The sequence below is a fragment of the Doryrhamphus excisus genome, chromosome 11 (assembly GCF_030265055.1).
Source record: "Doryrhamphus excisus isolate RoL2022-K1 chromosome 11, RoL_Dexc_1.0, whole genome shotgun sequence".
In the NCBI taxonomy this organism is placed as follows: Eukaryota; Metazoa; Chordata; class Actinopteri; order Syngnathiformes; family Syngnathidae; genus Doryrhamphus; species Doryrhamphus excisus.
This window is the reverse complement of record NC_080476.1, coordinates 923,593-995,681: the sequence shown is the minus strand read 5'-3', so window position 1 is coordinate 995,681 and position 72,089 is coordinate 923,593. Positions and strand designations below refer to the sequence as shown.

Below are 72,089 nucleotides of genomic sequence, written 5' to 3'. Positions count from 1 at the left end.
GGTATAGAGCTGCCAGAAAATACATTTTGATGATGGGTTGGCATGGTTCATTCAGTACACTGCAAATTATTTGATTGAAAATGATATTTCTAGGCAAATTCTAGGCTAATTTGCTTGGTTTGAAGGTCTATTTACAGTACTTGTTGACTTTATAGTATAGCCTTCATTTTAAAATGAGGGATTACTTTTTGTCTAGTTTAGTTCAGAAATGTAAAAATTGAGCAAATAACTCGCAAAATAAGTTATTTGGGTTTCCCCAACAAATAAAATCCACAGGATGATTCATTTAAGAAGTACTTAAAAAAAGAAGGCCAATGTTGGAACAATCAGTTCATCAACAGAATACTGTGAATGACGTACCGTAAACCATTTTGATGACTAAATGAATGAAAAATTATTTTCTACAGCAACTTGGTGTACTGCTTGAAAAAAATAAATATGGATGATGATGCGGCATGGTTCAGGCGGTAGAGTGGTGGCCTCCTAACCTGAAAGTTGCGGGTTTGATCCTCCTGTGATCACGTGGAAGGCGTATCTTTGGGTGAGATAATGAAGCCCCAGTTGGTCCTGATGCTGCGTCATCAGTAGGTAAATGCTGACAGCGTCAAAGTGCTTTGAGTGCCCAGGAGGTGGAAAAGCAAAATACAGGTGATGGTGAAAGACCATTTACTGAAATGAGAAACTTCTGCTTGGGATTTCAATAGCATGAGTTGAGATGTACCTGGATATTCCTGGAACCAGTAGACCCTTTGGCTTACTTTGAAGATGAATATGGGCTTATTTCAAGATCAGTCAGTTTCACGATACTGCATATTCATTTCCCACTAATATGTAATTTCCTTATTACTTTTTTGCTTTTGATTTTTCATCAAGTAAAATGAACCAGCTGCATAGACGGATCAGTTCACTAGTTGTAAGTATTTATTCATAATATCTAGTCTGTTTATCTCATTTGGCAAACCATTCTTTCATTTAAAATGTATTCATTTACAATAGTATGCTGATTTTCATGGTGCGGAAGTGGAAGAAGTGGAAGGTTGGCGGTTAAATCCCCGCTCTCCTCACTCTGTCTCAATGTATTTCACTTTTTATCAGTTCTTACAAGGTAAACATATATATATATTCCTAAAATACGTATATCCAGCATGAAGGTTCTGCTTATTTTTAGGTGTAAAAATATTAAAGGACAGAATATTTTTTCAAATACTGCAGAAACTGATAACATGTATTTATTTATCTGTACTCTACAGAACTTGAAACTGAAACCAGGAAAGGGATCAAGGGGTTAAAAAGGTGTGTTTAAAGCATCTGTAAAGTAATTAGATCAACACATTGCATTTAATAATAATTAAGGCCATTTACACAATCACGATGGACCAAAAATGTCTGTAGCAGATGTTTCATTTATGATGGTTCACACGGTTCAGAAAGGACAAATACCTGAGAGGTACAAAATAAAATTACCGACTTAAATTGCCGCTGAGCTATTTCACTTCAGCTGAAGTGTGAACACCACCCGTCACCACAACCTCCCCCAATCTCTCTCTCTCTCCCTCTCTCTCTCGCACACACACACACACACACACACACATGTATAATGTGTGTGTGAATTGCTGACTTTATAAAGCCAAGCCAAGCTCCACTCATCCCTAATTTAATTGCTAGAGAAAAGGTTAGTGCTACAAAGCAATTACCAAATGTGATTTCTTAGCAGCTATTAATTGTGGGTGGAAATGTGTGTGTGAAGTCCAAGAGGGGGAAGGGAACTTGTGAAAGCATTTGTACTTGTCTGTGTTTTGGCAACATATTGTCACCTAAATACAGGAAAATACAGAAATGCAAGCAAAACAAGTCATACATTTTATCTAAAATTAAATCTTTTTTATCTTTGCAACAGTTTGAGCAAGTCATGCACGCTTTTATTTCATCACGTCTGGACTACTGTAATGCACTTTACTCTGGAATTAGCCAAAAGTCTCTCCCCCGCTTACAGTTAGTCCAGAACTCTGCGGCACGGCTTTTAACAGGAACCAAAAAGGGGGAGCACATCACCCCAATTCTGGCCTCCCTTCATTGGTTGCCTGTTCGTTTTAGGATTGATTTTAAGATTTTATTGTTTGTTTTTAAGGCGTTGAATGGGCTGGCCCCCAAATACATCTCGGACCTCATCCAAGTTTACTCTCCAGCTCGGTCACTGAGGTCCGAGGGCCAGCTCCAACTTGTGGTGCCCAAGACGAGACTTAAGACCAGGGGGGACAGAGCCTTTTCTGTGGTCGGCCCCAAACTATGGAACTCTCTGCCTTCCCAAGTAAAAAAGGCCCCCAATATCGAAAGCTTTAAGTCTCGTCTTAAAACCCACTTTTATTCTTTGGCTTTTAACTCTGAGTGAGTCGTATGGTCCTGTGTCTTTTAGTTCTTTGTTTTTATTGTAATTGGTTCTATTTTTTTATACTTTTATTGCTTTGTTTCTTGTTTTTAATATTTTAATATCTATTTTATTATTTTATTTCTTAAATGCTCTTTTAGTTTTGGATTATTACTTTTTATTTTTTACTCGTCTGTGCAGCACTTTGGAAACTCTGTTTATAAAATGTGCTATATAAATAAAGTGGATTGGATTGGATTGGATACAAACATAAAAATGACAATTATTTTTCTCATGCTGGCTTGCTAGAAAAGATAAATATATTTTTCTATCCATCTACAAGGCCTTAGCTTACAATTTTCTGATGTATTTCAACCAGAAAGGAGAATAAGCTCTACTTCTTCCTACTTCTTTTGGGCATGTGGAACTGTGAATGGTACTATGTGATGTATTCGAGTCTAACTTGCATGATGCTCAAATAAATTAAGTAAGTAAGTAAGTAAGTTTTATTTATATAGCACCTTTCTCAGACAGAAGTCACAAAGTGCTTCACAAAAGGCAAAACACAGAGTTAAAATACACACATAAAAAAAAAAATTAAACCATAACCAAGGTCTGCATCGGAGCTGGGCAAACTACGGCTCGGGGGCCACATCTGGCCTGCCAAGCATTTGAACCTGGCCCGCCAATTGCTTCCAAAGTATTTCATTTCAATTTTGAACATACAAGCTGGCAAAATGCCTTGCAAGTAGCCACAGTATATCTGAGACAACCTTTTGATGCTTTAAGTAACTTTTCACATGCAGCTTTCTCACCCATGTCGCCCAACAAGTCAAGCCAGTCAAGCCACTGCACTATCTGTAAGTCAAAAAGGTACAATTGGTTCACTTCTGGATTTTTTCTGATAACATCGCCATCGCTATATTGACTGATAAACTCTGTGTCCTGCGTGACACTGTGTTTATGTTCCCTTTTTATTTACTTTGTCCTTGGATGCTCTTATTTTTGTATTCACTTCCTGTCTTGCCTTGTTTCCGTTTTCCGTACCTGTTTCTAATTTCACTCCCATCTATTTAGTTCAGGTGTGTGCTCCTTCCTTCGTTGCTTCATTCATTCATTTTCTACCGCTTATCCTCATGAGGCTCACAGGGGTGCTGGAGCCTATCACCAGTACACCCCTGGACTGGTGGCCAGCCAATCACAGGGCACATATAGTCAAACAACCATTCACACTCACATTCATACCTATGGACAATTTGGAGTGGCCAATTAACCTAGCATGTTTTTGGAATGTGGGAGGAAACCGGAGTACCCGGAGAAAACCCACGCATGCACAAACTCCACACAGAGATGGCCGAGGGTGGGATTGAACTGGGGTCTCCCAGCTGTGAGGTCTGTGCGCTAACCACTCGCCCGCCGTGCAGCCCCGGAGTGTGTTTTGATCTGACAATTCTTACATAACTTTGATTGACTCTGCTCAGACATTAAACACTGCAGCACACCACACATCACGAACAAGCGACTCTGGGAACAGAGAGGCACTCGGTTGGATGGCAAGGTTTATAGTGTGCGGTTCCAATCCTTTGACTTTGACTTTTGTGATACTCACTCTGTTGCACAGGCTCCAAACAAATGGAGAACAAATGGACAAGAGGCAATGTCACCTCCCATGTGTGGAGACCATTAGAGTCCAAACAAGAAGAAAAAAGCAGACCAACAAAGCGAGTAAACTACAGTAAACTACAAGTAAACTTGATTCTTGGTTTGTTGATTTAAAATTGTCCATTTCAAATAAAATAATGTTACAAACTGAACAAATTGAACATCTGTGTTTATGGTATGGCTCACATCAACATGGGTCAGTGTGGTTCGTGAGTAGCAGACTCTTCTGGTGAACCCATGTGTAGCAACTGGTTTATCAGTACCTGACCACGTTTCATAGCTTAAAGGGGGACCATATTTTGCCCCTTTGTATAGAGTTGTGGTCTTCTATAGAGCAGCTACACACAATAACCTGCACAGAAAACATTTTCGATTTTGCAGAATCTGCACTGCATTCCAGCTGGATTTCCTTTGATTTGTGCTTCTTGACAAACTGGGCATGCCAACTCCACTGTGATTGGTCACACGCCCAAAGTGCCTCCTAACTATGAACCATATAAGGAAGTCCACCTCGCTGTGGCATCACAAAGGGTCAGTTTTACTACGCCTTTCAAAACTTCCAAAACAAACCTCATTATCTGAACCGTTGGCATTGTTTAACACAATAATACAACATTCTAAGTACATTTATGGGTCAGAAAAGTAGAAAAAGCACAATAGGTCCCCTTTAAATGACCATTCCAGTTGAATATATCAGATAGCAGACGGACACGGTGATAGACGACAACTGAAATGAAGTTTATAGGATTGCAGAAAGTGTGCAATAATTATTTCAACAAAAGTAGACACATGCCTAAATTTGGGCTAAATTTATTGATTTGAATACTTTCACACTAATTATTGGAACACCGGGCTGCACGGCGGATAAGTGGTTAGCACGCAGACCTCACAGCTAGGTGACCCAAGTTCAATCCCACCCTCGGACAGTTTGCATGTTCTCCCCGTGCATGCGTGGCTTTTCTCCGGGTACTCCGGTTTCCTCCCACATTCCAAAAACATGCTAGGTTAATTGGCCACTCCAAATTGTCCATAGGTATGAATGTGAGTGTGAATGGTTGTTTGACTATATGTGCCCTGTGATTGGCTGGTGCTTCTTGCCCGAAGACAACTGGGATAGGCTCCAGCATGCCTGTGACCCTCGTGAGGATATGAGAAAATGAATGAATGGTATTGGAACACAAAATTAGTTTGGTAAGATACGCACATACACGAGTGAAGGCAATCATAGAAAGGGTATCTAAGGTGGCCAATTGAGAGTTGCAGCGTCTCTGAAGAATAGCAACATGGCCTCTAAACAACTGTCACATGCCCTGAGAGCAAATATTGTTCAACATCATGGTTTAGGGGAAGGATACAAAAGCTATGGTAGAGATTTCAACTGTCAGGTTCCACTGTGAGGAACATAGTGGAAGACCACAGGCACAGTCCTAGTTAGGGCCTGGAGTGGCAGGCCAAAGAAAATCCCAGATAAGCAGAGAGGCCAAGGAGGATGAGAAGAGTCAAAACCAAGTCAAACCACAGACCAGCTCCAAAGACCTCCAACCGGATCTTGGTGCAGATGGTGTCATTGTGCATCGTTCAACTACTCAGCTATTCTGGGAGAGTCATGCGGAAGAAGCCTTTTCTGCGTCCATGTCACAAACAGAGTTGCTTGAGGTACGCTGAAGCACTTTTGGACAAGCCAGCTTTCATTTTTGGAATACGGGGCTGTAGACTGATGGAACTAAAATTGATTTGTTTGGTCATAACAGGGATCAAATATGTTTTTGTCTAAATTATGTGTCACGTTCTGGCTTAGGAGCTTTACAGTTTGACCCCAGAATGCAGAGATGAGGACCCAATTGCAGGTAAAAAAAAGTATTTATTGGTGCTGCACAGCAGAGCAACGCACTAGCATGACCAACTCAAAAATGACAATGAGCCGACAAAGAAGGGAGCGCGCACCTGAACTAAATAGGGAACACTAATGGGAACCATGAATTAAATAGGGAACACTAATGGGAACCAGGTGAAAACAGGTGCGGGGATGATGAAAACAACAGAAAACAGAACAGAGCAACACAGGAAGTGAATACAAAATAAGGGCAACAAGGAACTCATGAAAAAGGGGAAACTAAGAGTTGTCACGAGGGGGTGAAGCCCAATCGTGACATTATGGTGATTTTGGGGTTCCTTTATTCATTTCATATATATAATTAATATATAATATAATTCATGAATGACTACTTTTATTAAGAATGACCTATTTTGGGTTGAATAAGCTATGAAAATAAAGGAGTATAGTTTTCATTTCATTCTCATTTTGAAAAAGTGGCTCTCACATGAATAAACGTTGGTGAACCCTGGGGTCTCGGGGATATTTGGGAACGGTTAGGGCAGGGGTGGCAAGATTGTTTTAATTTGGCGGAGGAGTGGTCCATATATGGGTGGTCCATATATATGTGGCATCAAACAGAATGACATACTTGCTCCTTGTGCAATGAAAAACACGAAAAACACAACCATCCACTGCAGGTTAATGCATCACAGGAATCAAACGACTAAGCCTTAAATACAACACACAGCTCAAAGCTGTTATTTCCAAATGGCCACAAAGCATGCTGGGTAGTCCAATGTGAACTATGAACAATAAAATATTGGATAACAGCATGTTAACTCCTTGTTAATGGAATGTAAATGTCAATGTTGGGAGAAAGAGTATAACAAGCTACCCAGCATGTCTTGTGGCAGGAATACAGGAGTGTTTTTTTGCATGGGTATTGCAGGTAGATATTTATTCAATATTTAAGGTTAAAAAAAGGCCCGATGGGCTAGATCAGGGGTGGGCAAACTACGGCCCGGGGGCCACATCCGGCCCGCCAAGTGTTTGAATATGGCCCGCCTGTTCTTTCCAAAATATTTCATTTAAAGTCAACATACAACCTGGCATCATGGCTTGATCAATTTCGTTATTTGATGTGGTCTGTTGTTTACAAATGCTCCTGAAAAAATGGACACAAGCACATAATAATAATAATAATAATAATAATAATAATAATAAACCAGTCCAGGGTGTACCCCGCCTCTCGCCCGAAGACAGCTGGGATAGGCTCCAGCACCCATGTGACCCTTGTGAGGATAAGCGGTAGAAAATGAATGAATGAATATTGGTACATGTTTGTATATTTCTCAGTTATATCTTTTCAATCGACTCTAAATTGTCCATAGGTATGAATGTGAGTGTGAATGGTTGTTTGTCGATATGTGCCCTGTGATTGGCTGGCCACCAGTCCAGGGTGTACCCCGCCTCTCGCCCGAAGACAGCTGGGATAGGCTCCAGCACCCCCGCGACCCTCGTGAGGAAAAAGCGGTAGAAAATGAATGAATGAATATCTTTTCAATGTTAGGTTGCTGTGTGATGAGTTTAGTGTTATTTGTAAGATGACAACGTGAGTCAGAGTGTTATATATAATGACCTAGATAGGTATAAAATGAATGAATGAATAATAATAATAATAATAATTTTAATTTATAACGCACTTTACATCAAATAAATGATCTAAAAGTGCACATATAGCAGATTGCATGACACTTTTACGTGTAAATTATGTATAAAAATATACGTGTACAAATGGACTGTTACGTGTAAAATACTATATAGTCCGGCCCCCCCGTCAATTTTGTTAAATCAATGCGGCCCGCGAGTCAAAAAGTATGCCCACCCCTGGGCTAGATTAAGACCCTTTGCAGGACTAATGTGGCCCACCCCTGGTTTAGGGCACGCAAAGTGACCAACATGTAGAAGCTATAGATGGTTAGAGCATCCACTTTGCCTGTTTCTGTAGTGGTTCTGTAGCCAAATACTCAGCTGGTCCAGTCGCAGGATTAGGACGAAAACCACATTGCAGAGATCTGCACACAAGCCTGGCCTACAAATGTAGTTAGTATACTATCTCACCGTACTATGGTTTGTATTGTGGTTGGTACTACTATTGTGGTTTATACACTAGCTCTATAGCCCTCCTCCTGTTCCCTCCTATTCCACCTCCTGTCTCCTCCCCCCGAGGACTAGCTCTGTCTCTCTCTGCACTTGTCTCTTCAGTCAAGGAGAAACTAATTGGAGGAAAGAATAGAAGAAAGGAGCTGTTGGAAAACTAAACCAAGCATAAGTTTACTTCTTACAGAATGCCACAAAAAGGTAGGCCTGCTTTACTTTGTCATCTCCCTTCAGCTTCCACCTCTTGGAATTTGCTCTTGTAGGGTTGGAAGTCATTTTAATGCAAACACACTAAATTACTCTCCAAATCTTCAACCAAGGAACAGATTTAGATTAGAACCCAGTTTGACTTGATTTCAATGGATTACTCTTTACTTACTGGACTGTTTTAGTGGTTTAAGAAGCTTCAAATAGTTTCTAATAGTAGCCAACACATCTTATATTTTGTTTTTTTTTAACGTTATTGGAATACTGAAATTGGATTTGGGCACCCCTGCATAAATCCGATGTTATTCCTAAACTTCATTGATCAGGAAGTATCCTGTAAATAAGATATCATGTCTCTGTCACAATCACTGCCTACCTAACAACACGAGTTGGACTTAATTGATTGTCCAATTAAGTTGGCGTTCATGAGGTCATAATCGAGCAAATTAACCGCGCGATTAATCAGGGCGGAATGAATTCAGCCCACATGTGAACATGTGAATTTGCATCATCTGGAGCGGAGGAAATGTGCGCCAATGAAGCCGCTGTGCGCACAAACACCTGAGACCCCCCCCCCCATTAAGAATATAGGAGTATAATAGATGTTTAATAAATTGCAACATGCGCAAAAGTGAGACTAAGACGCCAATTAAAAGCTCAGAAAGTTTTTGTAGTTGATTTGCTGATGATGGCCCATAGAATACTGAAATTTATGGCAGTTTTTCACATTAATTTTATGAGCTCATGATTTTGGGGGTGTTATTAGCTGAAAGTAGGATTAAGAAAAAAACCTTTTTTTTCTTAAATTGAACCACGGACATAAATATAAACATCATTAGGTTAGGAACTCTTTCTTTTCCAACCATTACATTCAAATTGAAATTCAAATGACGATTCAATTATATCACCGCTTGAATCTTTATTTTATTGAATATTTCAATAATTCCAAATAGGCGGTGGAACAACTATTGGGCCTACTGCTTTTTCTAGAAAAGTGAGAAAAATGTCAATATTAGTAAAATAAATCTTTTGCATTGTACGGGATACCTTTATAAAGTCTATATATATTTATGTGTTATATTGATGAAATGTTAACTATTTAAAATGATGATATTATTCAATAAATAAAGGGAGCGGGAGCCATAAGGTCATTCATATATTGTAGTAATTAGCCTTGGACTTCAAATAGAAATCATCTTTGAATAGCGGCGGTATTTCAGCTATTATTAATGTTAAATAATCCCAGAGTGATTGTTTAGTGATGATTGTTTAGGTCATCATCACGCCGGCATGGAGCGCGTCTCGTCTGCGTTTCTTCCCGCTGACAGCCGCTCTATAAAACTTTGATATTTATCATTCGTCCTTCGGCTTCCCTGGCGAGGTTTTGTGCTGCGGTTTTTTTCAAGCCGCAACTAACGAGGCAAATAAGTACACCGAAATCCCGCAGACACACAAAGAAAGGCCAGCGGGGAGCTGCGATCTTTGTCTTCTTTCACAGGCTGGAAGGTGCGGAGCTGCAGCGGGGACGAGGCGCCTCATAGCCGGCCCGGGTCCTTGTATAGACCTCCTTCATCGTCATTATGCTTGGCGTTAAAGAGAAGAAAACTAGAAGCTTTCCAGTCCTTTAAAGTTCCTCTTTAGCCAAGGAGAAAGGTTCGCAGGACTATTTGGAATTCGTCCCTAGCGTTCCCCAATAACAATTCAAGGAATACTGAAGTTGATGTATTCATTCACCCAAAGAAGTACTACTTCAATACAAACACAACTTGGGGATATTTATATCTTTGTGGCAAGAACACATTTTTTTCTTTGCACATACACATTTTCAATAATGCCAAAAATTTTTTTTTTAATAATAACTGCTAAAACAGTATTTTAACTTAATCAGCTTTCTATTTTTTACTTTTCTTTAATTGATTCTTATTCACGTTTTTCATAGTTTTTCATTTCTTTTTAATATTCATAGAATAATATTCTTTTCCTTCATCAGCAATATTTTTATTCTTACTTCAATTGTCTTTAGACACCTCATTTATTTATTCTTATTTCATTTTGCTCTTACAGGTTTTTATTTGATTTGTCTTGTCTGAACTGTTTCATTTTTCTTTCCCTCCGTGTTATCACCACATGAGTTATCTAGCATTAGCAGGGGGTCTTCATACGGCCAAACCAAATATTTCATTTTCACTGTTTCGTTCACGTTTTTGTTTAAATATATTTGGAAAACAATTCCCAAAATAAAGCAAACCAAAAGGCGGCTGTTGGACTTGACGTCACGGCGGTAGAATAAAACCTCGCTCCTCACCACCAGGCATTTCCAAATTCCTTTTTTTCAAACCTTTAAATAAATATCTAAATATCTTGACCCAATACTAATGCAAAAATATATATATATATATATTCCCGCCGCAAGGCATGCTGTGTAGCTTGTTATACTTTTTCTGCAAACTATAAAAAATAAAGATGCAACATTTTAGAAGTACTATAAGTGTGAAATAATGGAAATATTTTGGGATAAAGTCATCATCATGACAAAAAATAAATATACTTGAAATGTTTATAATGAATAAATAAATGGGAAAAAAAATTGTGGGCGAAGGGTTAAAGGAGGTGATGATGCAACTCCTCGCCAATGGATTAGGCCTGGGAGCAATTTTAATGGGCCAAAAAGGCCCACAAAAGTGCATCATAAGAGGATGGAGAAACACACGTGACAGGAAGAGGAAGCCTTTGCATTCAGGCAGCTCATAATTGCCGACCACATAAAAACAGGACTGCATTGTAAGGAAATTTGAAATTCAACTACCCACATTGTTAGAAAAACAGCTTTTTATAAAGAGATATATTTCGAGCATACGTATGTTAGCCATATATTTTTAGCCAAATGTCATAAAAAGCAAATATGCCACAACGTAAACAATATCAAAAATGGTCTATTCCCAGTTTTCACACACCTCTCCACATTTTCCTTAACACAAATTCCCTTTCATTTTCATAAATCATACAACTTCCACATGTCATGTATTCCATGCATGAGCCTCCATTCAACCAGAATGCCTGAGCGTTCCCATTCTGCTGTATGCTACCATCTTCCACTCCACTTAGCCAGTATTTCATGCTCTAGAGCGGGGGGGGGGGGGGGGGGGGGGTCCAAACTTTTTCCACCGTGGGCCTTACACGGAAAAAAGGAAGAATGCCGGGGCCACTTTCATGCATTCTGTCAATCAAAGATGCTAAACCAACCTGATGCTATGCTCTCCGTTTCACATTGTTTACAATCCTCAATGTCCATGTGGGGGTTGCACGCGTTCATGTGCCCCCCACACCATAATCAAAGATGATTTCTCTGTTTGCATAGATTACAGAAGTCAAACGAGCTGGGAGAGCGGCGTCGTCTCCATGATGCAAAACAGTGAGTTGACTGATGTTTGATTCTTGCTGACATTTGACTCTTTATTCAAGCCATCTCTTCAGTCTTTTCAATTCTGAATTCAAAGTTGAAAAGAACGATGGCAATCATTTGGTGGGAACTGCATTTTGTATGTGTGAGTCTCTTTATGTACACCACTAACACTGAAATGTTAGAACACCAGAGGTACACCAAATTACTGTCATTTATTAGGAAGGAACTACCGAATCCTAACCACTACTCATTAGTTCTTCAGTAACTGCACTCAATTTATGTACTTCATAAGTCCTTCAGTAACTGCTATTTGTTGTGTACTTTAGTATATAAAGTGAGACCCTATATATTTACAAAAAACTATTTGATTCATTAATATAAATAGCTATCTGCCCAGCACAACATGAAGCCCCATTGTGCCACTGAAGGAAAAATCAGCCCAGATCATGACTGGTGGGCAATCTAGTCCGGATGCCTCCCTGGTGAGGTGTTCCTTGAGACTACTGCCCAGAGACCCGGACCTGGACAAAATCGAATGGATGGATGGGTTGGGTTCATAAAGCCGACTCCACAGAATGGAGGAGTCTTAAAGGGGACCAATTATGCTTTTTCTACTTTTCTGACCTATAAATGGTAATGGTAATGGTCATGGTAATGGTAATGGTCATGGTCATGGTCATGGTCATGGTCATGGTCATGGTCATGGTTTTATTTCATTTGAACATGCATCAGATTCCAATTGAGTGCATCCCATAATCAGTTCCCAGTTCCACATGTCCAAAAGGAGTAGGAAGAAGCAAGGCTTATTAAATCCTACCCCTCCATCTGGTACTTTTACAATCACTAACTATTACATTTGTTCACTTCCTGCTTTCCTAATATAGTTTAAGTTTTTTTTTAAATCACCCACTTTTCCAAAAGTCCGGATTTATGATCAAATCCTATGTCTTATCAACTCCTATAAAGTTGGGCTCGCAGCCCAAGTCCTTCTCAGCACTCGGGAGTGTGACCAACCACAGTGGTGTGGGCGTGCCTGGAGGCGGGTTACAGGTGGAATAAATGAAAACAGATCGTTTTCGTAGGAAGCACAAAATGCAAAGAAATACAGCTGGAATAGGTGCAGATTCTGTAATATCTAGAAAGCTTTCTGTGCTGGTTATTGTGTGTAGCTGCTCTAAGGAGTCCACAACTCAAAACAAAGGGTTGAAAAATGAGCATAATAGGTCCCCTTTAACATTTTCATCAGGCGTACATACAATATATAGGGGCTGATAAATATTGGGATGATGATCAATACCATCATAAACATGCACGGCACAGCATAGCTGACATTATTGCCAATGGTCCTCCACAATTACACTTCACAAACTTTCCTAAACGAGAGCAATACATGGAATTCCAAAATAGCCCACTAAGTCAAGTCAACATCAAAATGAGTAATTCATGTAATAGTGATAGCCAAAGAGAAATTAAAAACACAACATAAAACGATCCTTAAAATACTTGTGTTGTGATCAGGGACTTAATCAAAACTGCAATTCATTTGACCTTTCCTACTTATCAGTTGAACAAAGTAGAGATGTATGAAATGGGTTGAAACCCGCTGAGCTGCTCCCAGGAGCAGAGCCTCATTTATTGTGTTGAATGCGTTGCATGTGTGTCGTTATGGGTGGGTGTGCTTTGGGGTTGGGGGGCGAGGTGGAAAGTGACTCTCCATATGTCTCTATTAATTGTTTGTTAGCAAAGGGAAGTCAGGGTGTTTTCCTGTGGGAAATGGTGCTGTGATTAACTACAACCGAGCATGGTGATGGTGCAAAGGGTGCAAAAAGGCAAAGGGAGACAGACAAACACATGGATAGATCTTTCACTCATTCAGTCGGTGAGGTCATAATAAGTTCTATGTTGTATTTTCTACCGCTTATCCTCACGAGGGTCGCGGGGGTGCTGGAGCCTATCCCAGCTGTCTTCGGGTGAGAGGCGGGGTACACCCTGGACTGGTGGCCAGCCAATCCCAGGGCACATATAGACAAACAACCATTCACACTCACATTCATACCTATGGACAATTTGGAGTGGCTAATTAACCTAGCATGTTTTTGGAATGTGGGAGGAAACCGGAGTACCCGGAGAAAACCCACGCATGCACGGGGGACAACACGCAAACGCCACACAGAGATGGCCGAGGGTGGGATTGAACTCCAATACAGTAAAGTAAATGGAGAAGTATGAGTGCAGTATAAAAAGGTCATTTTTGTGAAATTGTGTGTAGAAAACTGACATGGTTTCTGGAAAATGTGTCCACAGGAAAAGTGGGACTTTTAGGGATGTGGAAAATTGTTAGTCCGCACGGTAGAAAGTGGTTAGCATGTTGGCTGGCCACACAGATCTGTAAAATGTGGGTTCCAAACTCCGTTTGGACAGCTCCTGGTGCACGTATGGGTTTTCTCTGGATATCCGGATTCCACCCACTTTCCAAAAGTCCAGAACACCCTGGACTGGTCCAATGTCAGCTGTGCTCCAGTGAACCATGTGAAGTGGTTGCGTGCCAATAATAAAAATTCTCAAGATCAAAGGGAATTTGCACTTTAAAAAGTAGAATTTTGGGAAAAGTGGACATTTTTTTAGATGTGGAAAATGCTTTGATGCTGTAATAGTTTGAATTAGGCATGTCCAATATTGGGTTTTTTTTTTGCAGATAAACTAAGTAAAACTAAAATCATGCTTTTTGCTAACAGCAGAAAGGACACGCACCAGCAAATACAAATAGACGGTGTGGACATTGAAAGGGTGAACGAAAATACACTTCTGGGGATCATAATAGATGAAAATATGAGCTGGAAACCTCATATTACAAATATACAACATAAGGTGGGCAGAAATATTTCAGTATTGAACAAAGCAAAATTTGTTCTCAATCAGAAATCACTCCACACTCTTTATTGCTCTCTGGTTCTACCATATCTTACTTATTGTGTGGAAATATGGGATAATAACTATAAAAGCAATCTTCACTCGCTAAATGTACTGCAAAAAAGGCCAGTAAGGATAATTCATAATGCCGCCTACACAGAACATACTAACTCCTTATTTGTAAAATGACAAATACTTCAACTTGCTGATATAGTTCATCTTCAAACAGCTAAAATAATGCATAAGGCTAAAAATAAGCAATTAGCTAAAAATGTCATCCAATACTTCTCTATAAGAGAGGAGACATATGATCTCAGGGAAGAAGTACATTTGAAACACTTCTATGCTAGGACTACGTTATGCTAGCCATAGCATTTCAGTATGTGGAATCAAACTATGGAATGGATTGAGTAAGGAAGTCAAACAATGCACAACGATGAGCCAATTCAAGAAACAATACAAGCAGTTGATGTTTGCTAAATCCAAGGATGAAGAGTCTTGAACCAGTCATGATGTGCTATATATATCACTATATTGACACGCACTATGGTACACATTATGGCATTGGATGCTCATATCACCGAGTACTTTGGTACGTGATAAAAAAACAAAAAAAACAAACTTCAACTACATTCGGAAAGCAGGAAGTGAACAAATGTAACAGTTAGTGATTGTAAAAGTACCAGATGGAGGGGTAGGATTTAATAAGCTTTGCTTCTTCCTACTCCTTTTGGACATGTGGAACTGGGAACTGATTATGGGATGCACTCAATTGGAATCTGATGCATGTTCAAATGAAATAAAACCATTACCATTACCATTACCATTACCATTACCAAACAATATGCCGATATTGTCCAAAGCTCAATTGCCGATTCTGATATCCACCACCGATACCAAAGAAATGAAATCAGTGTGGTGACACCAATATCGTTTTAGACATTTCTCTTGGAGATGAATAAAGTACGTGTCGGTCCGTCTGTCTGGTTGTAGCCACTTTAGCTTCCCTTTCGCTATTGCTAAAGTTGCTTGTTGTTGAGTCGAGAGTAAACTGTGAGGACGTCACTAAGTATTTCCTTTTATTGGTGCCTCTGGATGCCTTAATGATGAATGGGAAATTATAATCTATTGAACAGACTTAACCACGTATACGCTGTATGCTTACAGATGTCATTGTTGGAACAACTTTGATATTTGTAACGACTGGTCAGGACTACAATAACAACTGTTCCACTTGACTGGAGTGCGTATGTTTGGATCGTATGATACGTTCATGCCCTTTAGAGAGCTCTCTAAATCTACAATATGCTTTCCCCGACTGAGCCATTAAAAGACAATAGACAATTAATTTATTGCACAGTAAATCCCTTCTTAACCTGCACTGTGTCACATTGGAGCAGCACAGCACTCGAACCATTTGACGACCTCCTTTAAACCAACTCAATAGGCTACTCTCCTCACCCGGGGTGGCATTAGTGCACTAGTCGCTGGGCTGCTGGGGGGACATTCAGGTGTCCAAAGCAGTTTGGGGCCGGTAGTTCATTTTTTGTTGGTCCCCATCATATTTAAAAAGAATAATAATAATTGAAACAGCCTGTATCAGATCATGATTAAGGCCACACTGAAAAGTATTAGCCTCAATTGGGATATTTGAGAATAATTAAAATAAAATAGTCTTAGCTGGCTTTATAATTATCTGTTTTATGACATGTAAATATGTATGTATCACAAAATATCAATAGTGGCCACTGCATCCTTTCATTTTATTTTGCATTATATGCTACCCCTGGGGTGCGGAATGTCCCCTACCTTTGACGGGTCCTCAGTCAAACTGCTGTAGACATTTATGCCATTATTCAATAACAATTACATTTTGTAAATCCTTTGAGGGGAAATTAAATTGTTTAATCCACACACACACACACACACACACACACACACACACACTTGCAATTCATCCCAACTGTGCAGTATGTGATGGGTTTGAGGTCGGGCTTCTTGTTCCAAACTTGTCCTTAAAAGCTGTGTCACAAGACATTTCCAAATATAGTATATCATCAATGTAATTACACAGATGTGATATATATTCATTTCCCAAAAGAGGTTGAACTTCATTAGCATAAAAGGAATACCTAATTAGGCTCCATGGATGAATGGATGAATACAAAAATAAAATCAATGATTTTTTGAAAAATCATTGTGATTGATTACTAAGAGTGTCACAAGCCAAGAACAAGTCAGGATAAGATTTTAATATGACTTCTATGAAAGGTATACAATGAAAAATATATATTTAAAAATCCGATGATATATTACAATCTACTCATTATAATTTAATTTCTGTGATATTATACTTTGTATGCTAGCGGGCCCGCCTCCACCCACCGAGATGATTGACAAAAGGGCTCGCTTGCTCCGAACGTTCTACGGTGCTAAAACCGATGCACAGGATCCTCTTTGGGCCTTTTGGAGGAAAAACAGACAAGCAATAAAACATGGCAACATCATGAGGCCAGCAAAATGATCAAGTTCTTATTATAATTATTAAGGCTGTCAAGAGATTCAAATATTTAACTGTGATTAATCACATTTAGTCCATGGTTAAATCATAATTAATTGCAGATAGAAATAGTCTTTGTTATCTATAAGAAGTGGAGATGTTCCTGTTCATTTAGACCACACGTGTAGACGGCGTTGTGATGTTCTGAGTATGCCAATGTCCCTCGCTGTCATCTAGAGACGATGACAAATCATGGTTGGAGATACGTACATATATTATGAAGTTGGAATTGTACTGCTGTTTACGTAATTCATGAAATAAATGAACATATCCAGTATATCTCTTCCAGTAGCGAGCATATCATGTCAGCGGGGTATATGGTTACTGGCAGGAAGTAGGTGTTAATTACCTGGATCATATCCATGCCATTCAGAATATGCTTCACCATCTGTAGCTATTTGGCTGTGGCTGCCCTTCCACAGCCTCGTTGAGCAGCATCCACGGTCTCGAACTGGTGTCCATTTTCGTAAACGTCCCTCGCCATTCATCTGCAGATGTGCTCAAATAGATTTATATTTGGGGAACATGCAGGATGGGCCACAAGAGTGGGCTTATTCTGTGGAGTAAGAGAGTGGTCAACATGCTTGTTTACCAGAAAATCACAGTGCATGTATTCATCCTTCTTCTCACAGTATTATTTGAAAACCTGACGCAGTCCCGCACACAATCAAAGTCCTCTGCATGCTCCCAAATCCGTACTAAGGTGGTACTCATCCCCAAATTTTGCCCACACGGGTTGGGACTGGGGCGTTGCAGCCGCTGCCCCTCCAAGTGTTCGGCCCCAAAGGTTGCACCAATCTAAGCTTTTCAAAGTTCCAACCCGATGAGACATTCATGAGGCACATTTTGCAGGGTGCAAAACTGCTGGTTCTGGATGCTGATCAGTGGAGGGGATCGGATGTCAATAGTTTTTCACTGATATCGACCGTTCTATGGCCGATATCACATTTGAATCTTGCGATATCTCGATACGTTTCCTTCCTGTTTTGTGCATGTAGGTCACAGTGGGATAAACCAGCTTGGAGGTGTGTTTGTGAATGGGAGACCTTTGCCTGATTCCACTAGACAGAAGATAGTGGAACTGGCCCACAGTGGGGCTCGACCATGCGACATATCCAGAATTCTACAGGTACAGTGGTAAAAGTATGTGTGTTAATTACGTAAACATTTTATTTGGGGTCACAGATTGCAACTTAATTGCTTTGATGTCCACCTTTTATTATCGAGCAAGCGATAACGAGACACAAAATACTTTAACATTTCATACTCGAGTCATGCACTTCACTTTTTCTATGTGACATTTCTGTTTTTTCAGGTGTCTAATGGCTGCGTGAGTAAGATCTTAGGCCGGTATTACGAGACAGGTTCCATCCGTCCTCGGGCAATCGGAGGAAGTAAACCCAGGGTGGCCACTCCAGAAGTCGTGGGCAAAATCGCTCTGTACAAACGAGAGTGTCCATCGATCTTCGCATGGGAGATCAGAGACAGGCTGTTGGCAGAGGGAGCCTGCACTAATGACAACATACCAAGCGTAAGATTTCACTTTTGCATGTCAGCGAGTCAAACGAGTGTCGCTATTCACCATGGTAACAAGGATGAAACACTAACTTCATATTTGACTATTTCTATATACGTATTACACCAGCGTTGTAGCAAAGAACATATCTCGAGATGAACCTCACCTCTGATGACTCGTGCATTTCAGGGCTGTCATATGATGAAACATATCAATTAATCAAATTAATCCCAGATTTTAAATGAATTAACCAGGACTAACTCATTTCCAAAATTCAACCTCCTTCTATGGCTACATAAACATGCAACATACCAAAACAAAGAAAGTTTGTTTCCACCTTTCTTTAATAATCAGCTGTAGAGCATAGACATAATCATAATAAATATAATAAATATAATAAAGAGTGCCCCCGAGTGCTTACTGTAAGTGGGGAAGGACAAAGTAAGAAGCCAAAAATGTACCACTTGCATGCTTTGTTCACTGTGGCCTCCATGGCTGACTCCATGCAGTGCAACATCAGGTAATATAATGAAGGTACTGCATCATCAATGTAACATTACCGCAATACTACATATGATTTACCATTCAATATTTTTCAACCACAAAACAGACATCCTTTATTAATTCATTCATTTTGGAAAAACCGCCAGTGATGTTCAAACCATGTTTCTCTCTCATTAGGTTTCTTCGATAAACCGAGTGCTCAGGAACCTGGCCAGTGACAAGCAGCAAATAGGCACCGAAGGAAGTGAGGCCATGTTTGAAAAGCTCAAAATCCTTCATGGTCAAGCCTCCTGGACAGGGCGCAATGGCTGGTACGCTGGTTCCACACTCGGTGCCACTGGTAAGAACCTACATTTCTCACTATAGTCGCTTTTTTAGGAACTAGAGTTTGGGATTAGAGTTACTGTACATTTTCAGGAAGGGAGGGTATGTTTGAAAAGCTCAAAATTCCACCCAACCAAACCCCCGAATTCTGATCTTAAAGGGCACCGACTTTACTGTTTTGGGGCAGATGTTGCAGAATTCAGTTCAAGTTAAGGGAAATCTGCCCTTTTTTTCAGAATCATCCACAAAACCAATGTGAGACATAAACAAACGTTTTTCTCTTTCCTGTGAGTTCCAAATAGGTAAAACTTGTTCGCAATTTTTTTTAGCATTTTTCTAAGAACGCGAACTGAATGCAACGTATTTGTAAATAAAGAACTTAGAATAAAGAACGTGAACTCGTTCAGATTCATGCGACACATGAAGTACTGGCGTAACAATACCGCAATTCTTAAAGGGGACCCTTTATGCTCATTCTTGGCACTTTGTATTGAGTTGTGTGCTACTAAAGAGCAGCGACACACAATAACCCGCACAGAAAGCTTTCAAGACCTTCCTGATTCTGCACCTCTTTCTGCGGTATTTCCATTGACTTCCTGCTTCCGACCCAAACGGTCTGTTTAATTTAGTTAAAGTACGCCCATTCGGCTGTGATCCAACACACTCCCAAGCGCTCCCGAGGACTTTGCATGAAACAACACTATCATTTGTTGTGGCTTTTGTTTTCAGGGTGCAAATAAATAAACATGCAAGGGTAAAAAGCATGAAAAACACTTCATATTTAATATTGTTCTATAATGTCGCTAGGACAAAACACAATTGTAAACAGTGAACAGTTTTAGGTGGTAATGGATGTTATAATGGTAATGGTAATGGTAATGGTAATGGTAATGGTAATGGTAATGGTAATGGTTTGATTTCATTTGAACATGCATCAGATTCCAATTGAGTGCATCCCATAATCAGTTCCCAGTTCCACATGTCCAAAAGGAGTAGGAAGAAGCAAAGCTTATTAAATCCTACCCCTCCATCTGGTACTTTTACAATCACTAACTGTTACATTTGTTCACTTCCTGCTTCCTTTCTATCATACAGTTTAAGGTTTTTTTTTTTTTTTAATAATGCACCTCGTACCGAAGTACTCTGTGATATGAGCATCCAATGCCATAATGGGTACCATAGTAATTGTCAATATAGTGATATTATATAGCACATCATGACTGGTTCAAGACTCTTCATCCTTGGATTTAGCAAACTAGAAAACTTTAGAAAACTATTTCTAGTTTTCTTTTCAAAACAATCTTTTATTTTCACTTTTCACCAAACAAATTTGAATGAATGAGCTTTGGACGAGTTCAAAATGAAAAGTGAACGTGAACTATTTCTGTTCATTCTTTGTGAACTAAACTTTGAACTGGATGATTAGAAGTAGGCACAACACAGAATACTGATATGTGCTTGTTTCCTCCATCCTTGAGGTAGAATGTCCACAGACGGAAGGAACGGAAAACACAATCTCAGCGAGCTCCAACAGTGACGATCCAGAGGAGACTCAAATCAGGCTTCAACTGAAGAGGAAACTGCAAAGAAACCGGACCTCGTTCACACAGGACCAGATAGAAGCACTTGAGAAAGGTGTGCATCTATGTGTTGTGTAACAGCTCTCACGATATGGCCGTCTAGCGGCACAGATGAGATGTGTGTGTGTGTGTGTGTGTGTGTGTGTGTGTGTGTGTGTGTGTGTGTACTGTAGATGCAGACAAATACAAATGTCTTTTTCCACTAAAATGGCTCATAGTTTGTCATGAAAGGTAATAGAAAAGTAGGGAAAGGAAAGTTTTACTCCAAAGTGAATATACGGTGGTGTGAAAAAGTGTTTGTCCCACCATTTCCTAATTTATTAATTTTTTTGCTTGTCACACTCAAATGTTTGAGACCATCCAACAAATTGAAATATTAGCCAATTAGTCAATATTAGTCATTAAACACCAAATGCAGTTTTGAAATGAACCTTTTATGACTAAAGGAGATAAAAATCCAAAACTTCATGGCCGTGTGTGACAAAGTGATTGCCCCCTAAAGCTAATAATAACCGGTTGGCCCACCCTTAGCAGCAACAACTGCAATCAAGCGTTTGTGATAACTGTGATACGGCGCTAATGTTGGCCCACTCTTCTTTGCACAATTGTTGTTATTCAACCACATTGGAGGCTTTTCCAGCATGAAGAGCCCTTTGAAGGTCATGCCACAGCATCTCATTCAGATCAGGACTTTGACTAGGCCACTCCAAAGTCTTCATTTGGTTTTTCTTCCTGGTGTGTTTTGGATCATTGTCTGCAGAACCCAAGTTGGTTTCAGCTGATGGCCGGACATTCTACTACAGGAGTTTTTGACTAGATAGCAGAATTCATGCTTCCATTTTTCACAGCAAGTCTTCCAGGTCCCGAAACAGCAAAACAGCCTCAGACCATCTCACTACCACCACCACATTTTACTGTGTTACTTTTACTTCAGATGTAATGGGACACACACCTTCAAAAACGTTCAACATCGCAGCTTATTTCCCCAAAGGTCATGGAGATGTTCATTCATTCATTCATTTTCTACCGCTTTTTCCTCACGAGGGTTGCGGGGGGTGCTGGAGCCTATCCCAGCTGTCTTGGGACAAGAGGCGGGGTACACCCTGGACTGGTGGCCAGCCAATCACAGGGCAGGGAGAATATGCAAACTCCACACAGAGATGGCTGAGATGAGATGAATTGAACCCTGGTCTCCTAGCTGTGAGGTCTGCGCGCTAACCACTCGACCACCGTGCCGCCCGTCATAGAGATGTTGTCTGCCAAAATAGAGACAAGCCTTCATGTTCTTTTTCTCCAACATTGTGGAGTCTTTTTGTGGGGTCTTTTGTGACCTTTTGGATGAGTTGTCACTCCACCCTTGGGGTCATTTTGTTTGGCCGGTCACTCCTGGGAAGCTTCACCACTGTTCCATTTGTGGATAATGGCTCTCCCTGTGGTTTGCTGGAGTCCAAAAACTTGATAACCTTTTCCACACTGTTGGATCTCAATTAAGGTCCATTATGTCTCCCTCAATAATAAAAAACTTCATTAAAAATGCATTTTTCTGTTCAGTTGTACTGTCATTGTCTAATATTTACATCTGTTTCATGATCTAAAACATTTAAGTGTCACAAACTTGTGTGAAAAAAAAAGAAATCAGGAAGGGAGTAAACACTTTTTCCACACCACTCTATGTCGTACAGTACTCGTACTCTTACTCTATACAGTACAGCTCCCAATCACTCCTAAACTGAATGACACATGTAGTCTTTTATTTTCAGAATTTGAAAGGACTCATTATCCAGATGTGTTTGCACGAGAGCGTCTTGCCAACAAAATAGACCTACCAGAAGCACGGATACAGGTATGCTTTTTCTTTACATTCCTTACACCTGCTTTGTGAAGGTTTGCGTACGAGTACTAGCATGCTTGCGTTATTCATAGTCATTTTTGCTTAGCGCATCATTGGTGCATTATCGCTAAAACCAAGATCATCCACAAAGACCTTGTGTTCTTTATTATGGATATGTCTTCTCAAGCGCAGGGTTTACAAGGTTAACAGTTCAGCCTCGGCAGAACTTCTTAACATTGGACTAAGGTTTTTCTCTATTTTGTAACATTCATAGGTTTGGTTTTCCAACAGAAGAGCAAAGTGGAGACGGGAGGAGAAGTTGAGAAATCAACGGCGCCAAGCGTCCAACCCCTCCAGCCAAATTCCCATCAGCAGTAGTTTTAATGCCAGTGTTTACCAACCTCTACCCCAAACTACAACACCAGGTACTGATGACAACGAGTACTGTATGGACTATCAACTTAAATGGGTCATAATTCCAAGTGTTGATAGTTTATGTGATTTGGAATACCAGGGATCATACATGCATATTCATGGATGAATTTATACTTTATACAGCTTGGCTTAATGGGTGAATATGTTGGTTGACAAACATGTTTGGAATCGGAAAATTGCAAAATATTTCATTATTTTTTTAATGGTTGTTTTTAATATGCTTATGCATAAGCTTCTGACGGATCCCCTTGTTTAAAATGTATTTCCAGTGTCCTTCTCCTCGGGATCTATGTTGGGGAGGTCTGACTCCGCCCTGTCCAGCAGCTACAGCCTACAGCCCATGCCAAACTTTAGCATGGCAGCCAGCCTACCCATGCAAGTAAGACTGCTTTACCAACAATTCATGACATAAGTACTCATCCTTTTCACAACAACATCAAATCAAACCCAAACAAACATTGTACTAAATCTCACACAAACATGGAACAGTGTACTTGTGTCCGATGTGTCTCACATGACGGGCAGCGTACTTGATGGTTTCATGGCTTTTATTCATCTGTACTTTCAGGCATCTAGTCACACATCTTACTCATGCATGCTGCCCACCAGCTCAGGTGCCAATGGAAGAAGTTATGAGACCTACACTCCTCCGCACATGCAACCACACATGAACAATCAGTCCCTGACCTCGTCTACATCATCAACAGGTACTTTGCTTTCCTTTTACTCACCCTCCTAGGTCAGGTATTAAAGATGAACTGTCGAGTAAATAAAAGATTACTTTGAAAATGTACTTCATTGTGTGGCTTTTTTCAAAATTGTAATCACAGACTGACCCATTTTTACTCTTTCATCAGGTCTGATTTCTCCTGGAGTCTCAGTTCCAGTCCAAGTTCCAGGAAGTGAAACAGACATGTCACAGTACTGGCCACGTCTGCAGTAATGTCTTGTAGAAACACTCGTGTGGCATATTCTCACTTCATAAGTCAAATTTCAGATGGAAATTTTTATGGCAAAATGGTATACATTGTAACTTCACTTTTGAGAAAAGTGCGAGTTTGGGAATGGTTCAGATTGAAGGACAGCCACAGTACTTAAAGGGGACCTATTATGCTTCTTCCACTTTTCTGACCTCTAAATGAAATTGGAATGTAGTATTTTTGTGTTAAACAACGGCAAAGTTTCAAATAATGAGGTTTGTGCATTTTTGGATGAGCCCTGAAAGAAGTTTGGAATGGCTCAAAACGCTCGATTCCAGAGGGTGTTGCAAAACTGTTCCTTTGTGATGTCACAGGAGAGCGGGCGTCCTTATTGGGCGTGACTCTCTGCCCTCCCCCAAGCTCTGCTTCTCTGTCGACGTTGCTCGCAATGGCTTGTAATGTAAAAATCCACATTTGTTTCCAATTCCTAAAGATGCCACCATCAGGCACAAGCGGTTGAACTTCCTGATTCCCTACCAGCAAAACAAATCGGGCATTTTAATCTGTCAACGGCATTTCCCACTGGACTGCTTAGTGAACATGGGCCACTATGCAGCTGGACTAGCCCACAAACTTTCCAATATAACTTGGTCGTGGAGAAGAGTCAGAAGAGTAAGCAGTTAGTAAAAAGTCATGCAGCAAAAGCGCTTCTCTCGGTAGCAGTATAGAGTGTGCAAGTTCCAAGTTTTTTAAAACACTGGTAGTCCCGCAAAAAATGTGTAATGACCATGAGACACTACTGATGTTGTAGAAAACCTAATGCTAAATGCTAAAGCTACTTCCCATTGAGAGACTTCTTGAAGTAGCCTCTTTTGTTCGGACTATCCGGTCGCTACTTCTAGATCGCAACTCCGAAATAGTTGGGTTCACAGCAAGTGGCACAACAAGTCCTTCTAAGCACTCGGGGGTGCGACCAACCACAGCGGAGTGGGCGTGCCTGGAGGCGGGCCGTGGGTGGAATACAATAAAACAGACCGTTTTCGCTGGAAGCATAAAATCCAAAGAAATACAGCTGAATAGGTGCAGATTCTGGAATGACTAGAAAGCTTTTTGTGCTGGTTATTGTGTGTAGCTGCTCTATGGGAGTCCACAACTCATTACAAAGGGCCAAAAAATGAGCATGATAGGTCCCCTTTAATGGTCAATATCAACCATGGTAACTAACAACTTTCTCACTACGTCAAGGGAAGAGTGAACCATTCTTTGGTAACAAAGACACAAATTGCCCAAAGGCCATTTTACCACCAAAAATAATCCAACCCGAAGATGTGAACAGAACAAATGTCTGCTCTGAACGTGTTTCATTGGCAGGTTTCAAAACCTAGCAATGTGTACAGAATTTCATAATCTAGTGAGGTGTTTGCTATTGTAAAAACCGTGACAGGCACTGCTGACTCCCCCCCCCCCGTTCTAATTCCAATACTCTGATCTCCAAATCAGTAAACCAAATTCATATGAGCTGAAATCACAACCGAAGCTAAGCCATCATACACAGCATGAACAACAAATTGTGTTTTGGCATGAAACGGAGTTTTCTTTCCCATGTGTTAAGTATTTGTCTTTTCCAGTGACTGGGATCGGTTTCGATAATAAACTTGTTTCTGCTACAAAAATATTTGGATGTTTCTGATGCACTTTTATAGTTCCATATCACCATCAAGTCCTGTTGTAAATACACTATACCAGGGGTGCTCACACTTTTTCAGCATGCGAGCTACTTTTAAAATGAGCGAGTCAAAATGATCTACCCACTACAAAAATGCAAAACATCTATTTATTTTCAAATGTATTGAGGATTATTTGTATGTACATTGTATGTTGATGTACCTTACATAACCAAATGAGCCAATATTGCAAAACACACATAATTAACTATTAACATTTTTTGTAATTACCTGAGTTTACTTTGATGACTTGCACTGAATTGAACCAGCCAGGGATGCATAGTCCGGACAGTAGCTGCTGATAGCCAGCCTCAAGCACACTTCCAAATGTTTATCAGTCATGGATAATATCCGTATCATAATATCCGTATAATATTCCATATCCGTATGGAAGTGATATGTTTTTGCCTTTTTACTTGGTCCAGCTCCTTCACTCATTTTAGTGACCATAAACTTTAGCGAGGGCTTAAAATCTGACGCAATTCGCCGACTAGCTTAGCACTTCGTTGTTTACGCATGAGCGGTGACCTAAAGGTCAAAATTCAGTTGTCATCTGACTGGTTGTCCTGTATGTCAATCAAGTAACGGGGATGGATGATAGGCTGACATCGTAAGTTCTGCTGCACTTAGAGATGTTGTTTGATTTGATTGGTCGCCCGAAGGGCAACATTCAGTTGTCATCTGAATGGCTGCCCTGTATATCAATCAAGTGACGGCATTGATGCGAGGATGATATTTTTTTAATGTCACGCTGCGATCGACCAGCGATCGACCAGTACCACCTCCGCGATCAACCGGTAGATCGCGATCGACTTAATGAGCACCCCTGCACTATACGATGTACACACATTGCAAAAACAATTGGGACATAATGACCTCTACGTTTATCTGTTTGTTTGTGTTCAAAATTTTCCAAAAGTTCCAAATGGATTTGGATCCATCCATCCATGTATCTTCTACTGCTTACTCAAGGTCGGGTTGTGGGGGCAGGAGCTTAATCAGGGAAGTCAAGACTTCCATCTCCTCCTGGTCCCTTCGTTCATCTCCTCCTGGCAGATCTCGAGGCATTCCCAGGCCAGTTGAGCGACATAAGCTGTGTTGGGGTCTACGTCCTTCAAAGGACCCAGTCAATGCGGTTGACGAGGAGTCCTTATGAGAGACTATGAGAGATGGGACGGTCTAGCCCTCAGAACCTTTTGCTTTTTGCTTGAAGTTGGAGATACCTAAATAATAGTACCGAAGTTGTTTTATATTTTTATTTTGGGATTATGTGTTGCTGGAAAGAGCAACTAAAGATTCGCCTCCATCTCGGAGAGAAACCTGAATTTGTAATATTTTTCATCAACTATTTGATAAAAGACCGATGCAGAGTCTGCATCACTGCAGACGATCCTTCCCTCAATCGTGAATATGAAGTTTAAGTAAAGTTTTTAAGGTACCCGTAAAGTTGAAGTACCTCCTTGAGATACACTTGGGGCGGGATCTCCTCCCCGACTGGGAGATGGCCCCCCACCTTTTTTTGGCCAAGAACCATGGACTTGGAGGTGCTGATTCTGCAGATTTGGATGGAATTTTGGGGGATGACACTCCACAAAAAATGGTCAGAGCACTTGTAAAAAATACAGGACAGGTTTTCAGCAGGTTCCATAAAATATGAGAAGACTGACCCAAAAGGGGGGTAATGGTGCCTGCCGGAGGTCTGCGCTTTCCAAGCGCTTCACTAGTTTTCTGTATCAAAGCCAAAACCGAGCCAGAAAGTCAAAGGCAAGTTAAAAAGAATATTAATGCACTTTCTTCCATCGATCGATCTTCTATCGCTTGGGGTCGCGGGGCCACGTCCTCGCCCAATTCATCCAGCTCCTCCAAGCGGCTCCTGCTTGGAGGAGCATAGTCTCTCAAACATGTCCCGGGCCTTCTCTCAGCCCTCCTTCCAAGACGTTCCCTGAACACCTCCTCAGGGAGGTGCCAATCTGGGAAGAATCCAGCAACCCTTTTGCAAAAAAAAAAGAAAACTGTCATTTTTGCACACATTGAATGAAAACCTAAACTTCAACTGTGTTTTGTATTTCAGATTGCTTTTCTTTCTCGTGTATCTCACGTTATTCACTAAAACCAGGCTTGAGGTCTTGAGGACCCGGTGTCCGAGGGCACCCCATTGGTGACTCCTGGTCTACATGAATGTCTCGACTTTGTGTTACAGTCGGTGTTGCGGTGGTACTCAACATGTGAGGCAATAAGTCCAAACCAAAATCCTGTACACGAGAGTAAAAACAAAATAAACCTAGCAAAAGGCTAAAAAGATGGTCCAAAAAGAGTAGCACAAGGATACAAAGCACAACAAAAGTAGTAGCTAGAAGCTAAATAAATAACAAAGCAAAGTAGACTTCAAAAAGGACGGCAAACGGGTAGATAGCAGTAGGACAGTGTGCAATAATAGACGGATATCGGCGTGAAGGCCAAGTGGTTGCCAAGACAGGGACGCCTTCTTACCATGTGATGAGAAACAAACCTGCACTGACAGCCAGTCTCAGCTGGCATAAGTAAGCCTAATTGCAAATCTGCCCTCAAAGGTAGTCTGGCAATCTGGAAACAAAAAAAGGAAACAAAGAAGCATTGTCCGAAATAGATGGGGGCCGGTACAAAACAAAATGACCTCGTAAAACGAGGATAGACAAAAGAAACCCTGGACAAAATATTCATATTTTTGCTATGAGTCAGAGAAAAGGAAACTGCTTGTTTTGGGTTTAAGCGGTGGAGGAATTATTCTATACTGGTGGCAGTGTTGTACAAGTTCATAGTTCCCATGAAGTAGCTCAACGTTCCGGTCACACAGTATAAATTTGAATAGTTCACATTTCTTTAGTTCAAAGTTCAGTTCATTTAAAGTTTTTAGGTGAAAAGTGAGAATGAAAGATTGGCCGTGTTTTTAAAAGAAAACTGACAGTGGTTTTCCCTATTTATTATTTATTTATTCACACCCTGCAAACAAACGCCACAACAAATTATAGCATGGTTTCAACTAAGGAAATCAATCTGGAAAATCCAGAAAGCTTTCTGTGCTGGTTATTGTATGAAGCTGCTCTACAGGAGTCCACAACTCAGCACAAAGCACTGAAAATAAGCAGAACCCTTTAAGAGTTGCTGGTTTGGGCCGTGACCGTAAGATGCTGTTGCAGCAAGAGTGCCAATATCTGGTATCTGGCATAAAGTAATAACTGCAGCTAAAGTGTGCGGCTGAATCTGTAATCTGAAATATGATTCATCATATACGCCGATCTCGGCCTGCTGGTGTATTTGCCCATTTAAGCACTTTTGAACTGTCTTGTTTTTCTAAACTTGTTTTGCTTGAGCTTTTAGCTGACATTGTTGTGGTCAAGTGGATGCATAGCACGTTTACCGTACGTATATTCTTACAAATGACACGTAGCAGTTACCATAGCAACACATATACAACCATACTGACCCCTCTACTGGGGTAAGACAGTTATACATACAAACCGTACATACCGTTGAAAAGTGTTAGAGGGTATACAGTATAGTACCAGAGGGTGTTCCGAACACTATGCAGACAAAGGAGTAAGTACTCAAGAACTTGGAATTAGTTGCAAAAACCGCCAAAGTTTGATCAAGCTCCATTTCTGCATAAAAGCTTGAAATGGTTGACCCATTTTGTGGTCCTTGAAACGGGTCTTTTTGTATCACATTTCACAACAATATGCGTTCAAAAGAGTAATACATTTGCATCACAAAAACGCGTCCAAAAAAAAAAAAAACAGACCTCACAAAACGTTCTGTGTTATATTGTATGCCCCCCCCCCCCCCACATGCAAAGGTCTTTCACTTGTGTAGTACTTTTCCACCTCCAAAGCACCGTTAGTGACACCTTAGCTACATTTACCTGCGGATGACGCAGCATCAGAAGCAACTGGGGGTTCAGTATCTTGCCCAAGGATACATCGACATGATCACAGGAGGACGGAGAATCTAACCCGCAACCTTCAGGTTGCGAAACGACCACTCTACCACCTGAGCCACATTCCAATTAAAAATGATCATGATGTTGACAATCGACATCCTAATGAAATACATTTATATGTTAATCATGGAAAGATGGATTTGAGACATCTTGTCCGTGCGCAGACCAACAAAGAGAAGGAAAGCCAGAGGAAGACTGACATGAAACCAAACAGAGCAGATGGGAATCAGATTAGGGTTTTATTCCCATTGACATCACTCCATTTCACCTCAGAGGGAGCTTTTCCCTCCCGACATCTGCGCATACAAGCCTTAATAAAAGGGTATTGTGCGTGTCCTGCATCCTTTGATAATAAATAAACCATCCGGACATTGCGGCTACATCAGAAGCTTTTCAACCGTCAATCAAGCGATCAGCATTAACAACATGACATTCGCAAGAGAAGACGATGAATGAGGAAGACAATGTGGAAAGGGGAGCATGTTCACGCCAACAAGGGGATGAATCAATGCTACAGAAGCTCAAATAAGTAGCGGGTATGACGTGTATGCTAGTGGTGCATGTGCAGGAGGGTGAAAAGTGGAGTAACATCCATGTTGGTGTGTGTATCTGTACTGTACAGATACTGTGCAGGTACAGTACTGTACTGTGTATAAGCCACTACTTCTATTCTACTTCACTTGATTTGTTCAATCTGTTCTTCTTATGCAGTCCAGGTCATCATTATTGGCACCAATGAAACAGGGCTTAGCTTTTTCACCAGGATCACAAGTGGACTCCTATAGAGCAGCTACACACAATAACCCGTACAGAAAGCTTTCGAGATCTTCCTGAATCTGCACCTATTCCAACTGTTTTTCCTTGGAGTTCCAAAACGATCTGTTTTCATTTATTCCACCCACGGCCCGACTCCAGGCACACACACCACACTGTGATTGTGTCACTAAGTCTGACTGACTAAGGAAGTCCGACGACTGACTGTGATGTCAGGAACCTCATAATGTGAAACATTGGAATTGTTTACCACGATAATACAACATTGTAACAACAAAAAAAGCAGAGCAGGTCCCCTTTAATTCATTCGCTACCAAAGCGTGTTTTTTTTTTCAACCCGACCGCTCCCTCCCAAAGGCGTATTTCAACCTCTTTTACGTTTTTTTTGCACCGGAGGCAAAAAGAGGTGATGACGCAGCTCTAAATAAAAGAGAGCATGTTAGTTATAAGCTGGCAGAACGGCCACAAGGTGGCAGAAGCGTCTTTTATCAGAACTCTCCCTGCAAGTTTCCCATAGAAAGCAACCAGGAAGTGAAATGTAGTCTTGTAGCAGTGAAGAGATGACGCATGCGTGCAGACACACAGTTCAGTTCCAAATGTGAACATTGTGAATAGTTCATGGTGGTATGCTTGGAAAGAAATGCTTAATTTCATGTCAAAAAAACATTTTTCTTAAACTGTATTATGGAAAGCAGGAAGTGAACAAATGTAACAGTTAGTGATTGTAAAAGTACCAGATGGAGGGGTAGGATTTAATAAGCTTTGCTTCTTCCTACTCCTTTTGGACATGTGGAAATGGGAACTGATTATGTATACCTATACATATACAAATACCTTATACCTTATATATATACCTTATACCTTATACATATACCTTATACCTTATGCCTTATACCAGGGGTGGGGAACCTTTTTGGCTAAGAGAGCCATGAAGGCCAGATATTTAAAAATGTGTAACTGTGAGAGCCATATACATTTTTTTAAACATTGAATGCAATAAAATGTGTGCATTTTTATGTAAGACCAACAGTTTTAGATCTAATGGGCTCTAATTACGTAGACCAGGCACACTACCCCACGCCAATGGGGTGTGGCCAGCACACTTTCGTGAGCAACGCAGTGTCTAATAATAAATCTAATACTTGTTGCCATTAATACAACTTCTGCTGCTGCATAGTTTTGCACCGTACTCCGTACATGTATTTCATTCTTTTGGCCATCTTCGTCAGAAGGCTTGGTTCTGCAGCTTTAGCTAGGTGACTATTTGACTAAAGGAGGAAAGTTTACATTTACATGTTGACATCTCAATGACCGAGGTAGACTACCACATTACCCAGTAATAATCAAGTTTTGGTGTTTGACCTGGAAAATATCATCAGGAAAGATAGATATGGTCGGCCGTATTGCAGTAGAAAATAAATGGACGGATTAAAATGCATAAGAAAGTTGTTGATTTTGAATATTATTTTTAACAGTCTGTTAGCAAAAATACATTTTTATTGTGGTAAGAAACGCTTGAGAGCCAGATACAGTCATCAAAAGAGCCCTACCTGGCTCCCGAGCCATAAGTTCCCTACCTCTGTCTTATACCATATACATATACCTTATACCTTATACCTTATACCTTATACCTTATACCTTATACCTTATACCATATACCATATACCATACACCTTATACCTTATACCATATACCATACACCTTATACCTTATACATATGCCTTATACCTTATATACGTATATACCTTATATATATACCTTATACATATACCTTATACCTTATACATATACCTTATATACCTTATATACCTTATACCTTACACCTTATACCTTATACATATACCTTATACCTTATACCTTATACCATACACCTTATACCTTATATATATACCTTATACCTAATACATATACCTTATACCTTATACATATACCTTATACCTTATACCTTATACATATACCTTATACATATACCTTATACATATACCTTATACATATACATATACCTTATACATATACCTTATATACCCTATACATATACCTTATACCATATACCTTATACATATACCTTATACCTTATACATATACCTTATACATTATACATATATCTTATACCATATACCTTATACATATACCTTATATACCCTATACATATACCTTATACCATATACCTTATACATATACCTTATATACCTTATACATATACCTTATACCATATACCTTATATGTACATATACCTTATATACCTTATACATATACCTTATATACCTTATACATATACCTTATACATATACCTTATATACCTTATACATATACCTTATACCATATACCTTATACATATACCTTATATACCTTATACATATACCATATACCTTATACATATACCTTATATACCTTATACATATACCTTATACCATATACCTTATACATATACCTTATATACCTTATACATATACCTTATACATATACCTTATATACCTTATACATATACCTTATATACCTTATACATGTACCTTATATACCTTATACATATACCTTATACATATACCTTATATACCTTATACATATACCTTATACCATATACCTTATACATATACCTTATACATATACCTTATATACCTTATATACCTTATATACCTTATATACCTTATATACCTTATATACCTTATATACATTATATACCTTATACATATACCTTATATACCTTATACATATACCTTATATACCTTATACATATACCTTATATACCTTATACATATACCTTATATACCTTATACATATACCTTATATACCTTATACATATACCTTATATACCTTATACATATACCTTATATACCTTATACATATACCTTATACATATACCTTATATACGTTATACATATACCTTATACCATATACCTTATACATATACCTTATACATCTTATACATATACCTTATATACCTTATACATATACCTTATACATATACCTTATATACCTTATACATATACCTTATACATATACCTTATATACCTTATACATATACCTTATATACCTTATACATATACCTTATATACCTTATACATATACCTTATACCATATACCTTATACATATACCTTAGCTATATAGCCCTAGAATACAACATTCTGCGTGCCTTCAAAAATCTGTCCAAATCTTGTGGAGGACTTCTGCCGGCGCTGTGACGAGTGTGCAGCGTACAAGGGGCCCCAGGACAGGTCACACGCAGATCTCCAGCAGCAAGCAATTGGGGCGCCCATGGAGAGGGTAGCTGTGGACTTTATGGGTCCTTTTCCTGAGACGGACAGAGGGAACAAGAATGTGCTGTGTGCAATGGAATACTTCACAAAATGGCCGGAAGCTTATGTGCTGCCAGACCAGGATTCGACTTTTGCAGGAGGGCTTGGTCAAGTTTTGAACACTGTAACACTTATCCTGCTGGTCAGCTGGTCTAGAATGTTTGGACGAAAACCTTTTTAACAAACAAGGAAAGTCCAGTTGCCTCAACTCAACCTTTGTGGTTTACCCTGACCTGGAAGACAGACAATCTACAGACACTGTCGACCTCACTGAATTAAAGTCTTGTGGCTCAGTGAACTTCATCATTTCTGACTGAGTAGTTTGGTTAAGAATCCTACCACCAATTCACAAGCACCTGAGTCCTTTGTGGTTTACCCTGACCTGGAAGACAGACAATCTACAGGTACTGTGGGTACTTATTGAACAATGCAGACTTTTAGCAAGTCAAGGGTCTCTGCTGGCCATGCTCAATGACTGGAAGACTTTTGCAGGAGGGCTCGGTCAAGTTTTGAACACATCCATCAATTTTCATAAATTTTCTGCTTGCAGGGCTCGTTGGTCTAGGCGTATGATTCTCGCTTTGGGTGCGAGAGGTCCCGGGTTCAAATCCCGGATGAGCCCTTCAACTGAAATCGTGTGGCTCAGTTGGTCTAGAACGTTTGTACGACAACCTTTTTAACAAACAAGGAAAGTCCCGTCGCCTGAACTCAACCTTTGTGGTTTACCCTGACCTGGAAGACAGTGGCAGATGTTTGGCACTGCAGACATTCTCCACGGTAATCAGGGCAGGATTTGGAGTCCAGAGTGTTTGCTGCCCTGTGTGAGCATCTGGACATGGAGAAGACCCGCAAATTGATGGCCTAGTGGAGCGGTTTCATCGCACCCCGCAGCAGCAGCTGGCCATCCTCACATCTAACCATCAGCCTGACTGGGACCGGAACATTCCACTGGTGCTGATGGCCTACCACTCAGCTGTCCAGCGTTCCACAAGTTGATGTTGGGCCAGGACATCCGGACATCGGCGGAGTTGACGTTTGGTTGCAGGACCGGCTGAAGGCGGCACATTCTTTCGCTCGGGATCAGCTGGAGAAGGCTGGTATGAGGCATAAGAGGAACCATGACGTGCGCAGCAAGGGACGTGACTTCCTGCCAGGTGAGCCAGTTTGGGTTTCCACGCCCAAGCAGAAAAGAGGATGTTGCCAAAACTGGACAGTCATTGGGATGGACCATGCAGGGTGCTTGAGCGGGTTGGAGAAGTAGTTCATAGAGTTGCAGTTCTCCCTGGAGGCAGAAGAGTTGTCCTGCACCGGGACAGGTTGGCACCGTACAGGGGCCGGGACGATCCTGCACCGGGACAGGTTGGCACCGTACAGGGGCCGGGACGATCCTGCACCGGGACAGGTTGGCACCGTACATCGGCCGGGACGATCCTGCACCGGGACAGGTTGGCACCGTACAGGGGCCGGGACGATCCTGCACCGGGACAGGTTGGCACCGTACAGGGGCCAGGACTTTCCTGCACCGGGACAGGTTGGCACCGTACAGGGGCCGAGACGATCCCCAGTTTGAGGTGGGGCCTGCTTCAGCCCTCGGGGCTTATTAAAGGGGAGGACAGTGTAATATCTGTGACTTTGTGTATCTGGGCCTTTAAAGGGTGGGGCTTGGAAGGTGACGGTGCGACGTCACGAGTATGGCTAGGGTGTGGGACAGACGTGAGAGAGCTGGTCAGGAGTGGAGAGGGTGGGTGTGTCGGGGTGGGTTGTGGCCCACAGCAGCCCGGGTGTGAGTGAGCAGTGTGCAGAGTTGAATAAAGTGACTGAAGTGTATCTGTGATGCGAGTGTCTCATCTTTCCCACAACCAGGGGCATTATTATTATAGGGGCATTATTATTATAGGGGCATTACAGTATTTTCATTCAACCTCTTTTACGGATTATACCTTCTTGCCGGATATGAATCCGAAACGAGTACATTTCAACATTATCCGTACTCGTGTCCAAAGAAAATGCTCATTATGTATTCACTCTTCACGTTCTGTGATTGGCCGGTCACACACAGGGACCGCCTTTCCTGAGAAGGCTGCAGCCACAGAGAAGCTCAACAGCTTCACACGGTCCAATCGGGAAGTTGAAAACTGCTCACCGTTTATCACGATGCCTCCACTTTATTAGGTTTTCTATTTTGGTTTGTATCTAACGTTACTCGGTAAAGTTGTTCCGTAACTTGCGCGATGGCGCGGTGCACAGCACTGCAGCACTACGCAGACACTCAATACGTACAATAGATTGACTAGCCACAACATTAGGTACACTCGCACAGGAGCACAAGAGTGTGTATGGCTGACATGAACCATACATAAAATATTACTCCCCTCTCAATATGTTGCAACTTGCACTCTTAAACTTGTTTCATAACTGTTTGTTTAAGTCAGCGGGTACCATCGTGCCTCAGTACCCGGGGTGGGGGCTGGGGGACATAAAGTCAGTTGGAAAACTGCTTGTAGTACTGAACACGGTGGTTTGGAGAAAAATACAGTCAGCAAGTCTGACACATTTTTGTTAAGTTTTTTGGCATGTTTGCATGAATCACACTTCATACAGCTCATATATATAAAATCATTATATCTATAAATAATAAAAGTCAATAAAAGGATCACTTACACATACGCATATGCATATAGCTGAATAATAAACAATACATATAGCAACTTCTGATCAATCCAAATAAACGGACTTCGGACATAAAATAATGTGCATCTTTAAGCCCTGCCCATTACCGGGCAGACCACACCCACTTCCGGTAAATGCCCCGCCCAATTCACGAATATGGATACAGATCATTTTGATGGGTGAACAGTTTGGATCCTATGAAGTGTCCATTATCTGACTGGAATCTTTCCATGGTGTCCCGACTCTAAAAGAACCACTTCTAATAGTATCGAAAATACAAAAATATATACAAGCATCAATGAAGCCTCATTTTCGAATCTCCACTCACAGTGACGGGTTTTCACTGTAATTGAAACGTCGGAACGAATGGAATCTTCATACACAAAGTAATCGTTCAAATGTACTTATTTGTTGACATGACACAGAGCAAGGAACAACTTCCTGCTGTTCAAGCGCACTCGTAATTAGCATGAATTGTTTTTTATTTTTATTGATGTACTCTCTATGCAAACCACCTTTTGGGAACCACTGATCTATAACGTTAGCGATGTCCTCCGTCATTTGAATCAGCGGTATGGAAGTAGAAATGTTAGCTCTGCATCCTTACAGACTATCTGCCAGGAATTCATTCGTTTGAATAAATCTGGAAAAAACATCCGCAAAGCGTAGCCTCTGAGCCTTTGAGTTTAGTCTTTGGATAGTCTTTGTCCAAATTGTGAACACTGGAAGATGATCACTGATGTCATTAATTAGCAGGCGAGTAGTCGTATTGTTATCAAAGTCATTGATGAATATATTACACTGGGGAACAATATTTTTTCAACTTTCTGTTGCATTGGATTTTTTAACTGATTCTGAATGATTTTTAGGTGCTGATTTCAAATCTGAAATTAGTTTTTCTCCATAAGCTCTAGTTTTCATGCAATTTGAGATAGATGAAATAGTCTAAATATATGAACTTACGTAACCCAAATCTATGCGTTTTGAGATTATATACATAGATTCCATTCCTGTTCCAGTTTTCAAAGGTTTGCCTCCATTAAACGATAAAGACATTGGACATGATACGAACGAGGAAGACAGTTGTGACAATGAATTGCCAGAAACTGAGTGGGAACAATCCGAGGAATGTTCTTCAGAGACTGAATCTCCCCCAGTCCCCAAGCCTCTTCACCAAACTGAACTGAATGACTTAGTTCGGGATTTAGGTCTTTCAAAGAAAGCAGCTGAGCTTTTGGCATCAAGATTACAAGGCAAAAATCTTGTTGATCACACTGTTAAAGTGTCATATTACAGAAAGCGCGACCAGCTTTTTGTGACCTTCTTTTCTGAAGACAGACAGTTTGTTTACTGCCATGATATCCCAGGTCTTCTCAAAGAACTGGGTGTTCCTCACTATGATCCAACTGAATGGCGGCTCTTTATAGACAGTTCTAAACGCAGTCTCAAGTGTGTTCTTTTGCATAATGGCAATGTTTACGGGGCAGTGCCTGTAGGTCATTCAGTTCATCTGCGGGAAGACTATGATGACATCAGAATGGTCATGGAATTCTTAAAATATCGTGAGCACAACTGGATCATTTGTGTAGACTTGAAAATGGTAAACTTCCTTCTTGGTCAACAGAAAGGTTTCACCAAGTTTCCATGTTTCCTCTGCATGTGGGACAGTCGAGCACGAGACAGACACTGGGTCCAGAAGGACTGGCCTGTTCGTGAAACCCTTGAAGCAGGCATGCCAAATATCACACATGACCCAATTGTTGACAGAGATAGGATCATCTTTCCTCCTCTGCACATCAAACTAGGTTTGATGAAACAATTTGTCAAGGCACTGGATACCGAAGGTGAATGTTGTCGTTCGACAAGATCAAAGCAGGTGTGTTTGATGGCCCACAGATTCGAACCCTCATTCGTGATGATCAGTTTGTTGCCAAGATGACCGCCTTGGAGAGGGCAGCATGGTTATCCTTTGTGGCAGTCGCTTAGAACTTCCTTGGAAACAACAAGGCAGAGAACTACAATGAACTTGTGAACAGAATGCTCCTCGCTTTTCGTGCTCTCAGGTGCAACATGAACATCAAGCTTCATTTCTTGAACAGCCACCTTGACCAGTTCCCTGAAAACCTGGGGGCTGTGAGTGACGAACAAGGAGAGCGGTTCCACCAAGACCTAAAGATCATGGAAGAACGCTACCAAGGTCGCTATGTATGATGGCCGACTACTGCTGGAGTATTAAACGAGATTGCCCAGATGAAGTGTACAAACGCAAAAGTTACAAACGCAAATTCCTGCCTGACTAAAATACTGTACTGACAGAAAGTGATAAGCGTTATTAGCTGTGATTGACTCTTATCTGAAGAACGTTGTAAATTATGCTTATTTCACGTTGCGATAAAGACTGTTTTCTGAGAAACGCTTCCAGAAAAACATATGGCACTTCTAACAATGGTGTACTTTAATCTAAAATCACATGTTAATGTTCTGTTTCTTTTGCCTTGTTAAATATACTGATTTGTGGCTGACATTGCAATATCCTATAATAATGCTCGATTTTTTTCTATTTTTAATAAAAATTAAAGATTGCATAAAATCTGTAGCTTGCAGAAAAAAACTAACTTCAGATTTGAACTCAGCACACTTAAATTGACTAAAAACAAGTCTTACTTTAAATGCAACATTTTGAGTGTTCCCCAGTGTTATCGATTAAGGTGGTCTGTTATTCTACTTGGTCTGGGATCCCTTTTTGTTCTCTACTCTCACGGTCTTATTTCGATGCGCATGTGCCTTGTGAAAAAAAATGAATGTAGTTTAACAGCTTTGGCCTATGAACCGGGATCAGTACCCACATGATTAGCCAAAGAGTTATGATCATTCTCTGTTTCTTTGTCACAATGACAAAGGTAATGAACAAAGACGAAGGAGCTGTCTCAAGACCTCAGAAGTGCTCTTATCAGGACCAATACAGGATATATAAGATAAGGCCATCTCCAAGGGCCTTGGTGTCCCTGTTTCGACAGTGCGTAATGTTATTAGGAAGTTTTCAAAGCATGGTGTCAAGAACCTCCCTGGGTGTGGTGGAAGAGGAACATTGATGGGAGGAGTGTTTAAAATTTGGTGCAAACTGTGGAAAAAATCACGTAAAACATCCAAAGACTGAAGCTGACCAGGAACGAACGATCTGGGCTAATGGTTTCGACTCGCACGATACACCACACACAAAACAAAGTATGACTCTATGAGCGGAGACCAAGGAAGTCCACATTGCTGAAAAAAAGAAAATACTACTTTTTGGCAAAGCACAACAACAATGTGTTGACAGGCGGTGAAATGAAGCTTACAGGAAAAAGAAGACCCTCCCAATAGTTGATAATCCGCAACGTTTTGGGATACTTTACAACAGGGGTCTCAAACTCAATTTACCTGGGAGCCACTGGAGCTAGGTTTAAAAAAAAAAACAAAACGCATTTATTAAAAACAGAAAAATATACAAACTTTTTCAGTGCTTTGGTTCCAATTTTCTACAATAAAAGCTCTGATAAAACATTCCACTGTTCTCAAATATCTTACTTTTTATTTTTCTGCCCAAAATAAGATGAAAAATAAATAAACAAATCAAGAATAAAGAAAATCAATCAGTAATAAATAAATATAATAATAATATTAAAACAGCAAATAATAAAAACTTAAGAAAGCACATATAGTTGGTGGGTAGACAAATGATTTTTTTCAGATGAAAATGAACAAAGCATTATTAGAGCCCTGTAGACATGACAAAACACGACTATAGTCACATTTATACTCTTTTTATTTACAACATATTGCGCAACTGCAGGGTCTTGAGACACATGCTAACTCGCAAACTAGAGAGCTAGCGACCTAAACGGTAGCCTTCAAGTTATTTCCTTTCAACTTAAATAGCCAAAAACTTACCACTTCCACACGGATAGGGAGGATAACTATGAACAGTTATTTAACCTTTAACATGAACATGAATCAAACGTAATCATTTTTTCTGGGTACATGATACCATACAGCATCCGTATCAAACTTGCGCGGGCCGCACCAACATTAAACTTTCATATCAAGGCGGGGGCCTCAAACTAGTGTCCTGCGGGCCACATTTGGCCTGCGGGCCGCGTGTTTGAGACCCATGCTTTAGAGTTTAGCAAGGGATCTTAAAACTAAATATGTCACACAGTATAAAAAGCGAGGTTTGCGTTGAGGATCATGAGTTCTCCGGCAAGATAAAACGCAGGGACGGTTGAAAAAAAATGGCCTGCGATGAGAAGTGATCTTAATCCCAAATCCAAATCCAAATGTACGGGTGTGAACTGAAATCTGCCGTTGGGAACACTGCCAGGAGGCTGGGAGAAAATAACAGCCGATGGTGAAAAAGTATTTTTTGTCGTTAACTTTGGAAATCCGTGAGTAAAAGTCAATTATTAGAATTTATTAGCGGCGATATTGTACAGGTTGCGCAAAAAACAAGGGAGGCCATGATGGCGATCCAACGAGATGCTCCACCTCCAAACAGAGAGACAACCAAGTGACCAATCAAGCCAAGTTTTGTTGCCCAGCAGAGCATTGTGAAGGTCCATGCTCTTAGCTTTAGAGGCTTTCTGCCAGACAATAGAGGGTCGGCCCGCTCGGCACTTCAGATGCGGAGGTCAGACTGGTCCACGTATCAAACACACAAGTGGGACGAGGCCACACAACACACAAAAGGCCGGACGGGCCACACACTCAACTCAGGCTGGCCCTCCTATTCGCCGCGACACAGACAACACACGGCCGGGCGGACTTACATCACCTCTGGCAGCTCAGGTGCTCCTTCTCTTCACGGCTTTTCTCCTTTTCTTCCTTTCTACTGTGGCCAATCTTCTTACACCACAATAGAATGGAGGATCCCTTTTGGCCACAATGCTGTTCTGCAACAGCGTGGCCAATCCGCTCTCGCTACAAAGCACGACATTCTCTGCGGCTCAGCTTCAATTAGCTGTGCTCTGATACATCTCAATACAGCTTCGCTAGCATTTAAATATGACTCAAAACATCTCAATTCAAGCTCAGTGCTCCTCAATGCCGCTTCGACACTCAGTCCTAACATTTTAATACGGCTCACTTCATCTCAATGCAGCCGTGGCAGATCTAAATGCTGCCTCGGAACGGCCTCTGAGGGCATTCAGCACATCCAATCCGCTACCTGTAGCCCCCGGCGTGCTGACACTTTGCTACCACCGGGAATAAATGGCCGACAAAATGGGAAAAATTCTAATTGGGATGCCGAGTCAAGAGTTCAGCTTGACTCATAACGATGGGGGTTAATACTGGCTTAACAAACTCAATGGCTGTCAGCGCAAAATAAGTCAACCGTGCTGGCTTGGATGTGGACACCACGGCCTTCCATATGCAGGCCGTGTTTACTGTCCTCTCAGGGTCCTGAATAGAAGACAACAACCTGCAAAGAAACACTTTAAATGTCGAAAAGTTTGTGCTTGACTTGAAGTCATGAAGTCCTAAGACGAGGATGCGCTACGTCAAGGCGCTTTCATGGTTGCATGGTTGCGCCACGCTTGTACTTAGAAATAAATGCTATATTTTTGGGTGACCAAACTTCCTGCTTTCCCAGAACATGACCTGGCACTTTCAACCGTAGAACCTTTTGGGCTAAAAGAGCCATGAAAGCCAACATTTTTTGATGATGATATTTTTTAACAGTGAATACAAATAAATTCATGACTGCTTTGGCAAATTCGCCATCTGGGAATGGCTTTCCGTTCCTTGCTATTGCTAGTACTAGCAAAGCTAGCTAAATTCTGCTCAGCTTGTCGGCTGGCGTGTGCCAAAGTGTTCCATTATATTTGACGGGTTGATGGTTGAAATTTTACGGCTGCATATCGGACACACCACCAAACCCAATTTCTCTATCCGTTCATGTTGACGTCTACCATCTTTCTTTCTGTCTTTTTGCCATCGTCTTCGGCTAAAGTGTTTGCGCTAGCTAGGCATGAAGTTCACCTCTTGACCACTCAATGACCCGGTAAGCTATCGCGTTAGCCAATTGTAATCATGTATGGGCGTCGGGGCAGTTGTCCCACAGCCCACTACATGTCTGACGGCCCAATGGTCCGTTATTTTATGGTGGATGAACGATGGCTTCTCCCCCCCATGTTTGCCCCCATGATGGACCTTTGCAGTAATAGCATTTTTCGAATTACGTATTTAAACAATTCATAGTAGTTCTGAAGTATCGGAGAATAGCGCATTAGCCCACATCGAGCGTCGCACTAATTGGCTTTATTTATCCAGAAGTATCCTTATGAGAGCTTTACAGGCCGCTGAGAAACCTACTGAGGCTAATCCTATGCATTAGCGACTTGGCCTCACAGGCTCCACGGCAGCACAAGAGGCTTGGCCTTTTCTCGCCATGCATGGAACCCCAACAATGCACAACTGTATGAAGCGTGGTGCAGCCGAGTAGAAATCATTGTGGTGCATCTTAACTGGCTTTAGTGAGGAGGGATGTCCAGCAAGAGGCTTTCACTCAATTCAAGATGGCAGCACAATAGCCAAGTAGACATAGATAGCTGATGAAGACGTCCAGCCCACCCTGAATACTTAAAAGAGTGACCTCCGACAAAAGGCTGGAGCGGAGCCACGACTGATCAGGGGTCTCCGGTGGAATGGCTCATATTATCATCATCGTCCTCATTGGTGCTTTTGGCTCGGATTATGATTCCCCTTCCGCAATTGTAGTTTTACTAAAAGTAAAAAAAGGTCTTTCTGTAGCGCCACCTTTGTTTTTTCTTTGCAGATGAAACCAATTGAATTGAATGACGGCAGCCAGACAGAAATCCACTCTTCAAAAGCTTAAATGCACACCAATACCAATTGATTCGTGATGCGTTTGATTCCACTGCTTCACGTTGTCAGCGGTGTCTGCTTGTGGTTTGATTTATTTGAACATCCCAAATCACAGCTTATTCATCCAACCAATCAAATGACGAATACACGTCACAATTATTGCTGATACATTTGTTCATCTCCCATTCAACATGTTCCCTTGGCCAGGTCTCAACAACACCACATGATAAGGTAATATTAATATTAAAGGCACATATAGACAACAACCACTCCCACTCACATTCATACCTGTGGACAATTTAGACTCCACCATTAAACTAACATGAATATTATTGGAGGATGTCGGAGGAAGCAAGAATGCTAAAATCAGAACATAAATATAAGCTAGCAACTTAAACCAGCTTCTAATCTAAAATATTGAAATATCTAACTGGATACGATCCAGGTTCCACTCTAACCTTAAACACGACAAATTAAGACAAAACTTGTCGAGTATATTCATATATGACGTATATTTAATATGATCTCAGGGAAGAAGTACATTTGAAACACTTCTATGCTAGGACTACGTTATGCTAGCCATAGCATTTCAGTATGTGGAATCAAACTATGGAATGGATTGAGTAAGGAAATCAAACAATGCACAACGATGAGCCAATTCAAGAAACAATACAAGCAGTTGATGTTTGCTAAATCCAAGGATGAAGAGTCTTGAACCAGTCATGATGTGCTATATATATCACTATATTGACACGCACTATGGTACACATTATGGCATTGGATGCTCATATCACCCAGTACTTCCGTACAAATTAAATTAAATTAAATTAAATTAAATTAAATTAAATTAAATTAAATTAAATTAAATTAAATTAAATTAAATTAAATTAAATTAAATTAAATTAAATTAAATTAAATTAAATTAAATTAAATTAAATTAAATTAAATTAAATTAAATTAAATTAAATTAAATTAAATTAAATTAAATTAAATTAAATTAAATTTATTTAATTTAATTTAATCTTCCTGCTTCCTAAATTAAAGCACTTCCTGCTTTCCTCATATAGTTAAATTTTTTTTCATTAAATTCAAAATTAAATTAAATTAAATGAAATTAAATTAAATTTAATTAAATTTAATTTAATTAAATTTTAAATTTTTTTTCATTAAATTCAAAATGAAATGAAATGAAATGAAATGAAATGAAATGAAATGAAATGAAATGAAATGAAATGAAATGAAATGAAATTAAATGAAATTAAATTAAATTAAATTAAATTAAATTAAATTAAATTTAATTTAATTTAATTTAATTTAATTTAATTTAATTTAATTTAATTTAATGAAAAAAATTAAACTATATGAGGAAAGCAGGAAGTGAACAAATGTAACAGTTAGTGATTGTAAAAGTACCAGATGGAGGGGTAGGATTTAATAAGCTTTGCTTCTTCCTACTCCTTTTGGACATGTGGAACTGGGAACTGATTATGGGATGCACTCAATTGGAATCTGATGCATGTTCAAATGAAATTAAACCATTACCATTACCATTACCATTACCATATATCCAGACAGACAGAAAGATAAACGTACAACCACACACATATGATCAGACGTTTATCATTTAGCTTGTGAGTACAGTTGTTTTCCTGTTGGTCTTTTGGGACAAATTCCACATACACAAAAACAGCCCAAGAGGATTCACCATGTTTCAGCCTGCCACACACACGCACACACACATACACCACACACACACACACACATTTTCAAGTAAACAACATTGTAAATGCATATGTTCCCTTCAGGGGGTTGAAATGCTTCCTGTCAGACACTACTACCATGGGTTTCTATAGCAACATTTGTCATAACCACTGGTGTGCAGTCAGGGCCAGTAAGGCCTTCACTGCTGGCCTACACCAGAGCTGACCTACGTTTCCAGATTCAATTCTAATGCCTGGCCCATGAAACCGTATTAATTTATTCCAAACAGTCCAACAAAAAATGTCTGTGATGCTTCCAGTATTTGCACAGTCGTCCCTGGTTGGTTCCAGACATGATCGCGATCACATTTAAACTCCTAGTAACCATTTTTTACAACACTTGTGCTGCGGGGATTCAAGATGGCTGCTGGTTAACAAGCCTTGAATTTATTATTTCGACATAAGAAGAAAAGACTTACCACTTCCACATGGAATAGGAGGAGAAGTGCTTTTACTCTACCATGTGGGACATGCCATGGCTGACTTCATGCAGTGTTAAGATAACGCCATGGTCAAATCCCACCCTAACGAGGTAGACCAAACACAGTGATAGTGGCTAAGTGGATTGTTTTCCTGGTCAAGCTGAAAGGATTGAAAAAAAAAACCAAACCGTTAACCTAATAACAAGCTAACGAGATGCAAATGACTTGACAAAGTCTGAGGCTCTCTGGAGTCCTCAGCCAATTAGTTAGCACCCAACGAGGTATCATTCTTACTAATAAACTGGATTTAATCCCAGTTGTGTCACGCCCTGTGTTGGTTCCTGCATGACGGTGTGTTTATGTTCCCTTTTTAGTTTGGTTTCTCTCATTTTTGTATTCACTTCCTGTCTTGCCTTGTTTCAGTTTTCCTGCTATTCCTATCTCCCACATCTGTTTCTAATTCCCGTCTATTTAGTTCAGGTGTGTGCTCCTTCCTTTGTTGGTTCGTTATTATTTGCTTGATTTGGCCAGTTGCTGTTATTCCGCTGCTGCTAAACAAATTATTAATAAAGAAAATACATTTTTATCTGCTTTTTGGTCCTGCTTTCTGCATCCTGGGGTCAACAAGTTGGTCACATGGAGTCACTAGAAAGCATTAGAATTCTACCACATTGGAATGTGTTCATATGCATACTCTATGCACTATTCAAGTATTGTGTACTTCATATCGTTCATCACAGTCACAGAAATATACTGTAGTACAGAGTAAAAGTAGCGTCAAATTAGCCACTCCAAATTGTCCATAGGTATGAATGGTTGTTTGTCTATATGTGCCCTGTGATTGGCCGGCCACCAGTCCAGGGTGTACCCCGCCTCTCGCCAGCTGGGATAGGCTCCAGCATACCCGCGACCCTAGTGAGGATAAGTGGCATAGAAAATGGAAAATGCTCAATATGTATTCACTCTTCACGCTCTGTGATTGGCCAGTCACACGGTGACCGCCTCTCACCGGACAACTGCAGCCATGGTTGTAATGGTAATGGTAATGGTAATGGTAATGGTTTTATTTCATTTGAACATGCATCAGATTCCAATTGAGTGCATCCCATAATCAGTTCCCAGTTCCACATGTCCAAAAGGAGTAGGAAGAAGCAAAGCTTATTAAATCCTACCCCTCCATCTGGTACTTTTACAATCACTAACTCTTACATTTGTTCACTTCCTGCGTTCCTAATATAGTTGAAGTTTTTTTTTGTTTTTTAAATTTAATTTAATTTAATTTAATTTAATTTAATTTAATTTAATTTAATTTAATTTAATTTAACATTTTAAAAACAACTGTAATTTTATGAGATTGAAGTAAAAAAAATATTGAAGAAAGTTGTTTTTTAAAGAGAGACATACATTTTATGAAACATAAACTGATAGTATCAGCAAGAAAAATATCATTTTATTAGCATAGAATTGATTTTTTAATTTTAATTCAAATTTGAAAAATTTGAACAAAAAACTCAAAAATGAACTAAATTAAAAAAAATTAAATTAAATTAAATGTAGCACATCATGACTGGTTCAAGACTCTTCATCCTTGGATTTAGCAAACATCAACTGCTTGTATTGTTTCTTGAATTGGCTCATCGTTGTGCATTGTTTGATTTCCTTACAATCCATTCCATAGTTTGATTCCACATACTGAAATGCTATGGCTAGCATAACGTAGTCCTAGCATAGAAGTGTTTCAAATGTACTTCTTCCCTGAGATCATATTTCTCCTCTCTTGTAGAGAAGTATTGGATGACATTTTTAGCTAATTGCTTGTTTTTAGCCTTATGCATTATTTTAGCTGTCTCTAAAGTTACTTGCTAAACTTGTCTTGTCATGTACGAGGTGCATTTGCCAAGACAGCATTTTTGACTTATTCCACAAAGTCATCAGAAAACAGGCCAGCCACTTACGATATAAGAATTGAGTTGATTTTCATTTGGCAGTACACACACAGTGGTAACACTAACCAATAGGACCCTGACTTTTACTAAATGTGTGTATATTTTATTCTGACATTGTTTTATCATTAAAATGTCAAAAGACAGCATTATAACAGCGAAAGAACATAGCAGTCAAATTGACTACAAGCTTTTTACAGAGAAATTCCAGAGAGTGATGTCTCTTGGTGTTTGGAAGAAGCTTCATCTCGCGCTGAGAGTGATTCAGAAATCCTTTCGGAGATGCCTTCTCGCAAAAAAAAAACAACTGGAAACATGGAATTCCACACTTGCTGAAATTGCATCGACAAATTTAAGCATCTACTAATTTTCCCGATAGGAGAAGAAGTCTTTATCTGTCAGGATCCTTCCTAGATCCCCCCTCTGCCTCCTCCCCTCCTCCCTGGCGTGGAATCAGCGTTGCATCATCCTGCATGGCGGAGCTCCAAGACCAAAACCACATTAAGGCCCGTCTCAAGTTTGCCAGAAAACATCTGATGATCCCCAAGTTGAACTTTTTGGAAGGTGTGTGTCCCATTACATCTATAAAAAAAGACATCATAGCAGTAACAGTCAAATCTGGTGGTGGTAGTGTGATCGTCTGGGTCTGTTGTGCTGATTCGGGGCCTGGAGGAATGAATTCTGTTGTCAAGCAAAAAATCGTGAAGCCGAATGGGCTATGAAGCTTTGAATTTTTTCATCTCTTAATAATCTAATAATAGTTTCATTTAAGAACTGCATTTTGTGTTGCGTTACATTCCAAAATTGCATCATTAATTATGAATAAGATACGGTATATAAACATCTGGCAACTGTTTGGAAGTTGTGTGACTGTGCTGAATTGATTTTGTGAGTGTGTGTGTGTGTGTGTGTGTGTGTGTGTGTGTGTGTGTGTGTGTGTGTGTGCGTGTCTGACAAACGGTTGAAAAGTGATCTAAGGTGTTCTAATTGCAGGCGTTACGTTAGTGAAAGTGATTTAGTTCCTGTCTCTGTCTCTGTCTGTCACATCAATATTCCACCAAGCCCTCATTTAAACATCAGCTGTCACATTCCCCTCCCCCAGCCAGGATAATCTCCGCTGACCACTTTTGCTGATTGTGATGAAGGGGAGGGGGGGGGTAATGAAATCATTCAGACAATGCCTCCCCACCCCACACCCCACTTCTGTCAAAGTTGTAACTTTCTTTGCTGTTTCTCTTTGAGCTCCGTGAAGAGAGCAGCGTGGCCACACGGACGAGTCGGGATAAAAGATGAGAGATGATCATCATGCAGTCTCTTGTCAGCTGTGACCTTTGCAGGTTGACTGACCAGAGAGAGCAGAGTCATTACCAGTCTTTATCCCTTTGTGTGTCTGTCTCAATCCCGCTGAGAGGAGAATGGCGCTGTCATTTAGGGCACCGCTTCTCAATTTAGGCTTCGGGACCCCCGTGGGGTCATGAGATAATTTTGCCGGGTCATAGAATACATTTGTATTGCGACCATTTATATTTTGACTTTGGGAATAATTCATCGTAAATCGCGACCGTCACAAATACTGTACAAATATGGAAGTCATGGTCTACATGTGTTACTCTGAATCTAAATTGTTGTTCATATTATTACAACATTTTCTCAACTACTATATCACTATCATAACAGATTGACACCGTTCCAAAATCGAACTTTCCAGATCATTCCAGACGGATAGGATAGCTGGAACACTACGATTTCTGTGACAACATTCCCGTTGAAAATAAAAGTCTCATCTTTACAAGTTCCACAATTGTAACCTGATTCAAACCACTCAAAATGACCTTCTTAAATGGCTGACCTCCGCCATGCACTGGAGTTCCAACGATATTGTCCTTCGATTTACATATTTAGATTGCTAATGTTAACATGCTGCCTGTGGTAACATGGTAACACCCAACATAATAGTGTCATATATATATACAGTAAATCTCGGATATATCGGAAATTCGCTCACAACGGACAGATAAAAAAGAACCGATTTTTCTGTAATGCATTTCCAATAAAAAAATCATTGCATATATCGGATTTTTTATAATGGATTTCGCCTATTTCGGACAAAATCTCCAGTCCCGTTCCAATGCATTTCCATTAAATTTCCCTCGCATATATCGGATGGCCGCATGGTGGCGCTCGGATTCGCCGAATCGTGACAGGCCGCTATACGAGGTCATTTGCAGCGTTGCCTGCGCGATTTATATTCACGTTTATTATTCAGATTTAGGACAAATATAAAAGTGAGTGACGTCAATAATACTAGCACAGCAGTGAATGAGATCTTAACCTCACTATTGGAAATAACGGGCGTAACAGGGCCTAGCTTAATTAACAATTTGTTATGCTCAGAGTCCAATAAAGCTAAATTCTCATTACCTTACGTCTCTTTTCATTGCCCAGTCCAGGTACATTGGAAACATAGTCAAGGAAGTGCCTTTTTATAACGGATAAAATCCCATTTACGCATATACCGGATATAAATCCGATATATGCGTAAAACGGACATTTTCCGGTATACGCATATAACGGATTTCGCTTATATCGGACAAAACCAGTGGGAACAATTGAATCCGATATATCCGAGGTTTACTGTATATATATATATATATATATATATATATATATATATATATATATATATATATATATATATATATATATATATATATATATATATATATATACATATATATATATGTCTAGCTATGAAAATGAATTAAAATGCTACTATGCTAATGTTAGCATGCTAGCAATGGTCATAATTAAGTTAAGTGTGTCTACCCATGAAAATAGCTAAAAATGCTTGTATGATAACATTAGCATGCTATCACTGGTAACATGTTAACATCCCCGCTGGAAAAAACCAGCATAGACCAGCATGGAAATGATGCTGGTCTTTGCTGGTTTAGCTGGTGGACCATGCTGGTTCATGCCAGTGGATCAGCACAGACCAACATAGACCAGGGGTCAGCAACCTTTACTATGAAAAGAGCCATTTTACTCCCTTGCCCGCTAAAGAGAAATAGCCTGGTGCCGCAGAACGTACATTTAAAAGAAGACATCTTCCAAAGTCCAAAGAAGAGAATACAACAAATTAGGAGGGAATTTGGGGTATCAAAGTGGTTCAGAAAAGACGAGTTGATCGAGTACCCTTGCTAATATAAGAGATAAACTTACATAAATGTACGTGTAAATTACTGTAAACATGATTTGTTTACTCTGGCGCAAACATGTTCCCATGCTGCTGTTTTTTTAAAATGATCTCTAATTTATTATTTTTTTTACAAATGTCAAATAGTTCTGGGAAAGTATGACTTTTTCCCTCCATGTTTACCTGTGTGAGAAAGAACTGAATAGCATCCTGTCTGCTCATCCTCGTGCTCATCCAATCACCAGTCAGAACTCAGCCAGGATGCATTCATGGTCTCACACAAAGTTGGATTTTTTAAAACTCATTACAAAGACGTGCATTTTCCCCACTCGGGTGTCAAAGCTGATGAACGAGTTCATGAATGTCGTTAGAATGTTGTATTCTCGTTTGTTTGGAATGGATCTGAACACTTGGTTTCAGAGAGTGTTTTCTAACATCGGCTCTTTGTGACATCACAGTGTACTGACAGTGAGCACGAGCTGTAGGCCCTACAATTGCTTTGCATAATCAAAGAATTTCTGAATAAACTGTAAAAAAACGTCGCAGGGAAGCTCAACTGCATGCTCGTCGTCCTCATCGGGGTCTTAGCCTGAATCCAGATCGTTGCCGTAACAGACTTGAGTGGGAAAATGCTCACATTGGATGGCGCCTTAATGGATGAATCTGGATTGACATTGTTCAGGGCAGATGACAGACAGCGTGTGTGGTGTCGTGTGAGAGTGAGCGCTTTGCCGATGTCAATGTTGTGGATCAAGTGGTGGTGGTGGTGGGTTATGGTGTGGGCATGCATCCGTTATGGGCATGCATCCGTTATGGGCAAACAACACAGGTGCATTTTAAAGATGGCATTTTAAATGCACCGTGTATATACCGTATAGAGATACCGTGATGAGCCTGAGGCCCATCGTTGTGCCATACATCCATGAACATCACCTCATGTTTCAGCAAGATAATGCACGGCCCCGTGTTCCAAGGATTCTTGGAAGCTGAAAATGTCCCAGTTCTTGCATGGCCAGCATACTCTCATTCCCATCCCATTCCCATCCCATTCCCATCCCACCCATTGAGCATGTTTGGATGTGCTTGACCGGCGTATATGACAGCATTTACCACTTCCTACTGATATCCAGCAACTTTGCACAGAGTGGACCAACATTCCACAGTCGATGGTCGATCGATTGGAGAACCCCTAATTTGATGAATTCAATAATAATAATAATTTTTTAATTAATTTCCTTCCTTTTGGCGTTAGTTAGGCAGTGTGAGTAAGACCATACATGACATTATCATTCCACCAATCTATTCATAACCATACCGGTTATTTAAAAAATGTGTTTTTAATGACCATAATGAGTACTTATATGTATATTTAACTGTAAGTATTTGCACAATGCAACATTTATTTCAGTAATGGCATTGTTAATACATTTCAGAGACTATCATCTAAATCATCACTGACTTGTCATGAAAGAAACAGTATATTAAGTACCACACGATATACAATTTAATCAGATATTCTGGTCATTCCGTTTATTTACAACAACCGAATATTTGATTTGCGTAATTAATGGCTAAGCTGTGTGCCGAGGACATGTTTTCTGGGTTCTGCACCCTAAAATGGCAGCCAACTTCACAGAGAAGTCCTATTCATTCAGAGTCCCTGCTGGCTCCATCCAGCGCGAAAACTCATGGAAGTCTGCAGACACTCGGCACAATGGAAGTTGTGGAAACACGCCAAAATAAAAGCATACATGAAAGATCACAACTCTGTGACAACTCCACTTGAAACACTTGAAGTTAAGAATATGCACATTTAGTCACAAATGTAGAATACTATATACTATATTCACAATTTCACTTTGTCCTCTTAATGGCTTATATTTGTATTTGATTGCATTTAGCCACCTAAATGCTTCATTTCGGTTCAAATAATGCGTTCAGAGCCCCAAATGAATGACATTTATTCCAGTATGTAAACGTTTTTTCAGTCTGTTTGACAAGGACAGAAGACATTAGATATACAAAAAAGAATTATGTCTGGGAGTAGGCAGGTTAAGACACGCCGCTAGGACCCCAGGGCATAGATGACCCTGTCGCTGCCAAAGCCAACGCCCTCTGGTGTGTTCTCCAGGGGATGAACCTTCACCTGAGACTTACTTACTTTAGTCAGACCAAATCCCATACCAGGCTGTGTTCCACCTGACAACTTGAATGAAATGTGTAAATGGAGCTACCCCGAGCAGGAAGACCGGGTGTCACAATCGAGACATAAAAAAATATATATGACAATATATTGCAATACAGTATAACCCAGGGGTGGGCAAACTTTTTGACTCGCGGGCCGCATTAATTTAACAAAAATGACGGGGGGGGATTATGTCGTATTTTACACGTAACAGTCCATTTTTACACCTATATTTTTACACATATTTTACATGTAAAAGTGTCATGCAATCTGCTATATGTGCACTTTGAAATCATTTATTTGATGTAACGTGTGTTTCTCAATGTATTATTATTATTATTATTGTTATTTTTATTAGAATTATTATTAGTTATAGTAATGTTATTATATTATTATTATTTTGTTATAATAATAATATTAATACCATTATTATATTAATATTATTAACAACAATATTAATATAATAGTAGTATTATTATCATTATTTGTATTACTATTATTGTGCTTGTGCTCCTTTTTCCAGGAGTATTTTGTAATATTACTACCATTATTATATTAATATTATTAACAACAATATTAATATAATAGTAGTATTATTATCATTATTATTATTATTATTATTATGTGCTTGTGTCCCTTTTTACAGGAGTATTTTGTAAACAACAGACCACATCAAATAACGAAATTGATAAAGCAGCTACCTCAACCATCAAAAAATTGGCCCAAGCCACGATGCCAGGTTATGTGTTGAGTTTAAATGGAATACTTTGGAAAAAACAGGCGGGCCATATTGAAACACTGGGCGGGCCGGATGTGGCCCCCGGGCCGTAGTTTGCCCACCCCTGGTATAACCCCATTCAGGCAACCACTGAGACAAAGAGACTGTATGACAGCTGTGGGTAAACCTTTTCACTTGCAGGACACATTGGGTTCAAACTTTGTCGGGGAGCCCGTCTATATATATACACATATAGGTGGCCATCAAACAGAATGACATACTTGCTCACAGTGCAACAAATCAAAAACACAACACATCCAGAGCAAGTTAACACAATACATAAATCAACTACTACTATATACTATATATATATATATACACATATAGGTGGCCATCAAACAGAATGACATACTTGCTCACAGTGCAACAAATCAAAAACACAACACATCCAGAGCAAGTTAACACAATACATAAATCAACTACTACTATATACTATATATATATATATACACATATAGGTGGCCATCAAACAGAATGACATACTTGCTCACAGTGCAACAAATCAAAAACACAACACATCCAGAGCAAGTTAACACAATACATAAATCAACTACTACTATATACTATATATATATATATACACATATAGGTGGCCATCAAACAGAATGACATACTTGCTCACAGTGCAACAAATCAAAAACACAACACATCCAGAGCAAGTTAACACAATACATAAATCAACTACTACTATATACTATATATATATATATACACATATAGGTGGCCATCAAACAGAATGACATACTTGCTCACAGTGCAACAAATCAAAAACACAACACATCCAGAGCAAGTTAACACAATACATAAATCAACTACTACTATATACTATATATATATATATATATACACATATAGGTGGCCATCAAACAGAATGACATACTTGCTCACAGTGCAACAAATCAAAAACACAACACATCCAGAGCAAGTTAACACAATACATAAATCAACTACTACTATATACTATATATATATATATATATACACATATATAAACACACACACACACACACATCAACTACTACTATATACTATATTGTATATATATATATATATATATAAAATGTTCATTTTTAGTGCAGTAATACATTGAATATTGAAGTATAGCACTACACTGACTGACTAACAACTAAATGGGTCGGAACACAAGCGGCTGGAACGAGTTTCCTCTGTAGAGGTTTCTGAGACTGGTGATGTCATAGTAGTAGTATTCACATTAGGTGAGTAAATATAGTACTCCCGTTACTAACTTTGGATCCAAGTGATGATCTTCTCTCATTTATAGTATGCCCTCATCTCTCACCATTTTCAACATACAACCGTTTCAAATGCTATTATCAAAAATGAATATTTCCTTTTTAAAAGCGTTTAAAAGGGTTCATTGAGACGTAGAGTTTGCTACATTTGAAGTATGCTGAAATGACACTGAGAAAATGATATTTATCATAAACTATGTGATGCCTGTGAACACCATCCCTCATTGCTCATAATAACACAGTTTAACGTGGGATTGAAATGTTCTACACCAGGGGTGCTCACACTTTTTCAGCATGCGAGCTACTTTTAAAATGGCCGAGTCAAAATGATCTACCCACTACAAAAATGCAAAACATCTATTTATTTTCAAATGTATTGAGGATTATTTGTACGTACAATGTATGTTGATGTACCTTACATAACCAAATGAGCCAATATTCCAAAACACACATAATTAACTATTAACATTTTTTGTAATTACCTGAGTTTACTTTGATGACTTGCACTGAATTGAACCAGCCAGGGATGCATAGTCCGGACAGTAGCTGCTGATAGCCAGCCTCAAGCACACTTACAAATGTTTATCAGTCATGGATAATATCCGTATCATAATATCCGTATAATATTCCATATCCGTATGGAAGTGATATGTTTTTTGCCTTTTTACTTGGTCCAGTTTTTGCCTTTTTACTTGGTCCAGCTCCTTCACTCATTTTAGTGACCATAAACTTTAGCGAGGGCTTTAAAATCTCGCAATTCGCCGACTAGCTTAGCACTTTGCATCGTTGTTTACGCATGAGCGGTGACCTAAAGGTCAAAATTCAGTTGTCATCTGACTGGTTGTCCTGTATGTCAATCAAGTAACGGGGATGGATGATAGGCTGACATCGTAAGTTCTGCTGCACTTAAGAGACGTTGTTTGATTTGATTGGTCGCCCGAAGGGCAACATTCAGTTGTCATCTGAATGGCTGCCCTGTATATCAATCAAGTGACGGCATTGATGCTGGGATGATATTTTTTTAATGTCACGCCGCGATCGACCAGCGATCGACCAGTACCACCTCCGCGATCGACCGGTAGCTCGCGATCGACTTAATGAGCACCCCTGTTCTACTACTATTCAACACTATGTTAGACTATGTTCTAAATGTTAGACAAATGGATTTTTTGCTTGATTTGCACAGTCAATTCATTTGGACCTCTTAATACATAACGATAGTTATCAGCATTTATCTTTCTATCCGTTAAAACCAGTAACATGGGCATATTTCACAATTAGTTGTTAATGGTGATTAATGCGTTACAAATCTGTGATAAATCTGATTAAACATTTTCATCATTTCACAGCCATAATATACCTATATATATATATATATAACTGTCAAGTTCTTCTTGATGCCTCCGTGCATCCCTTAAACTTCTGAGTAGCCACACTGGAAGAAAACTAGATCCACTCGATGCTCTGCTGTCTATATTTATTTATTTTTAATAATATTAAAAATAATCATTCATCATTTTTAACCATTCTTCCAAAAGCACATTGGTGAGGTCACACACTGATGTTGGTGGAGAAGGCCTGGCTCTAAGTCTCCGCTCTAATTCATCCCAAAGGTTCAGGTTCAGGTTCAGGTCAGGACCAGTCAAGTTCATCCACACCAGACTCTGTCATCCAGGTCTTTATGGACCTTGCTTTGTGCCCTGGTGCAAAATGTTGGAAGAGGAAGAGGCCCGCTACAAACTGTTCCCACACGGTTGGGAACATGGAATTGTCCAAAATGCAGAAGAACCCAAAGTTCCTTTCACTGGAACTAAGGGGCCAAGCCCAACTCCTGAAAAACAACCCAACCCCATAATTCCTCCTCCACCAAATTTCACACTCGGCACAATGCAGTCCCAAATGTACCGTTCTCCTGGCAACCTCCAAACCCAGACTCATCCATCAGATTGCCAGATGGAAAAGCATGATTCATCACTCCAGAGAACGCGTCTCCACTAAGGGTGTGGAAAATAATCGATATTAATCAATACATCGATGTGCATGCGAGCAATGCCAGTGCATCGGCTCATTCACTGGGTATGGATGCAATTGACGGGTGAAATCTAGATTCATCGCCAGTCTGGCAGGCCGGACTGGCCGCCACGATGGGCTGGGTGGGGCTCGTGGTTGGTCCTGTGGCCCAGGGCTTGCTCCGGGCCGCTGGCTTGCCCGGCTCGGTTGGCCGGTAGTGCGGGGTGGGCGTGTGTGGGGCCCCGATCCTCCCTGCTGCACTGCACCACCTCACATACATGTAGGACTTTGGGGGGTGGCCTGCAACTGGTTTTGCCGGGGGCGAAGGATTTCCTTGCGGATGCCCTTTTGTCCTCGGCATTCCTCTGGCTGGTCACCCTTCAATTTTAACCGCACCTTAGACACTCAGTTCTGGGGGGGGGGGGGTCTGGGCAGGCATGGGACCCACCATTGCTCAGCTTCCCTCCACACACACACACACACACATACACCACACACATAGGTCAGCCATATGGGGCAGGCCAATTTTTAATTGCACAATCTACACAATACCATCTTCACACACACAGGCGTAGCGGGCTGGACCGGAGAGCCTACTGCCTACCCCCGCGATTGGCCCGCTGGCTGCTGGGGCTTGGCGGCTCGCTCGGGGTGCCCTGGGCTGCAGGATATTTTGGTCTGGTCTGCCTGGCCTTCCTGGGGGTCCCGCTGGAACCAGCTGACGCCGGGGCTTGCCCTGGTGTCATGGTTGGCGCTACCTCCCTGGATCTGTCCTGGGTCGCGGGTGCCAACGTGCCCTTGGGGGGGGCGTTCACCGGCCTCCAGGCAGTGGGGTCCGCGCTGCTGGTGGCCTGAAGTCTACGGTGGTGGCTTGGGGTTGTTGCGCTGTGGTGGCTGCTGCGGGGACCGGGCTGTGTGTTGGGAGGGGACCTGATCCTGCTCGTGGGGACGGGGGCCGGGGTGGCGTGTGGGGATGGGGAGCATGCTCCTCGGGGTGGGGCCTGCTGGGGGGGCGGTGCTCTTTCGGGCGTTTGGGTGTCTGCTGCCACTGGTCCTATGCTCTGCCGCATCGCTGTCCCTGTCTTTGCCCATCCCCAGTCTTGCCTTAGGGCTCGTCGGGGATGGTTCTCCGGTACGTGGGCGGAGCGCTGCTGGTTCTGGGGGCGGGGCTGGCCCTCCCGGTGGATGGTGGGGTCCGTCAGTGGCCTTGCGCTGGTCTTAACTCCTCGGCTCTGGTGCTTGGCCTCCCCGTGACTTGGAGCTATGGCTCTCCCTCACGGGGGTGAGCTGCCCGGCGGATGTCGGCCGGCGCAGTGGAGCGCCTCACCACTCGCCTGCTCGCCCCCTCCGCTTGCTCATGTGCGGGCCTCCTCCCCTCGCCCGCTCCTTTGTCTGCCACACTGCAGTAGCCCTGATGCCGTGGTCGAGGGGAGTCTGGGGGTGCTATGCCTTGGCGGTCCGTACCTCCCTGGGCTCGGGGCCTGGTTGTGGGTCTGGGACCCCTGGGTCCCCCGCCCTGTGATGCCCCGGACGCCCCACCCGGGGACGTCCACAGCATGTGTGTGTATTGAGTGATTGGGGTGTGCATGTGTCTGAGTTTATTTTATGTATTTATTGTTTTAAATACTTAGATAATTAATGATTAGTTTTATTATAATTATATATATATATATATATATATATATATATATATATATATATATATATATATATATATATATATATATATATATATATATATGTATATGTGTGGGTGTGTATGTGGGTATATGGCCATGTAGATATACGGGGGGGGGGGGGCTCTGCGGGGGTCTGGCGTAGGGTGTTCCATCTCAACCGCCCGGTCCTCCATGGGGCAGTGTGCCCGGGCCTCTTCTGTCCTGGCCGGGGTGGTCCTATGTCGGTGGTCGGGCCTGGGGTTACCTGGGGCGGGCCTGGTTCTGCTTCCTGGGGGTGTGTGGGGGGCGGGAGGCGGTGCCTCCTGCCATTTAGATCAACAATACTATCTGCCCCAATGGCTGGACGGGACAAAAAAAAAAAAAAATAGATTCATCGCGATGCGTTTGTGGGTATCGGTAAAATCCGATGTAAGTGCCGTTTTATTAATGTTCAACTTCACCCCATATGCTGTTCCCCAGGTGCAATGAATGCACCATCATTATTTGAATACGGACGGAAGCATGTGAGGCACACTACGAGTAAAACAGCATGGACGTTCGTACACAAACAGCAGCGAGGAAGTTTCTTTATTTAACCCCCCCCCCCCCCGCAACGTTTAAATGGTATGTTTGGAAACACTACAGATTCACAAAGAACAGTGGAAAGCTCGACAAAACGTCTGTCATTTGCAAAGAATGCCGCGTTAAGAAGCCATACAACAGCAGCACGACAAATCCCCCCAAAAGGGGACACCACAACACGGACTAGTCTACCGCCGCCTCCCTGTCTAGTTCCTCGTCAGACACCGGGGAAAAACCAAGCAAATCAGGTCAGAACAAGTGGATCTTCCACTGCTTTCAAAGTTGTCCAGGAGCTATTTGTCCGTCCCCAACAAGTGTCCCCCCCCCCCTCTGAACGAGTGTTCAGCACAGCAGGTGACATTAGAACAGCATAGTTGGCTTCCTCCTGAATTTGGAAACAATTTTAAAAGAGTATAAGTTGTTTTCCACTTTCTGCTCCTCACTACTGTATTAGCTTAGCTACTAGTGCATTCATATTAGCAGCATGTTTAGCAGACAGGAATATAAACAAACATTGATTGCACTGTTGAAAGTGTCACTTTTACTTTGTTGTTGCTGTACTGTATTTTTTACAGCAGTAATTATTGTCTAATTGTTTTACTCCACCACTGAACCACTGCTATTGTAATTGCATAGGTGATGTGAAATTGTGCGGAAAGTTGTTTTTGAAAAGTTGTTGCTGTTTTAAGATGGCAAACAAAATATCAAGAAGTGGTGCATAGTAAAAAAAAAAAAAAAGCAAACAGCACTTTAGTTGGATTTACTTTCCAATGGTTGTCTTATTGAAATAACTTTTAACTATGGTTTGACTTGACAAGCACGCACCATTTTGCGCTATTTTGTTTATATTTACATTGCAGACCAACGCCTCATTAAGTGTTGGCTGTCAGGACGAAGGATCTGCAGCACCTCCAGTGTGGTTTTTTTCCTAGTTGGGAAAACGGAAAACGGATGCTTTCTCACCAGGCTAATCTGCTGCTAGCGCTCTGGATACGTTTACACACCTTCAATTCTAGGCTTCAAACTATGAACATAGTTGCTATGCAAAGGATATGTCACGTACACACTAAGGGAACACGTGTTACAGCATACAACCACATGATGGTGTTCCTCCGTTTCCTCTTCTTCATTAGCACCTTTCCTCCATTGCATCTCTGCATCCATCTCTTCTTCTGTAATTTGGAATTGTCCCCCACAGCGGCAGCAGTACGTATACACAAGCTCTTCTGTAAAAGGACACAACCTACATATAGTAAAGATATATTTGACATGATAAGAAAACAATAACAAAATAGTGGTGGAACAGTAATACAGCATCCCATAATCTGATATTACAGTATGGAAAATTTGGTTCAGTCCAGAGGCGTAACGATTTCCCACACGGTATGTTTAAAAGTGAGGTACAGGAAGTGTAGATTTGTGTTCTCCTTGCTTTACGTACTGCTTCCTGTCAGTTAAGTCGTTTTTGACCCAGGGCAAAACTAATCCTCTGATTCCGTACCTTTCTAATTTTGTTACTAACTCGGCAGCGATCATGCGAATGGGAGAATCACATGACAGGAAGGAGGAAGTGAGAGAGCATGGAAGGGTGCAGCACGCATGTAACTGTTCCCAAAGACACAATGTGGCAGCGAAATCAACACCTTGCTCTTCACCGCTGCCACCCTGTTTTGTCAGGAGTTTGTCACCTTCAATTCAATCGTGTTTTCCCGCCTTTTTGTTTGAATAAAAATGCTGGGACCTGAGCCTGCCTTTCTTTGGCTCCATGTTACATTACTAAGGTGAGAAACATTATTGAATTCAATAAATAATGCTCATGGTAATACATGGCAAAACAGGAAGGTGGTGTTGAAGAGGAAGATGTTGATCTCACTGTCCTACTGTGTCTTTGGAAACACTCGGGTCAACAATCATGTCCTCAGTGAAGGTAAAAGTAACCTTCAATTTCTCTCATTTCTCCCTTCCATTCATTATTTCAATGAATTTACAGTATATGCATTTCAAATGGATTTCTAAAAACATGTTTTGTGGGAACATTTTTGGCTTTCTTGAACAGATCCATTGGACTGTTTCCTATGGAAAAAATGGATTAGTTTAGCATCTTTTTCAGTTCTTCGGACCTTCTGGAACCTTCTGGATTTAATGACGCTAACCAAGGTTTCCCTGTACTAATGTTTTAACTTACAGAGTCCAGAAATAAATATGTGGTGAAATCATGCTGATCGGCATGTCCACCAGTCCAAACTCGATGCAGTCTATTCGATTTTTTCAGAGTTGTGTCAATTGTATTATTTCTTTTTATGAAAAAATGACTATCATTTGAGAATGACCTGCCATCACTTTGCATTTATTTTAATTAAATCCCAGCCATTTTTCTAAATTCAACTACTTCATTACTGTCTATTTGAGATGATTTACACTGATTACTTTGTGTTCTATGACTATATAAACACGGGACCTATCAAAGGACTACTCTTTCCACGCATAGCTTTGACTTGTACACATTGTTTTTGATTTGTGACGTCTCAAATATCTACACAACTATATGTGTGTGCACGCTTGCTTGTGCATAGGTTCAAATGTAGCTACAATGCGTAACCTGCACAGTACACAGTACACAGTACACAGTAGTACACAGTACACAGTGCCAACCCAACTGTCAACTTAAAACATACGATACGTACTGAGCCATGATGCTGGCGTACAATGACACCCCTATAGGATTCTCAATTTGGAATCAAGTCCCACACAAGAAAAGTTAAATATCTAATTTTGGTATACACCATATAATGATCAATAAACCAAAAGCAAATCACATACTTGTATTAGATCTTATGTGTAGTTACCCTGGTTCCAGGTCATGTCTTCCATGGAGACTGTGGTATCAACGAGCCAATCCTGTTTCAGTTCCTGAGCTAAAGAAGGCAGAAGACATTTTATGGCATGATGAGTAGAGGAACAGCAACCAAGACCATACTAACATTTTCTGGGAAATGGTCTTTTTATGTTGCCGTTTTAATGATCCAGTAGCAAGTGCCAAAGTCCACACGGACATGACTACAGTGGAAGCTCGGTGAACGTACACCCTGATGTTTTTTGGTTAACATTAATAATTTACACTAAAATCTTGCCTTGGTTTGCGTACATTCTCCAGTTACCATACACGTAAATAGGCCTGTCGCGATAACAAATTTTGTAATAGTAATGGTAGCAGTATAATTTTATTTGAACATATCTGTACATGAAGTTACAATGGAATACATCTCATAATCCAATTCACAGTCCAAAAGGAGTAGGAAGAAGCAAGGCTTATTAAATGCAAGCCCCCCATCTTTTTCACCTCTATTGCAGTACTTTTATTCACTTCCTGCATTTCAGATGTGATTGTTTTCATACATAAGTAATAAGGTAGTGCAAGTGGTGATGTAAGAGTATTTTTTCACATTCATTATAAATACCGATCACAAATAGCATCAGAATGGTGATAAAAGTTTGGGGTAATAGGTTATTGTTAGCTTTATGCATCATTTTAGCGGTTTGAAAATGTACTAAATCAGCAAATTTTAATATTTGTGATTTTAGAAATAAAGGATTTGTATGTTCTCCATAGGTGACCAGTCCAGGGTGTACCCCGCCTCTCACCTAAAAACAGCTGGGATAGGCTCCAGCATACCCGCGACCCTCGTGAGGATAAGCGGCATAGAAAAGAGAGCAATTCAGTGTGCAGTAAATTCTGATCAAGAACAAAATATTGAAATATTTCTGTCCATTATGAGCTGTCCAGCTCATTTTTTCCATCCATTATGATCCCCAGAAATATACTGTACTTTCATTCACCCGTTCAGCGTCGACACCATCGATTTGTATTGCTCGTACTTGTCTTTTCTTCTAATACCAAATAGCATTATTTTTGTTTGTCATCTGTGACCTTTATAATGATCGCTGCTGTGCTTCCGCGGGGACAAAAGGCAGCAGTATCATCCGCAAATAATACCTAGCTACCTTTAAGTAACTTTACAGTCAGTAATACACAAGTTGAACAGTTTTGGTCACAGTATTGACCCCTCGGGTACTCCACACTAGGATTGGACGATATGGACCTGAGCATATATCATGACATGACATTCTAAAATTTCAATCAGAGTCTTGTATAAAAAGCTACAAAGCTTAAGCCATAACATGAAATACACTTGTCTGAAATTGTAAAGCACATTTATTTATTGGTGACAAACTGGCTAACTTTTCAAACTGTAATGCCTGTAATGTGTTTGTGATGAAGGAAGATGTAGTCACCCATGCAATTCCACCTGCATATGTGTACACGTGTGCATGCATTAAAATTTCCCTTCAATGCGGAACCTCTTGAACGATAGACAGCCACAAGCCTTTTCACTTCCTGGTTGCTGCAGAGGCTCTTTGACAAGGCAAAGATGCATGCTGAGCACTTTTTCATTCATTTATTTTGTACTGCTCGTTCTCATGAGGGTCACGGGGGTGCTGGAGCCTATCCCAGCTGTCTTGGGGTGAGAGGCGGGGTACACCCTGGACTGGTGGCCAGCCAATCACAGGGCACATATAGACAAACAACCATTCACACTCACATTCATACCTATGGACAATTTGGAGTGGCCAATTAACCTAGCATGTTTTTGGAATGTGGGAGGAAACCATAGTCCCAGGAAAAAAACCCACGCATGCACGGGGAGAACACACAGAGATGCGAGGGGGTAGAGTCGAACCCGGGTCTCCTTGCTGTGTGGCCTGCACGCTAACCACTCGACCGCTGTGCAGCCCCAATCCGAGCACTGATAAAATGCATTTCTGTCACCTACTGGCCACTTTTACACTAAACATGCTGTCTTCTATTGTGCAGTTGTGTCATCACCTTTTTGCCTCTCAAGCAAAAAAAAACAAAAACATAAAAGACATCTTTGGAAACGAGCGGTCCGGTTGGGGAAAAAAACTGTCTTAGAATGAGTTAATCAATGAAATATTTTTGTAGTTTGAGCATAGAAAATGACCATTTAATTACAGTTTTCAACATTAGAGCACCACAGACAACAAATAACACCCCTATAGTCACCTTTACACTCCCATTACCCAATATAGTGGGCATAATAAGAGACACGTGAGCCTACTTCTTGGTGCCTTCATCAGCCTAACATTACTGACACCTAGAAACCATTGTAGAATACTACTCTACTGTCACTGTTTAAGGAGAGACTCATGGTACACTTGAATTGCTTGATTAACAAGCGGCGAATACATGCAGTGAACATTCACACAGGAGCTGTTGTCAGCCACTCTCCACACTGCTAACGTGCTGCTAGCACTCACAGGGTAACCGCTGTAGCCACACACACGTCACTTCCCAGCATAGACATTGAAGGGTTGCCAACGTACGCAAAAATGAATAAGGGACAACTTGTTGGCAGGGCCGACCGTTTGTTTCTTTCTGCTCTGAGATAGATAGTTCGATATTTTTGAGCCTCTTGTCTTGTTGCAATTCTGACGCCATGAGTAATGTAACGGCCATGAGTAATGTAACGGCCATGAGTAATGTAACGTCAGTCTAATGAGTCATGTGGCTGTTTTGGCTACACCACTCCAAACAACGTAGTTACAACATCACTCAAAACGGAATCAATAGAATTGAAGACAGATTTTTGATTTAACAGTACCTGAAGAAAAAAACACTAACAAGTTTAAAAAAAAGTTGATCGGGCCTCAACAGTATCACCTGTATCACCATGTATTAGAGAATAGACGCACAAGTGGACACCCAGCGGTCAAGGAATGATAGTCATATCAATGGATGAATAGAATGGTGAACAAATGTTCACACTTGGCTTTAACAGTTCAGCTGCAAAGTCATTATCATGTTCACTTTGACAGTGATAATGACTTTGAGCCATTAATAATGAGTGTTAAACTTGCTCAGGTTTTAATTAGTGTTATCACCGCGTGAAGGATAATTGCTGCTAAACGAAATATTCATCTAAGGCTGGCAGATGATGGCAAAGGCGAGGGTCGCATAACAGATCACAAAACCACAAACCATTACAAACAATAATATCAACCAGAATTCTATTAAATACAAATATAAAAAAGTGCTATACACAAAAACATTGCATCACTGAAATATGAGCAAAAGCGAAAATAACATTTAAGAAAATCTGACTGACGTTTAGCTTATTCAGGGCTGAGCACCGGCGCTCCTTAAGGCAAAAAATAAGGAACACAAAAAAATGATGAAATATTGCAGCTTTATTATTAATACTAAATGTACACAGTAACCCATATGCACTACATATAAACACAGTGCCATCAGAAGGCCTACATCTCCCTGGGACTGGGGCCCACAAAGGGGCCCACATAAAGGGGACCTATTATGCAAATTATTCGTCTCTTTGTATCAAGTTGTGTACTCCTACAGAGCAGATACACACAATTACACACAATAACCAGTTCAGAAATCTTTCTAGGTATTCCTGCTGGATTTCATGCTTTCTGCAAAAACCAGTTTAGTTTCCAGTTTAGTCCACCCACTGCCCGCCTCCAGGCACACCCACTCTGTTGTGGTTGGTCATACTCGCAAGCGCTCAGGAGGACTTTGGGTGTTGTGCCGCTAGCTGCCAAAGCCAACTTGATCAACGGCTTAAGCATTTTAGCATTAGGTTTTCGACAGTATCGGTAACATCAAATGCGGATCTCTTCTGACTCTTCAACACGACCAATCTGCAACATTCCAAATGGCCGGTGTTAGAACGCCCTCTGACACCGAGCGTTCAGAGCCATCCCAAACTTCTTTTAGCGCTCACTTTGTAAATCTCATTTTGTGACACTTTGGCATGGTTAAAACACAAGAATACAACATTGCCGCACCAATCTAAGCTTTTCAAAGAGCCACACCGGTGAGACATGTTTTGCAGGGTGCAAAACTTCTATCACTCTTACAAGGACTGAAAGTCCCACACACGGCAGACATGCTTGTTCTGGATGCTGCAACGGGGTGGGAACTGATTGGCAGATATCCGCCGATGTCGATACCGTCCTTTTTCACCGATATCGGCCGATACCGATCTGTGGCAGATCGATTGGAGCACCCCGAGTTTAGAATATACTGAGGGTAAGAGAAAATGAGTCGCAGGCAGCAACACCACCCCTGCCTGGGAAAATCTGTATAGGGACCTGACACTTTTAAGTTGCCAAACGACAGCTTCAAAACATTCAGGGTCAAGATCCATGTGGCCCACCATAATTCAATTTGGACTTCCAAAGGATTGTTGGCTCGCACTCACAAACAAATACCAACAAAAAAGTCTGGGACAGTAACTTGTCATTACAACTCGGTACAGTAGATGACAAAAAAGTGGTGGTCGATTCCCTGTACTGCTAGTGTCAGAGCTTGATCCGCATTGCTGGCAATAGGTCCGACCCATTTCCAGTGAGGGTTGAACTCCACCAAGGCTGCCCTTTGTCAAAGATGCTGTTGCACTGTAAGTATATCTTCACCGCTTTAATGTAAGGAGTGTTTTACAATGCCCGTAGATGACATGCAGATTGTTTGACAATGGGAAGCATGTTTATTTTGGTACCCAACTACCAGTCTTCAAAATAAGAGCGTTTACGAGTTGTAGCAATGTTTGTAGCAATGTGTGCTAAAAGCTTAGCCAGCTTGTTACCAATATATAAATGCATTTCAACTTCAGACAAGTGTATTTCATTATATGGCTTAAGGCTGGTAGCTTTTATGCAAGACTTATGCTGAATTTAAATATTACATACATACATACATACATACATCCCAAACATATCGTGATAAATGGCGAGGTCCATATCGCCCGACCCTAATTTGAACAACGATGACCAATGAATGGGAATAAAATAGATACTTCTTACCTCTCCTCTCTTGGTCATATTGTCTCCTGGTGCTGTGATCACTCAGGATTCTCCAGGCCGCATCAATTTCAAGAAACATCCTCATACCAGACTCTGCTTCTGCATCACACACATCTCCAAGACGATCTGGGTGGCACTGTTCAAACCAACAATGGGAGAATACGACTCATAGGCGGGGGGGAAAAGGGACAATATGCCCATAAGCAACACAGGTTTGCAATACATTTTACACTGTGTGTGTGTGTGTGTGTGTGTACGCACGCACGAAAAGCCCTCCCATTTCCCACAATATAAACAGTTCAAGTGAGGCACATCCACGGAGACAAATGTACGCCTGACCATCGTGAGACAAGTTCCTTCTACCCTACCGGACCCCACACACCACACCTCCTGGCCCCGCCCTCAAGGTGCACTTAACTGCTTTTAAACACATCACCTTCTGTGACATATGTAAACGGTTAAAAATGAATGCATCAAATGACAGTGGTGTTCTACCATTGGCCTTTTTTTCTGGCAGGGGTTTCACTTGTCAAATGTTGCTTTCGGGGAACAAGCCATGTATTTAGGGGGAAGTACTCATACTAAATGTGTGTGTAGGCGTAAAAGCTGAAAATGACGTACGTCAAAAAATATTCCGATTTATAAAACCCTACGTACGCACAACTGCACGCAATTAGCACGCAGTAGCATAACAAGAGGAAGATGAGCGAGTCTGCTGTCGACAGCGTCATTGGAACGGGGGGCACCGTGGTAGAACTAAAAAAATATGAAATATGAAAAATGTCAAGGCACACAATCTCCATTTTTTGTGAGCATGTTTGTAAATTATTCCTAATTAATTTCGTTTAAAGGTGGAAGCACTGACTCCAAACGAGGATGATGTTATGTTGAAAATGATTGCTGTAATTCCAGACAGATAGTTGAAACACGTATTTAACTTCATAACATTAACACTAAGGATCGACCGATACATCGGCCAGCCGATATATCGGGCCGATATTTGTGTATACGTATATATATACAACAAGAACTCAAGAAGAAGTTCTTGAAGAAGCAAAAGCAGTATTGGCCAAAAATATCGGCCCAAGCAAAATCGGCCATCGGCTAAGGGTGATGGAAAAAAAACGGTCAGGATAACACATTTTGCTGGTTAATAATTAATTATCGACAAAATTTAGATCATTTCAAGATAAAAAAAAAAACATACATCATGAAGATTGTCATTCAAAGATTGAGTCATGTCATCATTCTCTCATGTCACATTTGAGCCACTAGATGGTACTCAAGTGTAGTGTACATACGGGAGACATACCATATTAGCTATCAATTCCTCCTCCTGGTGTTCATAGGTGGATACAAACAGAAATACACTACCAATGTATAATGCAGAATATTAACCAACTACTATGTGAGCTCCGACCATGTTCTTTCCTACATGCACACACGGTTACGTAGAGTATTGTTAAACTATCGTAGAAGATCACATTGGAGTCGTGTAAAATAATGGACTGCACGACTTGCATGAGTTTAGATCAGGGGTGCTCACACTTTTTCAGCATGCGAGCTACTTTGAAAATGACCGAGTCAAAATGATCTACCCACTACAAAAATGCAAAACATCTATTTATTTTCAAATGTATTGAGGATTATTTGTACGTACAATGTATGTTGATGTACCTTACATAACCAAATGAGCCAATATTGCAAAACACACATAATTAACTATTAACATTTTTTGTAATTACCTGAGTTTACTTTGATGACTTGCACTGAATTGAACCAGCCAGGGATGCATAGTCCGGACAGTAGCTGCTGATAGCCAGCCTCAAACACACTTCCAAATGTTTATCAGTCATGGATAATATCCGTATCATAATATCCGTATAATATTCCATATCCGTATGGAAGTGATATGTTTTTTGCCTTTTTACTTGGTCCAGTTTTTGCCTTTTTACTTGGTCCAGCTCCTTCACTCATTTTAGTGACCATAAACTTTAGCGAGGGCTTAAAATCTCGCAATTCGCCGACTAGCTTAGCACTTTGCATCGTTGTTTACGCATGAGCGGTGACCTAAAGGTCAAAATTCAGTTGTCATCTGACTGGTTGTCCTGTATGTCAATCAAGTAACGGGGATGGATGATAGGCTGACATCGTAAGTTCTGCTGCACTTAGAGACGTTGTTTGATTCGATTGGTCGCCCGAAGGGCAACATTCAGTTGTCATCTGAATGGCTGCCCTGTATATCAATCAAGTGACGGCATTGATGCTGGGATGATATTTTTTTAATGTCACGCCGCGATCGACCAGTACCACCTCCGCGATCAACCGGTAGATCGTAATCGACTTAATGAGCACCCCTGGTTTAGATGGTAGCCATAATTTTACATCATAATATGCGCTTGAATACAACACTGGGCACAGTGTACCACAGAGAGTGATATGTCAATTTATCGAGGGCTCATAATTACGATTATTTTTTAAATTTTTATACCATTTGATAAATCCATACATCCATTACATGATAGGCCTACTCGTGGGCAACATTGGTGAAGGGGCCATCTATCAATATAGGTAGGTGGAGGTGATCATCAAACAGAATGACATACTTTCTCACAGTGCAACAAAGCAAAAACAGCACATCCAGAGCAAGTAAACACGTCACATCAATCAACCACTACAACAACTAAGCGCTAAACATAGCACATGACTTCAAACTGTCATTTCCAAATGCCTGCAAGGTATGCTGGGTAGCTCAGCTGGAACAGCAAAACATTGGGCTGCAAGCTGCCAGCAACAGTTTCTTTTGTTAAAGATTTAAAAAAGGAATTTTGGGGGGAGAAAAGTAAAAAGCTGCTGAAGGGGGTCTGATGTGCCCTGATCTAGCATCTTCAGTTAGCGTCCTCTAGGCAGTGGCCTGTCTGTGCTATACATTTAGTGTGGAATAAGAAGTCTTTTTTGAGACACTCCAGAGAAAGAATCATGTGAAAGTGTCAACATATCATGTCATATTTGCCTGCGTGTTGTGCGTGCTTGAGACAGAGAGAGCAAAAGAGAGAGGCTAGTGCAGGGGTGGGCAAACTACGGCCCGGGGGCCACATGCGGCCCACTAAGCGTTTGAATCCGGCCCGCCAGTTGCTTTCTAACTTTTAACATACATGCTGGCAACATGACTTGCAAGTTGGATGTCTTATTCAGTCCAAAAAATAAAAAATAATAAAAATAAAAATAATATTTTTTTTTTTTTATGTGAAATTCAAGTTTGTTGTTTGATGTGGTCTGGTGTTTAAAGCGTTTGAATCCGGCCCGCCAGTTGCTTTCTAACTTTTAACATACGTACATGCTGGCAACATGACTTGCAAGTCGGATGTCTTATTCAGTAAAAAAAAAAAATAATAATAATAATAAAAATGTAAAATTAAAGTTTGTAGTTTGATGTGGTCTGATGTTTAAAATGCTCTGGAAAAAAGGGATATATGGAACATATTTAAAACATATAGCTAATAATCTGACACGTTTACAGATAAAATTATACAAATAAGTAAATAAATAAAATAAATAATAAATATATAAAAATATAATATAATTGATATGTAATGTAATTAATAATATAATTATAATATATATAATAAATTATATATATAATGTGTAGATTAAATATAATATATAATATAACATAATCAATAAAATTAGACAAATAATTCAAGGTGGACTGTTAGAATTATAAGCAAATACAAATATATACAAATATATATATATACAAATATACATATATACAAATAAATCAAATAAAGAAATAATAAATATATAAAATATAATATAATATATTAAATATAATAATAAATGTTATATATATAATAATAAAATGTATATATATATATATATAATATAATTAATCATTATAATATATAATAAATAAATAAAATTAGACAAATAATTAAAGGTGGACTGTTATAAGTATAAGCGTAAAATAGTGTGTGTTATAAAATATATATTCTGGCCCCCCGCACAGTTTTGTTAACTCAGTGCGGCCCACGAGTCCAAGTTTGCCCACCCCTGGGCTAGTGTTTACCTGCAAGGCGAGCTTCTGATATCTGCGTCTGAGCTCCTGAAATGAATCTGAAGGGTTGGCTCCCAGAACAGCATACAGATCCTTCCCCGCTGCCTCAGACACACCTTCGTAAATTCAAGCACGACAAATCGACATTAACGCAACATGAAAGTATTATGTGTCAAATATGGGATCATTTCCACAGAGCGTCATTTTAGCTGGTGTAGACCGAACCGCAAACATTGAAATCTGGGTGATGTTTTGGCGAAATATGAAAAGGTACGTTACAGAAACTATTCAATCATTGGTAATTCATTCACTGCGGTTTAACAAACATTCGTTAAAAATAATACAGACCTGCACACACGTTGTTGTTGTTGTTGTTGTTGTTAGCCATTGGACATTCCGCCCCTTGACAGCGCAAGTGCAGCTGTTGTGAAGACTCCGGAGGGAAACAAAAGAAAGCCAAAGTTAAGTTCCGTGTGTCACCGGCGTCAAGTGTTGCATATAGTATAAGTATAAATATATATATATCTATATTGGTGATATATAGTATAAATATGGATAGTTCACGTTCAAAGTTCACCATTGCGATTTTGAACTACTTCAAATTTCAGTTAATTTCAAATGTTTTTGTGAAACCATGGCTGCCTTAAACTGTTTATTGACCTAATGGAATTATAGACATTTAGACAACAATTTAGACAACATTGAATATAAAGTTTTTCTTTATTTATGCTTTTCGCCTATGCATGTTTATTTCTTCACACCCTGCAAAAAAACTCCAGAATGAATTAAATCAATTATACAATACCCTAAATTCTGTCACATAAAATGCATTAAGATATTGAATATGG

At 40.4% G+C, this 72,089-nt stretch overlaps 2 protein-coding genes and 1 non-coding gene across 3 annotated transcripts; 2 read left to right on the top strand and 1 right to left on the bottom strand.

The window, feature by feature from the left end:
- Positions 1-8,086: 8,086 nt before the first annotated feature.
- LOC131138198 (paired box protein Pax-6-like) lies at positions 8,087-25,718 on the top strand. The gene is made up of 11 exons (XM_058086920.1): positions 8,087-8,204; positions 11,569-11,622; positions 18,082-18,212; positions 18,399-18,614; positions 19,281-19,443; positions 20,910-21,062; positions 22,768-22,850; positions 23,113-23,263; positions 23,543-23,652; positions 23,842-23,980; positions 24,131-25,718. Exons 1-11 carry the CDS (start codon positions 8,192-8,194, stop codon positions 24,214-24,216), a joined length of 1,299 nt encoding a protein of 432 aa, XP_057942903.1. The 5' UTR covers positions 8,087-8,191; the 3' UTR covers positions 24,217-25,718.
- Positions 25,719-34,511: 8,793 nt separating this feature from the next.
- Positions 34,512-34,583, top strand: trnap-ugg (transfer RNA proline (anticodon UGG)). The gene has a single exon. It is a non-coding gene; the product is annotated as a tRNA-Pro (tRNA).
- Positions 34,584-58,797: 24,214 nt separating this feature from the next.
- dnajc24 (DnaJ (Hsp40) homolog, subfamily C, member 24) lies at positions 58,798-71,709 on the bottom strand. Its single transcript, XM_058088101.1, has 5 exons — positions 71,590-71,709; positions 71,254-71,357; positions 67,185-67,320; positions 62,129-62,197; positions 58,798-60,508 (listed from the first exon to the last, which is right to left on the bottom strand). Exons 1-5 carry the CDS (start codon positions 71,627-71,629, stop codon positions 60,279-60,281), a joined length of 579 nt encoding a protein of 192 aa, XP_057944084.1. The 5' UTR covers positions 71,630-71,709; the 3' UTR covers positions 58,798-60,278.
- Between the last annotated feature and the right edge of the window lie 380 nt (positions 71,710-72,089).

Coding starts and splice junctions, on each gene's coding strand:
- LOC131138198 (XM_058086920.1), top strand. Junction 18,213..18,398: donor ACATATCCAGAATTCTACAG/GTACAGTGGTAA, acceptor CTGTTTTTTCAG/GTGTCTAATGGCTGCGTGAG. Junction 19,444..20,909: donor TTCCACACTCGGTGCCACTG/GTAAGAACCTAC, acceptor TCCTTGAGGTAG/AATGTCCACAGACGGAAGGA.
- dnajc24 (XM_058088101.1), bottom strand. CDS start 71,629: ATGGCTAACAACAACAACAACAACAACAACGTGTGTGCAG. Junction 67,321..71,253: donor ATCAGAAGCTCGCCTTGCAG/GTAAACACTAGC, acceptor TGGTTTGAACAG/TGCCACCCAGATCGTCTTGG. Junction 60,509..62,128: donor AGACATGACCTGGAACCAGG/GTAACTACACAT, acceptor GTCCTTTTACAG/AAGAGCTTGTGTATACGTAC.